This window comes from Vigna angularis, chromosome 2 (assembly GCF_016808095.1).
Source record: "Vigna angularis cultivar LongXiaoDou No.4 chromosome 2, ASM1680809v1, whole genome shotgun sequence".
Taxonomy (NCBI): Eukaryota; Viridiplantae; Streptophyta; class Magnoliopsida; order Fabales; family Fabaceae; genus Vigna; species Vigna angularis.
In genome coordinates, this window is record NC_068971.1 from 7,220,240 (window position 1) to 7,292,010 (window position 71,771).

Consider the following 71,771-nt stretch of genomic DNA (forward strand, 5'->3'; position numbering starts at 1 on the left):
TCTTAATATTAATTGTTTAGTATTGGTGTTCGGTCTTAACTACGTTCGGCCTCCTATGGGTCTTACCAGTTAATGACCATTTAGTTGTACTTTAGTGATCAGTCTTACTAGAGTATTCGGTCTAAGTTCTTAAGTTTTGGTCTAAGTTACCATTGTTCAGTTTAGCTTTGGTAATTCGGTTATTCTAGTGTTCGGTCTCACCATAGTATTCGGCCTTACATTAGAGTTAGATCCTTAATAGTGTTCGGTCACTTCTTCAGCCTTACCTATTATGGATCGTTTAGTCCTGTTCTTTGGGGTAGTGAGAAACCGTTCGGTATCCAAGGTCCGTAGCGTGTTCGGTATTGCGTGTGGTTTCCATTGTTGTTTGATCACTTGTTTAAATTAAATTATATGAACATGTATGAATAATGGAGCGGATGTTGTTATAAGGTATGATGGTCCAACTGGTATGAAAGAGAATTCCAAGGAGGAATGTCTCAGTGATTGGTTATCAAGGTGGTGGTAAAGTATGAATATGTACAGTGAAATCCACGGCGTTCATCCTGACATTCTAATGATTACCAATTCTCAAGTAGAGATGGGTAAGTCATGTCGTGAGAATAGCAGGAGGCCCTAGCCGAAGGGGGGGGGGGGGGGGGGTCCTAGGTGAGGTATAACGAGCTAATCTCGTGTGACAGCTGATGGGTTTCTAGTTACTACACTCATAGGTGCACGAACAGCCTCAAGCTACATAGTCATACTAGTCTGGACAGTCAAGTCAAAGTGGTCGGTCAATATATGTTTATATGTTTTATACATGTTTTATGAGTATCTTAGTTGCTTGTTTGAATTGTACTTCCACATGAATATTAAATTACACTAGTTTATCCTTGTTTTTCTGTAGTATGTCTTTGTATGTTATTTCTCTTTTGCGATGATCACCTAAATGGTGTGAACTTAGAGATGCAGTCTTTTCAGTTAGAACAACTGAAGGGGGAAGTGAAGCTTATAGTATAGGCAATTATATTTGTTCTTCAGGTGAAAATTTTTATTTACTAAATCTGTAGTTTTTTGTTTTGTCTTTATTCATGTAATGTTCAGTTTAATAGTTTTAAATTACTAAATTCGAGATGTTATAGACCGACTATATTAAAAATATATAAAATAGTCACGTAAGTATAGAGGTATGAAATTTGTATATATGAAGAATAAATTCACCGTGTATATAATATTATAAACTAAAATAATTAAAATATTTATCTAAATTTTTTAAATTTTCATTGACATATATAAAAACATATCCTTACATTAATAATGCATGTAACAAAAGCCATTAATAAAATCTAAAAGTCCAATTATAATAATAATAATAATTATTATTATTATTAATTATTCATTATTCATGTTTTAATTTATTAGTTAAAGATAATTTTAAAATTTTTCTATATATTTTTTCATTTGACCCTACAACATAGTATGACGTGGAAGTATAAATCATTCTATCACTTTTCGGATTCAACTGCGATACCATATTATTAAAAATTAAAGTTAGATTGGATTTTTAATTAGAATGTAACTAATAAAGCTAAAATATTAGATTGTTTATCTAAAATAAAATATAAATAAGAAATTTAATATTTAAAAGTTAGACGTTGCATCGTTATTTCTAATCAATTCAATATAAATATCTCCACTTCATTTATTAGTCGTACCATCACATACATTCACTTTTTTATCTAGTCACATCATTAGTAGATTCATATCTAAATGACACAGAATTGAAACTAAAATTTTGATGGTGAAATTTATAAAAGTCTCAAAAATCACCAATAAAATTATATAATTTAAAATACAACACGTATGAAAATTTAAAAGTACTTCATGTTAATTATGTCATGAAAGTGAAATATTTATAATATTGAAATTTAGATCATAGAAATCATGAAATTAAAAGTTCAACAATAAGTTAAAAGTTTAACAGTAAAATTTCTGATTAATCCTTAAATAATAATATTAGTTTCCTTCGGTGTGAAGCTATCTGGAGAAGAAAAAGAAATCAATGAGAATCTTCTTGATTACATGAGGAGAGTGTCCATTTCCAATTCTGGGTGGTCCACCATCTTTCTTTAAGAATTTTTCCATTGCCAAAAGCAATGAAAGATTTTGGAACCATTACCCAAAATTTCTTCAGCTGTTTTCTTCATCACTCATCAAGTAGAAAATTGCAAACTTCTAGAAGCAACAAGAATGAAAAAAAAAATATTAATTATTAGAAATATTAATCACAGTGTTTGATAAAAATTATTAATCAATAATATTTAGGAAATCTTTCTAGGGTTAATTAGTGTTGAAGGTTTCTTCAACTTTCAACCAACGTGTATTCCTTTCTCTGCTTTCTACCACTATTGGTCCAATGCTCTTAGTTTCTTTCTCTTCACTCATCCTTTTGATTTGTTGTTATCAGCATTTTCAAGACATTTATAATGAGTTTCGTACTCAACCCCACCACCAATCAAGGTAGAAGAATTGACAAGTGGAACAATAAAATATATATTTTTTATATAATTAATAATAATGATATTAATACTTTACATAAATAAATTATCATTTCCACATCACTACGAACTCATGTATCAGCTTCACCGAGTAAACTTGTTTGACCAATTTTGAACGTTTGACGCGTAATTCATTTCTTTGACCTAAATTTCACCAAATCGGTGTTAAACTAAATAGCCTATTAAATATATTTCTATTGAACTTATTTTATTATAAAAAATGATCTCTGTATAGTTTATATTACGAAACATAAAACATTTTATTATTTTTACTTTAGGCTCATGATATAAATATAATAATATATTAAGAAAGTGATATTGAGACAAGACATGGATTGTTCATGTTCTTCACAATCATGTCATGGTTCGTGCTCTTTACACGTATGGTGTGATTATATGACTGTTCAGAAGATATGTTTTTTTTTTGAAAAAAAAAAAAGAAGACGATGATGATTCGTTGGGTTATAGTTCCACACTCTTTGGTTCACTATTGAAGCATGTGAGAGTTGTGCAATATTCTAGAAACGCACAGCTTCTACGAAACAAAGAAAGCACTTTAATTTATTAAGATAAAACAAAAACTAACCTACCAATTCCATTCTCATCATCCATACCTATTATAATGAAATTTGGGAACATGGAATCTATATTATTGAAAAGAAACGTGACTGTTATTTAAAATTTTGGATCTTCTTCTTGCATCAATAGATTTTGTCGAGAAAACATGATTTTCTTAATCGGAAATATGTTAATTCTAGTAATTATCTCTAATCAAAAGTATTATATATTTTTCTTAAGTTTAAGGATTCTTAGTACACAATGTTTGGCTGCTGACTCTGATATAAAATTGATTGGGTAAAAACAATACTATTCTTCAATTACTATTAAAACATTATTTGAGATAATAATACTAATAGTAATGTAAACGTGACAGAATTCTTCTCGTACCCACTTTGACACGTTATGAGATTATTATTAATTATGGTGCGATCTGTTGTCTAGTTGAAAGAATAATTTCTTTTAATTAAGCCAAAATTTTCCAAGTTTATGTTGGAAAGTATCAACCTGACCTGACTAGATCGTTCCACGTAATAGTCAATTATTTTAATGGAAAAATACGCGCTAATACAACTCAGAACAGTGGTTAATGATTCAAATATTAATTAAAATACAAAATAACCTAAGTTAAAAAAGTACATACATTATATGCATTTCAGGTTTTCTAACTCTTTTCTCATTATTTTTATGATTAAATAATTTGAATTACTGTTAACTATATATATAATTATTTTTGTATATTGAAAAATGGAAGTTTGAATTTCTCAGTAGTATGGTAATTATTGAAGGTAAAATTGGTGAGGAAAAACAAAATGTGACATGATGAAGTAAAAGTAATATTTGTTATAGAAAATAAAAGTGTATTAAAATAAGACTCATCATCTACCAAACAAGGAGCGTACTAGATTTCCCATATTCGCAAGTACACATCATTCACCAACCAGCCTTTAACCTAAGCCATCTCTCATTCGTCTTTCCCATTCCCCTAGGTCACGGCCGGTCACTCTATCACCTCCCAGAACCCCCAATATATAAGCCCCACCCCCTCACTCACTTACTCGCATTTCCTCGACACCTTCCAACTTTCTCTCTCCATTTCCAACAAACTCATCCACTTTCTTTCTCTAGACGAGGAGAGCGTATCTCTCACGCGCCGATGGGATTTCCGGTAGGGTATCCGGAAGTGCTGGTCCCCAAGCTCTTCCTCCACGCGCTCTCGCTCCTCGCGTGGCTCCGCTCGCTCGTCGCCGCGCTCTTCCACCTCCTCCGCCTCTCCGACCTCCTCGACACCGACGCTGCCGCGATCGCTTGGCCGCCGGAGTCTCCTCCGCCGCGCGCTCCGACTCTCTCCGCGCTCCTCATCCGCGAGTTTCTCCCCGTGGCAGCGTTCCGTGACCTGGACGGCGCTGGCGAGTCCCCTCCGTCCCCGTCGGGGTGCGCGGTGTGCCTGAGCGAGTTCTGCGCGGAGGAGGAGATCAGATGTATGGCGAACTGCAAACACATGTTCCACCGCGCGTGCGTGGATCGTTGGATCGATCACGATCAGAAGACGTGTCCTCTGTGTAGGACACCATTCGTGCCGGAGCACAAGGTGGAGGAGTATAACCAGCGGCTATGGGCAGCTTCTGGTGTTTCCCAGTTTTATCAAGACGATTACACTCCTACTCTCTGATTTCTTCCTTTCTTTTTATCTTTTTATTTATTTATATATTTATAATCAAATATCTTTTTCCCCTTCTGTATTATGGAAATTAGTGTAGGAAAATGTACATACCTAATTAAACAAAATTACAAGTTTCAATAAAAATTGAGAAATTTTTGGATTGATTTTTTGCATTTTCCAGCTTTTAAACTTCCCACTTTTCTTTATCTTTGTTATTCTATTATCTAATTTTTTTTCTTAGACTAAAATTTATCAAAATTACCAATTTTATTGATACTCTCGTTGATTTAGAAAAATGATTAAATTTAACTTAAAGAAAGTCAAAAATAGAAACTGTCTCACTACATATTATATAATATCAGCTTACTTATATTAATTATAACACTTATAATCTTTTTTATTATCTGAATATTGGAATTATAATTATATATTATAGATGTTAAATTTTAGTTAAAATAAACATCGATAACTTGATAACAGAAAATTTCATATTATATATATCTTACATTAAAAATTAAACCAATTTAAATTAGTCATATATTGAGTAAATATAAATAAGTGATATAGAATTCTAATAGTAAAAAAGATTGTTGAATGGATCATGATTAATATCATATACTGATGTTATTTTGTTATTTATTTATTTTAAGAGTTGGTTAAGTTCTAATTTTATTTTCTATTTCATATTTTTATTTACAAAAATTGTAGCTTACTTTCAATTTCACAACACAAGAAAAAATATAAATAAAATATCTAAGTTCATTAATTTTTACATTGAAAATTATTAGTTGAAGACTCTATTTAAATTGACCATGTTAATTAGTTTCTTAGGCAGTACAATGCATAAACCTAATTTTGACACTGTATAAAACTAAATTCAAAAGACTTTAACCTTTTAGACAGCAAGATGTCATAACTTTTAAGATTTATTAATAAGAATAAATTATAATAAATGATTGTAAATCTAATAATTTTCAAAGTGGTTATTATTATGAAGATTAATAATATATTAGTGATTACACATTATAATTTATTATTAAATGAATTATTATTCGTTCTTTGTTTTTTCAAAGCTTAAGATCAATTGTTCAAAATTTTAATTTATGAAATGAGTTTTACAACGAATTATTTTAGTATTTTCGAAAATTGCTATGATTTATTAAATAGTCAAGATAAAAGATTGACATCTAAACTAATTTTAATTTATGAATAAATATATTTTTGTAAAATATTTCAACACACTTTTTGAGAAATTCGAGAAGAAGACTTCAGCCTAGAAATTTAAATATTATGTACATATAAGTGTGAAAAGGAAAAGATTTGTAAATATTATTTTATGTTAAGTTGAAAAAGAAAATGGTAGTTAATGGTTGACTTAATTGTCTTGTCAATTAGGGTTGCAATGGTTTTGTTTATGAACATGGGAACAAGCTGGTTACAGGGGACCACATTTTCTTGTATTGTAGTTTAATATTAGATGATATGTGCTTTAAGCAATGATAATAAAAATAATTAAGAATAATTTTTACATTAAAAGTGGATATATTAATAAAGTATTGTCAGCATAAAAATATGTAAATAATGAATTAAGAACGATTTTTTTTTATGATTTTCAGTAATTCATGTACAAATTTGCAGTGTTTAAAAAAGAATAAGTAAAAAATAAATAATTATATATATAAAATTGGAATTAACATTATCCTTGTTAACAACTTAAAATTTGTCGTATTCGAAGTTGTAAATTTAGAATAGGGATGAATGAGTGGTGCCCCAAACAGAAACTAATGATTGGTCTTCCAAACGCTGCTCCAACCACTAAAGCCATTTTTACTATTTAAGCTAATTCATCATCACAATGCACAGTTAATGCTTTTTTTCAGATTCAGTTCCAACCCTTAAATTAATTCCAATTAGATCTAATATGTTTATGTAATTTGAAAAACATATAAAATTTGAAAAGTTAGAAATTATTTTCAATATTAGAAATAATATTTTAATTTATGATTAATATTAAAAAATATTAAATATAATTAATAAAAAAAGATATTTATTTTAAAATTTTGATGATGTAAAATAAATAAAAAAATCATTTAAAATATTAAAGGTTCTCATTAATTATTATTTAATTAAAAATTTGTAGTATAATTTAAAATGTTATAAAATGTAACTATGAGTAACCATGATAAATAATAAATATTTTCATATTAAGCTAACATAAAAATATAAAAAATTAATGTGAATATTTTAATAAGTATATGATTGTAGCAACTTATGGATGTCTTCTCATATGAAAGTCTTAATAATCTTTGTCAGATAATAAAATTTTCCATGGATCTAATTTCAGAAGCTAAACCAGCACCGTACATAATGAAATCAATTAAGTCGGTACCATTGAGGATCTTATGTCACACAAAATATCTAAATTTCAATATTAGTGCTCATTTCTCTTATATTCATTAATAATAAATAACTATAATTTAATATATGTGAGAGTCTAGAAATTTAGTGTTATAAGGGGACATATATCTCAAAATAAAGAGATCAAGTATTGCATAAGCATATAAATAGAAAATTTAAACAAAGATAGTCTCATTATTTTCAGACTTTGTATCTCTCTAAAACAGAATCCTCTATCTTTCCTCTCCCTTCTCTCTAGAAATTCTTACTTCTTCTTCATCTGATCATCAATCAGGCCGTGGCTGAACCTTCTTGGTGTCAAGAGCTTTCCTTTGCACCGATCAAGTTGTTGTTTTGAGCTGGTAAGTTCAATTCCTTTGTCTTTCTGAAAAATCCTGCATTTCCTGTCACATGCAAGCCTTGTGCAATCTTGCATGTGTTCATCAGCCTTTCATTCTGATTCTGTTTCTGTTTCGGTGGTCGGTTTCCTTTCACCGATTCAAAATCTATAGACTGTCTTGGTATCACTTGCGGTTTAGCAAACTGTGGAGAAATTAAAGTTGTCAAGTTGCTTTAAGGTAATGGAAGCTAGATAATTTAATTACTTAGTTTTGATGTATGAAAATGTTGTTTGATGATGTTGCATGTATGTTAAATTGAATGATTTTGTGTTCGGTTGAGTTGGTGTGGATTGTTAAATGGCTATGTTCATGTTTTTTGTATTTATGCTGAGTTTCTGGTTCATGACAGAGTGAATTGTGAGGAAGTGGGATAATAATTGGAGAATTATGTCCGGCATGAGTGTGGTCAGTGTAGAGAATCTGGGTAAGTGGTATAAGACTTGTTAGAACCCTTGAGTCACTCAAAACGGTACTAAAGTTAGGAAATCTGATTTTCGATCTTTGAGTTAAGGATTATGCAGAATTGAAACTCAAATCTGTGATGAAACTCTCTTAATGATGTTAGAAAGACTTAAACAATCTTAATCAAGTGTAAATGAAGTATTTGATATATGTTTGGAGGATTAGAAGTTAGAAGAATGTAGTGAATTAGTAAGGATTGGTGTTGATCATAATTCTGCAGAATTATGTAGTTCGCTAAGGGTCGTTAATTGACCGTTCGGTTTCTCTCTGGTGCTCGGTCTTAACTGAGTTCTACTTTTGTGGATCCTTAGTTCATGACCGATCGATCTTGTGTTGATATTCAAGTGAATATAGCAGTCGATCTAGACATAACATTTGATTGTAAACAACGTTCGGTCTATCATAGGCTTTCACTGTTATTGACCGCTCGGTCATGTACTGTCTTGGTAGTGCTCGGTTCGTTACCAGCACTCGGTCTCATAAGTGCTCGGTCTTGTACTAAGCACTCGGTCTTAGTAATGCTCGGTCTTATACTAAGCGCTCGGTCTCAGTAGTGCTCGGTCTTGTACTAAGCGCTCGGTCTCAGTAGTGCTCGGTCTTGTACTAAGTGCTCGGTCTCATTAGTGCTCAGTCTTGTACTAAGCATTCAGTCTCCGTAGTGCTGGGTCTTGCACTAAGCATTCGGTCTCGTCATAATACTCAGTTATATATTTGTAATAGGTACTAATGGGGTTCGACCTAAACTAAGAGTGTTCGGTCTTAGCCTTCGAGTAACGAGAGAACGTCACTCTCACCATAAGTGTCCGATTCAACTAAAGTGTCCAGTTTGGTAATAGCGTTCGGTCATGTGAACCTCTAAGGAGTGTTCTCCCATCCGGTATTGTTTATGAATAGGGTGATCTCTTCCTTCCGGTCTTGATTCAGGGGTGGGATTTTGTGTTTACTAATCAGTTTGATTTGTATAAATGAAGAAGTATGATGTGATTTGTATTATATGGATATGAACGAGTGTTCCAAGGAGGAATATCTCATGGATTGTTATTGAATGGTAAAGTATGAATGTGGTTATAGCTTAGCTAGCGTTTATCTTGATATTTTGTGATTACTAATTCTCAAGTAGAGAAGAGTAACTCATGTGTGAGAATGACAGGAGGTCCTAGTCCATAAGATGAACTTGGGCGAGGTATAATGGACTAACCTCGGGTGACAGCTGTTGAGGGCATCCCAGCTACTACACCATCCGAGTGCAAAAACGTCGTAGCTACACAATTCATACAGTCCAAAAAGTCAGAGTAAAAGTGGTCGGTCATTGTATAAATTATACGTTCGATCATTACTGGAAATGTATGTTTGGTTGTTGCATGATTTACATGTTGGTTTTTGTTTACTCTTATGTTTGTCTGAATTATATATGATCATAGTTAATTAAATTACACTAGCTTACCCTTATTTTTCCTGTTTTATCTTGTTGTTCGTTCGGTCGTCTTTGTCATTGCAATGATCATCCTGTGGGTATGAGTAGAACGTGAGGAGGGTTCTCTAGAACATACGCTAGCAAGAGAGGATGATTTCCGTTAGAGTAAGACCGTTTGATCTTATGCTTGTTTTTGTATTCAATAGAGGACCGTTCGATTGATACACCTCTTGTATAACCAATCGATCTGTTCATATGGTTTGTTTCAGTACAAATTTTTGTAAAATTTTTAATTTATGGTTATTTTAAAATAACTGTAAGTTAGCTTTATTTTCCTGTAACTATTCTATTTTATTGTAAATGTAAGAACTCTAAAATATAATTTACAGCTATATTTTTGGAATGTTACAATATCTAAGATTTTTTTTTTGTAAAATAATTGAGTCAAAATTATTATGCCATAATGGGCAGTAATTCACGAATATAGGACTCAATTAAACTTTTATTTTATTTTGTCCAAGCATTAATTTCTTTATTTCATTGTATTTTGTTAAAAAGTTTGCGTGGTAGTGATCATGATTCGTTAATCAAGATTTAATCTGCTTTGTAAAGCAAGGGCAATAAAACGAAAATATATTAGGAGAAAAGGAGAAAGAACAATAAAACTATTGATTTAATACTGGGAAATAAAAAAGAACATGGTATAATTCATTACACGAATTTATTTTAGGACCAAAGGTTAATAAAAATATATTTATAATGAAAGTCTCATTCGTGTTGTTCAGCCACAGCACTAAAAAAGCAAACTAGCCACCTATTTCCCCATCGCTATTTATACCTAACTTTATCTGAAAAAGTATCTATATTATATGAAAAAACAAATGCATAACATCTGTGTAATGCTTGACAAAGAAACCTTAACGTACCCAAAAAAGAAAACAGATCTTAACTTACTACATTCATCACTTATTTACACATATTAGTATATTAATAATTTAACATATCGATATCATATTTTTTACTCGTATAACATCTTATAAATCTATTAGAATAAGTTCATATGCAGAGAATTTGAACCATATGTATGAGATTGAGGTTGCAGTATCTAATTTATGTCTCCATTATAAGTATCTGAAATAGAATTTATGACTTAGTGAAAGGAGCATGTCCTATTTCATTTTTCTTTCTGTGTGAACGAGATCTAGAGAAGTTCAGTTAAGTAATCAAAATCACACAAAAATGGAAACTCCAATACTAACATTGCAAAGAAATTTGAAAAATATGAAAGAGAGGCACCATTATAATAAGTAGTAGAACTGAGAGCAATTCGCCAACAAACCAACCACCCTACTTAATTTCCTTCTCCACCATATGCCTAAAAAAACAAAAGATCAATACCTTTTGTCAAAGTTTGTTGACTATGAAGACATGCATCATCATCTTGAATCACCGACCGTTATTAGCTCATAAGTTGCTCAATAAAAGTTAGGTCACCGAATAACTACAGCTCCCTATTGTCATGATTTCATAACTTTCAATTGTATTTGTCGTATCTATTCTTTTGAGAGTCAATCTCCGACCATTGTTGCATTAATTCTATGTACCTCTCTTTATGATATTTACTACTGAACCTTTTCCTTTTCTTATATTTCCCTAATTCACACCTTCATTACCTATAGGGATTTCCGCCATTGTCTTGGTAGAGCCTTCAGCTAGTATGGTCTTTTTTCCAATTTTAATATATATCTACAACCCCCAAAATATACCAAATTATAAGAAAGTCATGGAGACAACCTCATCTAATTTTAATATTTCAGGAACATAATCAAATCATCATATGTTTGGGTTTATTTTTAACTTAAATTCTAGTAAATAGATTTTTACTTTATTTTTTAATATCATAAGACTTTTACTTTGTTTAGGAAAAAAAAATATATTCCAAATCTTAATTTAAAACTAATTTAAGGGTAGAAACAAGTCAAATAAAAGAAAATTGCCAACCTTTTGATCCAGCTGCCACTGAAAGAGCAACTACATTTTATATATATACTTTCATAAAACGCTATTATTTCGTCTTACAGTTATACATGATAGCCGGTGCTTTATGTCCTTAACAAACAAATTTCTTTTTAAATGCTAGAATGTTAGCTATGGACTGAACACAGTTATACACTCCAAGAAATAAAAAAAAGATCATTAAGCACTAATTTATACATTCTAATTAGAAATGTACCTTGATAGTTAATGAGTTGAGGTGGTATCATCAACAACACAATTAATGTTAACATAGTGACTATCTTCAAAACCTTCCCAGAATTGGTTCAGACTCCGTTTTTAGAAGAGCATGGGGGCCTGAAACAATATTCTTTCAGACACAGTCATGGAGGATTTGGCAGATATGGAGTTGAGAAATAATTCAATAGTTGCTTTCTAGAAGAGGTTGCATGTTAAAAAACAAAGCATTTAGCTGTTAATATATCAAACTAGCATCAAAGATACGATGGTGAAAAATGAACACAGAAGGAAACATTTGGAAAACATTGAATTTCCATTTGACATTATTGAACAGATATATATGCCACACATAATGAATTCAAGCAATAACCACAGTTTCCTAATAATAGATTATTGAGGTAAGAAAGACTCCTAACATAATCACCTGACCTGATTGTAACACTAATTTCACTGGGAAGCACAACAAAACCAATTCACATAATAAATTCCAAATAACATAAAAATAAATATTTAAAAAGGTATATGTTTTTTGTGCTATTAACAATTTAGGCCACGTGGAGAATATAAATTTCTCATCCATGATTTTCACCTTATAGTTTGACCGAGAGACCAATATCAATGTTTATAGTAGATTCAGCAAGTGATTTGTAACTAGACTGCCAAAAAATCATCGAATTCATTAGTTGGTCCGGAGAAGAAACAGAGAAGATAATTCAAATTAAGTTAGACACTGCAATCCAAAACAAAATATATTATGCATTTCCAGTCAGGAATTGAGAAATATATTGCGATCTGAAAATCAACAATTTTAGTAGAGTTTATCCTATTTTATTACGGACCTCATGTACTGGATCTCCATGTCTACAATGATTATGATTGCATTCAAGAACCTATCATAAATTGCAATCTTTTATGACCACGATAGGTCTCTGTCACTTTTAAATTGACATGTATGCATCTTTCTTCATCACTCGGGCAAAGTTCGAGAAACAGTGAAAACATGCCCGAAATCATGAAAAGGGTCACAATAATTTGCACTACAAAAGATGAAATCTGAGAGACACCTACAAACAACGGTCGAGAGAGAAGGCAGGCAAGGACGCAAACTTATCATGAGAATGGATTCAAAAGGCAGAAAGGCGCATGGTCAATTGCAGACAGAGAGTGAATAAAAGTTCAAGAGTGACATAGGCTTGTGGAAGAAAGATACTTCCACAGTAACAAAAATATTCTTGAGCACTTTTGGAGATATTGAAAACGAAGAGAAAAATTAGGGTGGAAATGGAAACCCTAATCGAAAAAGCGAAAGTCTTACCTTTATGGGTGCACCTTACTTAAAACAAAGGCCTAGAAGCGGGGAAGCCGTGACCGGCGAACGGTGATCCGGAGGCTTGCAAATGGTGACATAAAGTCCTTTGACGGCGACACGATGGCCCGCGGTGGCCTGTGAGCAAGCACACGGTGGCTTGCGTCCCAGAACCTTGTGGCTTGCAAGCATGGAGAAAGTTCAATCTTCTTACAAACATGAATGTGACAGATTAGGGCGTATCTTTGTTAAAGAGGAAGAAACCAAAATATAATTACAACATAATTTAAGAAATAGTTAAATATTAGCAATAATTTTTTTTTCTCTATAGTTTTAATTGAACAAAACAATAATATTATAAGTAATTATAAAATTGGCCTCTATAATTGTATTTTCCATTATTTAATAAAAACCTTTTTTTAGATAAAATGGCTGCTTATACAATAAACAAATTAAAGTTAAAATTTGTGGAGTGATATTTTTTCAAAAATACTAAAAAAATTAATTACAGCAGTGTCCTTTTTTCAGTCAGTAACTATAAATTATAGCAAAGTCAAAATTAAAATTTAACAAAAGAAAAAGAACTTTTATCTCAGTCTCATGACAGATTTGATGACTGAATAATATTTTATAAACAATTTTAAAAATTCAATCACTATATTTTAATCACTTTAATCACTACATGCCATTCTTAAGTAATTTTTTCAGTAGTGAGCATAATTTTTTTTCTACTATATCACATGATAAAGTTGACTAAAACTGTACAATTGCTTCATCTGTACCTTTTTAAACTCACAGTTTCCTATGTCATAAATTCAAGTTTTTACCTTAAAAATTCCATGTTCTAACAAATAATCTTCAAGAATTAAGGATTATGTTATGAAATTTTGGTAACTAAAATTAAAATATCCTCTCTTTCACAGTTTTAACTTCAATTCGAAGTTTGAGCTCACTATGCACCAGTACCAACTCATAAAAAACTTTCTAACCTTTGCTTGGATCTTAAGTAAACTACCTTACTGATCTAAAACACTGTATCAATATAAAGTGAAGGAAAAGCTTCACACACAAAACAAATGAATGTTCAAAATGTCAATCACAACAAGAACATATCAAGCAGTTGCTGTTTCATTGCTGTTGGGGTCACTGAATGTGTATTCCTTTGAATGTGGAGATGATAGCTGCAAAACTGGGTTGTGCAACAGCTCTGGTGCCTGCATTTGCAACCTCCCAGATCCTTCCACCATATTAAACGGAAATAGAACTTTCCTCGGGTAAAAAAACACTTCAAATCTAAAAAAACTTGATTTCAACTACTCTTTCTTCAAAGCATTCATACTAGGTTTTATCAGTTTCTTGAAGCAGAACTGCTATTTCTCATCGTTATCAGCATTAAGGGGTGGGGATAAAAACTGTGTCTTTAATTAATTAGGCCTGTCAGAAGTAAAAGGGTCTTGCTTTTTGAAAGAAAAGAGTTCCTATGTTTTGTTTCCATGATCATATTTGAAATCAAACTCTTGTTAAATTATGATCTTTGTTATTATAGAAACCTGTGAAGAAATATGGCTAATGTGGCCACAGTGCTGCCAAAGTGATTCTAAAAATCTCAAGGTTGTGGCCAAAATGGCCTTCACATTCTATTTTACAGAACCTTGTTTGATATCATACCATGAATGGTAATAGTATTAGGCCTTCTGATTCAATATGGCTTTTTGAAATTTCTGAGAATGAGACTGCAGGGGTAAGTTTTGTGATGAAGAAATGACAATGTGTGATGGAACAAACTCCTTCTGGTGTGAGCATGGGGGAGCTTGTGAGGAAATTGTTCAAGGAGAGAAGTACTCATGCAAATGTCCCCCTGGATTTGGTGGGGAACATTGTGAGCATTCTGGAGCATCCTGTGGTCAGAGTTTTTGTTTCCATAATGCAGAATGCTTGGCTGAAGCAGGTGATGTTTGCCAGTGCCCATCTGAATGGAGAGGCAGTGCTGATTGCTCTCTTCTAACCAAACCAACAGGTTCTCTGCCTTCTCCCTTTCACAAATCAAAACCCTATTTTGATGCTGCTGAAATGAAGACTTGTACTATATGTTTAACCATTTGGAATAACTTGATTGTTCACTTCTGCTTATGCCATTGAATAAAAATACCCTTGGTTTTGATCAATCTCAACATGGCACATTCAAATGCATTCTGTAGTCATTAGTTACTGAGGTTAGAATGCTTGATATATAGGCTTACCTGATGAATTTTCTACCACAGATTTTACCTCAAATTCAACTGAGACAAAATTGTCTAAGGTCAGCAGCAGCAGTGACTCCAATGTGAGGGTGACAAAATCGTCTTAGATCAATAACTAATCATCATCATCATTATTATTATTATCTGATTTTACAATTTGATAACCATGTGTTAATGTCCAAGTGCAGAAGACACTAGGTGTCTTAGCTTTATCTTCACTGGGAGCAGCTGTTGCTGGTGCCATTTATGGAAAGAAAGTATTCAGCAAGAAAAAGAGAGAGGCAGTTAAGTTCCAACAATTATCTGAAATGCAGGCAAGTGGGATATTGGATGATGATGATGATGATGATGATGAAGACGAAGATGAAGATCACTGTAGGGTACCCCAGAGGATTCCTGGTGATATCTCACACATTTAGTGGGCACTTCTTTTCCCAGCATATATAAGAACATTTCGGACTCTTAGCTAGTAGTGTTTATATCTTTTAGTTCTCATAATTTGCAGTGTAGCGTTTATTTTGTAATCTTGAGGACTGATATTTATATGATTGTAATTAATAAAATTAGTATTATTATTCGGTCTAATAGTCTCGTATAGTTTAAGAATAGATAGTTTAAATATTTTTTTATACGTATTGTTTAAGACAAAACCAATTAATTAACTAAAAGATTAGATACATGTTTTTTTTTAAAGTACACAAATCAATTAGTTAATTATGTATGATATTAGAAGTTATCTCCAACACAATTTTATGAATCTGTCTTTTTATCTCACTGATCTCAAGCTAATGTTTCTCAATTTCAATTCTTCACTAAAATAACAATAGAAAAAAAAGTTAAAAATTGACAATTAATCTGCTAGAAACATCACTCTAGAAGAAGAGGCCCAATAGGTGCTCTTGTATCATTTGAATTATTTTTAGTTAGAAGACTCAAAGAATTAAAAGAATACATAATAGATATTATTATTGCGCAATAATATATATGATTGTACACATTCCTATAGTAATAGGTATATTGAGATCAATATATAAATTTAGAAAATGAACACTTAGAAAAATATGACATACTGTAATAGAATTCTGAAAACAAATCTTATAAGAAATTTACACACTATTTTCAACTACCGTGTTTATAATTTTTTCTTTTTATATTTCACTTAACTTATTAATCTTTATCTAATATAAAACTTTCGAGTCATATTAAATTTCTGACCATGATAAAATAAAAAGGATTCAAATCAAATGTTCTTAAAATCATCCAGTAAATTTTCTATAGGTTTCACACAGGACATCATAATAAACATTTGTATAAGTATGAAAAAAAAAAACATATGATGTTATAAATGATGTATTGTAGTAGTGTTAAAGCAATAATTTCAAATACTGTTTATTCAATGTTCAAACTAACATAATTAAAAATACATCTTAATTATTTAATTAAGAAATATAAGTTGTCATTATTTTTGTCAATGTTAATTAGTTTATATTAAATTCTAAATTCAAATAAAAAGTTTGATTCAATCTAATAAAAAAATAGTTTTCTTAATTTCAGTTTACTTGATTTTTTATTTATTCCATCTTAAATTTTTTAAGTGATTTTGTTTTCAATTTTTGTTGATTCAATCTGTTCACAACACGTTAAGTAGAAGTAACTGAAATGAACATTGAAACTACATAGTAAAGCAGCGTTCTCTACGCGATCATTTAAAAAATAACGCGTCTTGGTTGCTAATTTTGGTTACTTTCGCTGAAATAAGAATTAAGATACTTATATAATATATAATCATTGCTATATATAATAATATATTTTGTCATTACCATATTTCAAATATTTATATATTTTCATAGATTCACAATTATATCTATTATTTTAAATATTTCTATACCTTTTACATTAAAAATAATTCAGAAGTATATTTAAAATAACAATGATGTAAACAACTATACATTACAAGCATAGTAAAATATTAAGTATATATTAATCAATTGTTTTTGAAGAACAAAAATAAAAAGTTTTTGCTGATTATATTCTTAATTATATTCCCCCTGTCTTCTTTTTCTGTTATTTTTTATCTGTTCTGAACATTCGAAACATCGCAGGTGGTAGAGTAATCGAGGTCTAACATCTTCACCTCAAGTCAACCCAACAAGACTTAACTAAGCAAAGAGCATCATCGTATCATAGATTTTGTGTCAATTATGTGATTATTTTTACTACAACATAGCCCCTGACTCATAATTCACACCCTTTAGTTGTCTTTACCACATTCCCACTGACAAAGATTTCTCATTATTATTTAATTAATCAACTAACACCCTTTTGCGTCACTCACTTTCTGGCGTCTCCATGATCTCAGAATAGCCTCAAAATCACACCAACAGTGATAGAGAGATGGGTTTCAATTTGATTCTATGCTATCATCCCAATCTGGTTCTCGCTGTTCTGCTGCTCTTTTCCTGTTCCTTTGGTCTTTTCTCTGCAAATGATGAAGTGGGCACGGGTCAAGGTGAAACCTTTACTGTTTCAAGCTTCAGTTACCCTGAGACTAGGCTCAGACCCTTTGATTTGCGCTACATCAGAGGTGTGTTAGCCCATTGGCAGTGGCCCTTTCTTCACAGTGATAATTATTTGCTTTGTTATTGTGTCTGGTTGTTCATGAAGCACTATCTTGTGTAAATTTGAATGGGTTGCAATTGGATTTCAATGTAAAGGTGAATTTATTGGAGAACAATCTCTCTCTCCGTGCTTTCCTTTGATCTTACTTCGGCTGCTTAATTTCTAAGAATTATACTGTTGGCATGATTTTGTATAGAAGAGGGCTAAGGTGTGAATTAAGAATTAAGCCTAAGAAATTTTAGGGGCCTGGCAATAATGTAAATGATGAATATGTTATAAAGGACTTTATTTTATTCAATTACGAGTCTTATGCCTTTGTATTTGTCATTCTGATAGAAATTTCAGACTGTGGCAATATTCTGCTTTTCTATCAGAAAATGTATTTGTATATGGCAATATTTGATCACTGTAAGAACCATAAATTAACTTGAAACATATTACACAATCTTGTTTATTGGGCTGTTTGTATTTGTTCTCTAATTTGTGATTCATTGAATTTGTGACATTTAACTAATACCATTAGAATACTTATATGAGCAAGAAATAGATAAAAATCAGCCTCGTGTCATTCACTTTCATTATGCTTCGTATGAAAACAGAGGTGAGATAGGATTACTGATGAAGCTAATTTTTCCTTTACTTACGTTTTGGTAATTCAATTAGTTATACGGTTTGTGAGTTCGTTATTTTTTACAAAACTATTAAATATTATAAACAACTCATTTTTTGATATTTAAGGAATCGATGACTTGTGGATGATCTTACTTGTCTCTTAATGTTTCCCATTGCTGCAGTTGACTTGCCGCCATGGTTTTCTGCACTGTCTATAGCATTGAAGTCAGATGTAGACATTGTAAGTATATTCATCCCTCTTTGTACATAGGATCATTTTAGAATAATAGTGACAGAGGCTTTGGATAGCTAGCTTTTGTGATGTGGATCACCTAAGCCTCTTATCATTGAGTATCAGAGTCTTCCACCATTTTCAGCTGCTTAAGAGTGGTGACGCCAACATTGCAGTGTTTATCTAGGACTACTCAAAGGGCTAGTGCACATCCAATACATGTGAGGCATAAGCATTGGGGGCTACAGATTGTGGTCGGATGTTAGATTCAATTCCAAGCCATAAGACTCAAGTCCCATGTTGTAAGTTTGGGATTCTACCGAGTTTAATGAGACCTTGGATGCCACAACCACAATGTCTAACCTTTAAGGGAAGGTTCCCCAACTGCTGAGTGAGTACATTTGGTGCTAAAGCTAGTTCTCAATATCTCTAACTAATAGGGCTACTTATGAAGAAGTTGACCAAAAGGGCTAGGTGAAATGTCGTAGAATGTAGTCTAGGACATCAACTCTCAAGGGTGGTGCTATGATAGGAACTTGAGTATTACATTTGTCTTTCCTTTTAGTTGTCTTTGGTTTATTGCCTTCCCTCTTTTGTTTATACTTCATATGCGCATTGTTTTCAGGATATCTCAAGAATTGAAAGGGTTCCAACACGCACATTGCCAATAATATGCTTTAGAGATGGAAGTCCTCCACTACCAGATGCCTTAAACACATCTCTGAAAGATTCAGCCACTTCTGGTACGGAATCCACCTTACTACTTTCGACTAAAGTTAATTATATTTTATTTTTTTTTCCTAATTGAAGTTCAAGAACATAAATTGTCTTAAATTTCTTTTCAAGAAATATTTATGAGCTCGGTTTGTGAAGGGCTTAGCAATTGAATTTAGTATACCTTATACATACATTTAAATGATTAAAATATTGGAGCTTTACCAAGTTCCCACCATTCATTAAACTAGTGCCATAATTTCTAAAGAAGCAGGCACATGCCTTGACTCAACAGTGCATGTTTACTTTTTTAACCTCTTCCATTAATTTACATTATCTACTATGATAATTTCCTTGGTAATGGATGGTGCTGAACTCATGAATGAGTAATGTTTCTTTGTTACCACATGTGCTTTTTTTTTTTAAAATCACATTGACATTACTAATTAGAGATTCAAGTCTTTTGTTCCCTTTCCTTTTCTGCCCCTTACTTCCATTTGAATGTTGATGACTCATTAAAAAACCAACAACCAGGAGAGAATGTTTTTCGATTTAAAAGAGGATTGTTCTTTCTGAATTGTCATTATTCATTTGGAGGAACAGAAAAAGGGAGACAACAGATTTCAGTTCTCCCCTTTCACTTGCTGTTTCTCTCTCATTGTCAATCTCCTATCTTAACAACAAAAAAGAGACAATATCATTTTAGAACTTTCTAGTGCCATTGGCCTAATATAATTACTTTTTGTTCCCCATTTTCTTTAGGAATAAATGGTCTGGATGTGGAGCAATGCTTTCCCATGCAAAAAAATATCACTATGAAACTGACAAACAATCAGGTATTGTTGTATAGGTCCTTTTAACTTGATGTAAGCTTTTGGATTGCTCAATTTCTCCCTTTGCTTTACTAACATAGATATATCTTCCTTAAAATTGAAATTCCTATCGTCAAGGAACATCTGTCTTTAAAGTTTAAGCTGTTTGCTAACATATATTGGCTTTATATGTTGGACACATCCCCTCTATGTACTTGTCCACTCTGCCTTGCACCATGGTTATTAGGTGATGGCACATGATTAATTTTATATCACTATTGAATTTTGTTTTGTTGTTTTATAATATTGTACAGAGTAAGCATAACAAATTCTTGTTCAGATATCTCCAGGTGTTTGGTATATTGGTCTTTTCAATGGGATTGGACCTACAAGGACACAATCAAAGATGGTACGGTTTATTGTGATATGTAACTTCTATCCAAAGAAATTTTAAATTATGTTTCATTACTATTGGAAAAGTTTGTTATCCTTGGCATGCAGTCTGTTAAATACATTTGTAGACTACAAAGATTGATATAATGTTGGCAAATTTACTACCTTATCACAGTACTTGTATCGTGATAAAAATTTCAGCCAATGGTCATTTGAATAAAATCTATTTGTCTTCCACTTTAAAGAACGTTCAGTCTGTCAAGTGTAACATATACTTCCTATAAACGAACCCACTTTTTTCCAAAGCAAGTGGAAAGATTCTAATTTCAAAAACTTAAAAATTGGGTTTTAAGGCCTAGAGAATATATTGCTTTGTCCAGAAATGGTGTATTACACATTGGGTGTTCAATGTTAGATTGGATACTTGCTCTAATGTTGATTATACCGATTTCTGTATTTGTTCCACACTTAAGTACGAATTCCTTAGTTTATTTCTAGATGCCGCTACTATATCCCTAAGCAAAGGTCTTGATGCATTAACCAATGTGGATGGATAAACAATTACTCCTCTGTCTGCAGATTATCCGGGGTCCATCATATTCCTTTATTGCCAATATAAGTGTGGAAGCATGCACAAATTCAATGATGAGGGGGGATTTCTGTAACAGTACAGTTTATCCACTTTCGTGTGAAGCATCTGATGTCTCTAATGCTTTGGAAACTAAAGTGAACAAGTCAATGTTGGAAAATTTGGTGACCTGCAAAAGTAATTCTGAAGCATTTTGTGTTCATGAAGGTGTGCCAAACTTCTTCTCCCTGGACATAATGAATGTGGCAGAAGAAATTATCATTACGGCAACAAATATCAGATTCAATGTTACTTCATCAAATGATGTTAGTTTAATGTGTTTTGTCCGCCATGGTGCTATGCCTTCGGTGACTTCAAATGATTATTCCATTGATGTAGCTAAAAGTCCCCTGGTTATTCATTCACCGTTGATTGGCCGTTGGTATATTAGTATAGTGCCAGTCAATCTTACAAAAACTCAGGTTAGCAATGTAAGAGTTTGCTATTCGGTGGAATCACAAGTGCTTCAATGTCCACTTGGAAAAGCTGGACCAAATTGTATAATGGATAGCTACTTGCTTCAGGTAGTAATCGAATTCCTTGCGTGATGCTGTCACCTTTAGTTCTTCCTTTATAACAAGATCACATGGGCTCTAAATTGTGTTCGTGGGATATTCCTTGGGACTGCAAACTGCATTTTAGGCCTAGAAATTTAATAGGTAGAATCAGGATATGATCAAATATAGCCATATCTTGTAATCCAGAAATTTCAAAGAACATTAAAGTATATATGTTAACTTTCTGTTAGCAAATCACGCACTCTGGTAACATCTGATGTGTACACTAATAGAGAGGAATGTATCAAGCAGAAATTGGAATGTCTTCTCACTATCACATTGAAAATATCAGTATGCATGTTGTGCTTGTCAATTTGGAGTTCACTTATTGGCTTCTTTACTTGGATAAACTTCTGCTTTAGACTTTCAACAATTAAACTATTCTATGCCTGTGCCTAAGAAAGGGGTTTTTAACCTATAAATATTTTGGTTTGTTGGTCCTTTTCTTTAAGGAAGTTCCACCCAACAGGATACTGAAATGGTTTCTTTTGTTGGTTGGTTTACTACTATTACGTAAAGATGTGTTCTATGTTGTGATGTTTGAAAATATTGTTATGCACCGGAATAAATATTGACAAGAGAATGGTTGTCTGCAGACATTTGTAAGGAGAGGTTCAACCCCTTTTGAATCGTATTATTTACCAGTTGGTGGAGCATCTTATGATTCTGCCAATTTCCCTCTTGAGCCACTTTTAAAGAACTCATCATACATTGGAGAATCTGATAGCATTTGGACTTACTTTCTTTTGGACATTCCTCGTGGTGCTGCTGGAGGAAATATTCACATACAGCTATCCTCAGATACAAAGATTGGTTATGAAGTGTATGCTAGATTTGGTGGTTTACCATCTCTAGATATCTGGGACTATTATTATGCTAACAAGACCAGGAGAAGTGACCCATCTATGTTTTTCACGCTGTATGACTCAAGTGATACCAAAGTTAACTTTTATATTATGTATGCTAGAGAAGGAACTTGGGGCTTTGGTCTAAGACATCTTAATAGCAATAGTGATTATATGAAAGGACTAAATATCATGTCCATTTCACTTGAGCGATGCCCAAAACGATGTTCCTCTCATGGAGACTGTAAATTTTCGTTTGACGCTAGTGGACTAACGTCTTACAGGTTTATCATAAGCCCTTAGCTTGTTAATTTATCAGTTGTGTTTACATTCCATTTGTTTTCCTAAGTTGCTAAACAAGGACCTTGAAAGTCCATGGTAGTGATTGAGACACATGGAAAAAAATTCAATGCCATATGGTGGAGTTTCCATATTTCATGTTTGCATCTGATCCCCAAACCATTAAGGAATTTACCAGTTTGAACATTTACTTGTTTGCATCAGCTTCTGCTCCTGTGATCGAAACCATGGAGGCTTTGACTGCAGCATTGAGATTGTAACACATCAAGGTGATTACTCATTGTTTATATTCATAAAATTGGCTCATTAATATGATGAACAGATTCCTTATTCCATTAAAAAAATTTGTAGGGCATGTACGACAATCAGTTTTTCTCATTGTATCAAATGCTGCAGCCATACTTCCTGCCTATTGGGCCCTTCGGAAGAAGGTGATTCTTTCACTTTACTATTGCTACTACTGATAACTCTTTATTTCACTATATAATATTTTTTGCTTTTACATAGAGTCCACAGCTTCCCTTTTTATTTTATGAAACCTGTAAATAATTTCTTTAATGCAGGCATTAGCAGAATGGGTTTTATACACATCCAGTGGGATTTCAAGTGGACTATATCATGCGTGTGATGTGGGCACTTGGTGTGCGTTGAGCTATAATGTCTTACAGGTTAGAGCTTCATCCACTCTTTCTGAAAATATATAAAGCAAAAACAAGAAGAAAATTAGACTTTGTATTATGACAGATGACCTTAAATACAATGTCACGCAAAAATGGCTATATTTACAAAGGCTTTACATATCAATGTTTCAGTTCATGGACTTTTGGCTCTCATTCATGGCTGTGATTAGCACTTTTCTTTATCTAACTACCATTGATGAAGTATTTAAGAGGGCAATCCACACAGCTGTTGCTATCCTTACTGCTCTAATGGCTGCAACAAAAGCAACCAGGTACATGAACTAGTAGACGGACGATTTAGATCCAGCCTCTCAATCATTAAAGGTGTCAAGGCCCTTTTTATATTCTTCTATGCTGAATTGTGCAGGTCTTCCAATGTTATTCTTGTGATTGTGATTGGTGCTCTTGGTTTGTTTGTTGGATGGTTGATAGAAATCTCAACAAAGTATCGGTCCCTTTCCTTTCCAATTGGAATCTCATTTAACTTCTCTCACTGGTATGTTCTCTGTACCAAGATATAAATTTGTTTCAATAAGATATACAATATTATATTGATATTTTAGCAACAATTTTCATTTTTTCATTTTTCATGCATCTAGTGCCTGTTGTTGTGAACCCTCAGCCTCATTGTTGTGCTAATTGTAGCATAATCTGGCTATATGCTACTGTTTAGAGTGTGTTCCATAAATCACACTAGTAAGTATCCAGAAAATCTATAAAAAGACTGTGTGATTTAGTAAAGTCTAAGAGTGTCAAGTTCTATGAATCTAGGGTGATTCATTTGTGGAAATGATGCCAAACAAGGTAATTCACGGAGAAAACTAGTGTTGAGACATTGATATGTGTTAGCAGATAATAATCAGATTTCATTGTTTTCCTTGGTGCTTTGCTAGTTTCCTTAGAGAGCCCATTGTAGTCACTAAAGGTTGATTATGTAATTCACGTATATAAACATTCTACAGTATTTGATAGCAATGTAAATATAACACAATTATCCATTCTCTCAAATATTACATTTATAACTGAACAAGTGATAGTAATGAACTTCCACTGCAGTTTGCAAACTATAAAGCGATGGCTCTATAATCTTGTCAAGACCCTTTTGAGACGGTACCACTTGGCATTTGCCTTGGCTGGTTTTACTGCATTGGCCATGGCAGCAATAAGCTGGACACTTGAAACCAGTGAATCCTACTGGTTTTGGCACAGGTATTACATAGTCAAATCACATTACATCTATCCTCTCTCTTTCCCTCATTCTTCCCTTCCTCATGTTACTCTCTTTTGAAATGTTTACAGCATTTGGCATATTACAATATACACATCTTCTTTCTTCTTCCTTTGTTCAAAAGCAAACATTGAGGACAGTGAGACAACGCATCCTACAGATGGAAACTATGAACTGACTCATCAGGATTCACTTCCAAGGAGTGGTTAAAATAATGTCAGAGGAATAGGTTAGTGTAGAAAGGGGAGAGAGTTTGATCAGATTTTAATATTTTAGCAATGGTATATGGACACTTGCATACTGTATACACCCAGTTGATACCTTTCATGTATCTCTCTCTTGCTTCTTATATCTTTCTTTGGGTGTATATTGAGCTTAAGTGTCCATAAATCATTTTTGTTAACATGTTTAGTGTTTGTGGTGAGTTCATGTGAAGGTGGCACAAGAATGTGAGGCTGCCAATAGTAGATTTTGATGCAACAAACAATGATCAAGCAAAGCAGTGTCTTGTAAATTCTTAAGGTTTGTTTCTGCAATTCTTTATCAATTTTGGCATGATTGTGTCTAGGATAAAGAATCAAACTATGCCTACATTTTTGTCATAGGATAAAGGAGCTCTGTTTATGTTACTAGTTATGATTTAGAAGATAACTTGCCTTTGAACTGTATCATATTTGGAGATCTTTCTCCTTAAAAAAAACATGTCAACATGATGAATCTAAGATATCAATATATGTGTTACGCATTTGTATCTTGTTTTTGAAATTAAGATATTAATATATTGATTAAATGTTAAAGCTAATAATAACTAGTAAACATGTATTCTGGTCCTTAACATTTCAAGTCTTAGTTGTTAATATTTTAATTCATGATCTTGTACAAATTTTATTCTTGTTTAACACTTTTCGGACCATCATTTAGTTTAATCTTTAGTGTAAAATGAGATGAATATAACTTTTTAGAAAAACCAATTATTAAAATTAAGGATTTTATCAAATAAAGAAAACATATGAAAAGAGCAATATTTATAATTGTTGTTGCAATGGCAAAGACTTCAACAACCAAAGTTAAAATTAAATTATTTTTAGGTTTAATCATTTCGAATGTCCCTATTTGTGCAGAATCGTCTCAATTAGGTCCTCGTATTCTTTTTTTATCTCACTTAGGTCCTTATTTATGTAAAATTGAATCAATTGGAATCTTGCCGTTATTTTAATGAATTGCGTTAAAATTGTAGTGAAATAGGATGCTGACTTTGCATGTGTGAGACAGGTGACAGAGTCACGTGAAATTTAATTATTTTAAATTTTAAAAAACTATCCTCTTCCTATATCACTCATCTGGAATCCTATAACTAAAAATGCTGCATAATAAATGCCATGTTCTGGATGGCAGCAAAAACCAAATTAATTTTTATTCCTAATTAATTTCTTCATCAGATTAAAATTGGATTTCTGATTCTAATTTTCCACAGAGAACTTAAATAAGGGTTCAGATTTTGTATTTTTAGAATCTGGAAAACCCAGCCTTGGCTAGCTTTAGAAACCTGTTTTTTTTTTTCGAGTTTGTCCTCTTTTTCTTTTATGTGAGCCACTAGAAGCTTCAAGCTTCTTCTTCTCTCTAATCTCGCGGACCACCCAACCTTGGGAAAAACCATCCTTGGCTCGTGCTTAGGGGGTGATCTCGCGAAGACGCAGTGGAGGAGCGACGGAAAGGCGTCGGAGGCGCGACGAAAAGGCGTCGGAGGCACGTTGGCAATTGTTATTCTTCTTCCCTCTGTTCTGATTCGCGGCAAGGAGGAAGTTTCCTTCTCCTCTTCTTCTTCTGCTTTTGATTGGGTTCCGTAGAGGTTTCTGTGCCGATACCTGATTTTTGGAAACTGAGATTAGGGTTTTCACTTCAAATCAATTTGGGAAATCCTAGGTTCCCTCTATATTCGAAATTTGGTTGGGATTCTTGTTCCTTGTAGATTGGCGAGGGTTCGGTTGGAGATTTTGAGGGTTTTGATTATTGCGGTTTTGGATGTTATTGAGATTTGGTTGTTCCATTGCAGGTTGATGATTGCAGTTTGATATTCGCCTCTCAAACTGAGGGTTTCTGGCTTGCTATCTGATTCTTGGTTCTTCTCATAAGAGGAAGAGGATAGTTTTTTAAAATTTAAAATAATTAAATTCCACGTAACTCTGGCACCTGTCTCACACATGCAAAGTCAGCATCCTATTTTACTACAATTTTAACGTCGTTCATTAAAATTAATGGCAAGGTTCCAATTGATTCAATTTTACATAAATAGGGACTTAAGTGAGATAAAAAAGAATACGAGGACCTAGTTGAGACGATTCTGCACAAATAGGAACATTCGAAATGATTAAACCTTATTTTTATTACTAATGTCATCTCTATCATGATTATCATGGTAGCAATATCATAACAATTCATTTCACACTCAAATCACAATAAACTTAATTAAAATTATCCTTAAAACATGTGATATTATCATTTCTTTTAGAACAATACAGTTATTTAAAAGTTAATATTTCTTTAAAAAATTAAGTCAAACTACATTGTGCATAAAAGACATCCCTGTCAACTGAAATGCATTGACAAGGGTCTATGCATGGAAAATGTTTCATTATATGCATTATAACATGAAAAGTTTTTCTTTAATTTGTCGGAAAAAATATATTTGTCTAAATTTGTGCAGAAAAAGTTTTTCTTTATTAGCCCATCTTTTAACATGGAAAGTTATAAAAAAAATTAAAATATATTTAATTTTAGCTGGAATAGAACAGATCGTGTAAGGTTTTAATTTTTGAAACAAACAAATATGTAACATGGTGTAAAATTTAATTTAAATATTATTTTTTTAAAATGAATTCCAAACATGAAAATTGATTTTAAATTAAATCGAATAATATAGAGTATATATAACAATTTGATTATGTTTACGTGGAGTTTTTCAAAATTGTTCATTTATCTGTGTATTCAAATAAGGTGTTTCTTCATTTTTTTTTTTTACTAATTCAAGAGACGTGTATCCATGCTAAGTACAAATATCATTGTATCCATACTAAATAAAAAAGAGAAATAATTTTTTGAGTAGAAATATCATTGTATCCATGCTAAGTATGCTTATTTTTCAATTTTTGAGAAAAATAAATATAAACTTGTGTTGTTTTGTCTTTTCCTAATTTCTTATTTCTTAAATATGAAAGAAAGTCCAAAGGAATCTTGTACCCATCATTACCGAGTTGTTTTCTCATTTCTTTAAAACCCTCTTAGTCTTAAAATATATGTGAATCCAATTTGTTGTTATCCAAATGTGTTATTAATTATATAAAATTCTTTCAATTCTTCCAACAACATAATAAATTTGTCCTTATTAAAAATAATAATAAAATCAGTAAACCACTTATGTAAACAAACGGCTAAACCTACCGAACAAGTGTTATTTTGTATGATGATGCAAGATCTTTTAAACTTTTTTAAAAGTTTTATTTTAAAAATTTAAATATGTTTTTAGTTTTTAAATTTATGATAAAATTAAAATTTTTTTATATTTAAAACTTTGATACATTTTAATTTTTAAATTTTAAAAATAAATTAATATAGATATTTTAATTTGGTAATGTTAATCTTTTTTAATTTATTAAATTATATTTTATGTTATTTGAAACATATCAATGTAAATAATTCAAATCTTATTTTAAAATGTGTTTAATACATTAAAAAAAATTAACATAATTAAATTAAAAAAATATTTATTTATTTTTAAAGTTTGAAAATAAAAAATATAAAAAAAAACAAATTCTAATTTTATATGAAACTAAAAGTATATTTAACGTATTTTTATTTATAAAAGTTAAATTTTGGGCATTTAATGGATAAAAAATAAAGGTATAAATTTGAGAACTTTTAAAATCTGAATACCAAAGGCATATAATGAATCTTCTAATTCTTTTTATTATCCCTATAATTATTATGTCTTTTTATGGTAAAATTACAATTATTATGTCCGAATTATTATATTTTATTTCACATCACCAGATTTTGATAATGTTACGTGGACCCAAGTTCTACATTTCATGCAGCAACACACCTTAAAGTGGTAGCCAATGAATTATTTCAAATAATTTATAATCCAGAAAGAATTAAGCTCAAGACAAAACTGTAATTGAATAATAAATTGTAATTATTATATTCTTAAGCTACTTAATGAGGATTTCGTCACCTTCATTTGTTTTTTAATCTCGTGACTAATCAAGAAAAATAGTTACCCACATATTCTCTTTTCTTTGTAGTTAGAAAGGAAACAACCCAAACCTAATATTATAGAAGTTGATCAACTTATTAACCAATTATTACATAGGTTATGTCACTGTATAAAATATTTTTAATAAATTATTATTCTAATCTTTTGAAATGTAGAACATTGTTATATCAATTATTCAAACTAAAAAATGTTAAATAAATAATTAAGATATAATTCATAAATCACTTTAATAGAACATTCATAAATCCCTTTACACCTATATTATTGTAAAAACATTTATTGACAAATTGTTAATAAAAATGGTATGACATGATTAAAAAAAACAATTTATCCTATGTTGACCATTGATAATATATTTATTATTATAAGGTCATTTCTTCGATTGAGTAATATGAATAGGTGGAAATATGGTTATCATTTTTCAATTTCAAATATTTAATTTTTCTCCGTAATAAATTCGTGAAAATAAATGCTTATATAATACACAATGTTAGTCTTTCTTATCATAATAAAATCATGAAATTAAAGTTATTATATTTGTTTGAATTCAACATTCACTTATTATAGTCTTTATCTTTGTTCAGCAGCCCTAACCCAAAGGCTAAGCTAGAAACAATTTGAGTTGACTTTTTTTGATATAAAAGTCTTGATGGGATTGAAATCATAATAAACAAAATTAAAAATAATTAAAGATGATTACTATAATTAAAGTACTTGGTAATAGGAAACAAAATAGTCATCACAGAAGCCTAATGGGCCATGATACCCTGTTAAATATTTATTCATGATTTTTTAGGATCCTCTTATAATAATTTAACACATTGTATTAAACTAAATATACATACTAAAACATTAATAAGAAAATGATTTTCAATATGTTTGGTTTATTTTTCCCAGAATATTCTCACAAACTAATAAAATAAATTTTATTGTAATGAATTAATGCAAGCTAAGAACTATAAAAGGAATGTAAACTCTAAAAGTGAATATAGCATTGTATATAAATGAGTTAAACTATTCATAAATCATTTCAATTTAAGTGACGAGTTTATTTATGTGCTTTAATGGAACAATTAAGGTAAAGTTTTGATATAAACCTAGTTATTTAAATAAGAACTTGGCATTAATAATTTTGTAAGTAACTGGTACACGTTTGAATGGAATAAAGAGTTGTAATTTTATTTATAAATTTGTTTACATAGTAAACTCTAATTTTTAAATTAAATATTTGATTAAATTAACCTTCTTTACAAATTTACCATAATTTTTTTTTTTAATTTTAAGTAATAAATATTACAAAAATTATACAGTAGCTATATTTCTAGTTTATTTTTAGCAAGATGTTTGAAAAATTTTAATTAGTAGTTTTAAAATAAATATCATGGGAAAACTAATAGAAGAGTGAAATTATGAATGAATTAATCAAACAACAATTTCAAACTTTGAAATTAATTCAATTAACAAAAATAAATTAAATTTCAGCAACTACGATTTTTTCCACAAATGAACAGTGAAATTTCTGAAGTCAAATATTTAATTTTCAATGACACCCAAATTGTAAGAAGTATTTTGTTAGAAATAATAGTCTCCATACAAATAGTGTACTGTGTTCTGTCGACGAGGAAAAAACAAACGAAAATCAAACAAAGATACACAGAACCATAACCAAAGTCATACTCAGCTTCCTGAAACAAACCCAATTCCTCAACAGTTTCTCATCCTTCTCTTCACCTAATCTTTGCGAAAAGGTAAGTTTTTTGCTTCTACTCTTCACTTTCTCAGCTCTCATGGAGTGTATTGGTCATCTACTTCAGTTTTAGCCACCCTTTTTGCCTTGTAAATAGGGTTTTGTGCTTTGAATTTGGCTGTGACGGTTTTCATTTCCTTCCTTTTATTGTTCTCTCAAAAGGTTCTTGTTTTGGGCTGTTTTTGTTTTGTGGGTCAAGGCGTTTCCTCTGTTATGATGTGTGTGGTTGTGATTTTTTTTGGAGGGTGCCCCTCTTCTTCTCTCTATAGTATTGACTATTTGGATTTTAATGGCTTTTCTTCTTGTAAGTGTATTTTTCTTTAACGAAATTATATGCTAGCTCGAGTTATCTGTAACTGGGATTTTAGTGGTTTTGGTTAAAATATATTCATGATAGACGTGGAGATTGATGTTCTATGTCAAGATATTTGCACTATACTCTATTGCAACCATTATAATTTAGGACACAACTTAAAGGGAAATCCTTTGTTGCTTTTGGTTTGGTGTTGTTTTCCATCAGAATTGGAATTTCACCCCCAATAATCTATGCTTCGTTTTAATCTTTTTTATCATGGAGATTATTGAGGTAAAACCCTAATTCTTGTTGGAGGTCAATAAAAAAATCATCTAAGGAACTCTATGAGTTTTATCCTGTAATATGTAGTTGTATGGCCTTATTATGTACAATAATATCAATGGAAATCTAAAGAATTCTAGAATCGTTTCTCAAAATGTAGGCCTTGGCTTCCTATAACGTCTGATTTATCACTTTGTGTTTAGTTGAGTAATTTAAAGTTTCTATTGATGTAATTGTGGCTTTATGAAATTGATTTCGTTTCTTATGTGGATTAATCCTTAATGTTTTTTGTTGGCTTGTGAAAGCAGAATAGATGCATAAAGTTTGGTGGCCTCTGATCTGATCCCAGCTTCATTTCAAACAACAGAAGAGAATGAAACTGTCAATGAGTGTTTTGATTAAATAACAAAATAATTATTGGAAAATGGGAGGTTGCTGTTGTTCTGCCAGAAAACCTAATCTGCAAGGGGCACCAGTGTATTACTATGTTAGTAGTTTTCTATCCTTTCTTATCTGATTTGTAACTTAGGCCATATGGTAGCTGATAAGAACTTTTCTGGTAATCTCACTCCAGCATTTTATTTCCAACATTGTCACCTATGTAATTTTGTAATCATTAGGATTAGCAAGGATTGAGCGACGAACTATGTGAAGGAAAATTCAAACTAGTTCATAAGCATCCTGCTCTAAAAGCCTTAAAAAAAATGGATTTATAGGGGAACCATTGCGTAGTAAGATATTATTTCTGCTTTATTTTGTTAACTAAATTACAATTTTTTTTTGGATGAAAAGTCCCTGTTCACTTAATTGAAAGATCAAACAGTTTCCCATGTAGTAATTTAGCAACATGGATTTATTGCTGCTTTTTGAACTTCAGCACAATTTTGTCACATAATATCAGATTTCATGCAAAAAGAGTGCTAGTGAATATTACTTTCACAGTTGAATCAAGTTCGGCATCTGCCAGAAATCACATTCATGACACTCAAAGTGATTTTGAATAGCTGCTACTTGGATGAGATGTTGGGGAAGATGTGAGATAGGATGCAAAATAATGGAATATTGTTAAAGTTCAAATGGAATTATTTTTCTCTTTTGTTTTTGTTTTTTGAAATGATTTTCCATTAGATTGTTTCTTTTTGTCACCACTTAGGCTTTGTTCACTTGAATGGATTTGGGGAAGAGTGATTGAGGGGATTTGAGAGGATTTGAAGATACATTTTTTTGTTGTTTATTTGAGTGGATTTGGAGGTAAATGAGAATGCATTTGAAAGTAAAGTTTGTGAGAATTAGTATAAGATTTGATTGATGTGACAGATTAAAAAAATTTACTTCTAAATCCACTCTCACTTACCTCCAAATCCACTCAATTAAACAACAACAAAAATTTACCTTCAAATCCCTCAATCACTCTCCTCCAAATCCATTCAAGTGAACAAAGCATTAGTTTTGGTGGATAAAGGGTGAGGAAGTCAAATAAACAAGGTTAACCACCTTCGCAATTAAATTGATATTTTCTATGCTTGGACGTGGCTTTTATGAATACTATACTGAAGAGAATGAGTGTATCATTATCATCTTAGAGTTTCATTGTCATATTTGCAATTTGCAAAAATATCTTAGGAGTTTGAACAAAATTGTTATTGATACTATGCAATATATTTTACTCTTCTAAAAGATCTATGGTTTTTGCTCTTTCTTTCTTTTACATGAATGCATGATCCCCTAATGGAGGTCAAATGGGAAGACGGCCTAATTGTAGTAAAAAATGGATTGTTTTCCTTGTTCTTTTCGATTTTGAATACTTCAATCTGATCTATCTACTAGTTTGTTGTTTTAGATTGTGGTTTATAAGTTAAGAGCTTATGATTTGAACCCGAAAATAAAAACTGTTTGTTTTCCTTGTTCTTTTCGATTTTGAATACTTCAATCTGATCTATCTACTAGTTTGTTGTTTTAGATTGTGGTTTATAAGTTAAGAGCTTATGATTTGAACCCGAAAATAAAAACTGTTTGCAGTGCCCGCCGACTTTTGAAGAGCATGAGTCTTTAACTTCTAATGATGGCACAAATGCTTCACTCAATGCTGGATTTCTGGTTGGTTTGAACCTGGAAGCATCCGTGCCTGATACATTCCAGCCCCCTCCCGTGCCTCTTCCTTATGACACGGTTTTGGGAGGTTCTGCATCAACAACATATTCTGAATCTGGCAGAGAAACAGTTAGTAGTTTTGAAGCTTTAATTACTCGTGAAGATGTTGAAGAATCAAATTGTAAAGCTCAAACCAACTCCAGTCCAACATCTCCAAGGAAGGAAGAACTATCAAAACCGAATGAAAGTAAAATATTATTGATGGAAGAAGAGGATGTCTGTCCAATTTGTCTTGAAGGTACAGTTGCTTGTGTTATTAAAAGTAAATGTCAGTTAAATTTTCCATGTTTCAGGTGCACAAATCAAGAGGAATGAATCCTCTCACACACACAGGTGACAAAAGTAATAATTTTATATCTTTTAATTTCTAATGCAGAATATGATGTTGAAAATCCTAGAGATTTGACCAAATGTGAACACCATTTTCACCTATCCTGCATTCTTGAGTGGATGGAAAGAAGTGACTCCTGTCCTATATGTGATCAGGTATGGCTTTTGCGTTAGTTCTCTGTTACATGAAAAACCTCATCTTAGACTTGTTTTCATAATGTATGCTTGGAAATGCATATTTGGAAAGATAATTGCTTATTTTGCATCAGTTATCTCTGGAAACTGGTAAAACTAAATGATTGTTTCTTCAAAATAAGTTCATTCAAACATGCCCTAAGTGACATAATATATTTGGAGTTCTACATTGAGTAGAATGATGTACTTGATCTGGTACTTATACTTGTGATTCTCTCACCTAATGAACTAGTCTTTCTAATTGGATTCTCTTATGTTTAAGTCTAACAGTTGATGCTCTAGTTCAGGGTTGGCTCAAGGCTTTGGGAGACCTAAAGCAAACTTAAGAATGAGACTTTTTATTTAAAATTTATTTTTCAAGCTTTTTTATGCCAAATTATCTATTAAATTGTCATAATTAATTTCATTTAATTTTCACTATTCTCCAATATCAACTCGTGTTCAAAGCTTATTTCATTGGAGATTTCATCTCCATTATTTCATCTAGTTAATAGTGTTGCCATTCAATTCAAGCAAAAATTCCACTTCCTCCTTAAACTAGATGCAGAAAAACTCAACCCATAAATCGAAAAGTACTGAAAAATAAAATCGGAAATAAAATCGGACAAAAGAAACGCATTTCTAATCCTAATACAAATTCAATAAATAGAATAAAAGCAACATCAATACAAATAGAAAGAAAAACATACTAATAAAAAATGGGGATAAAAAGATTGTATAAGATTTAAGGAATGGAATCTGTAGAAGAATTATAGATTAGAATAAATGAGGGGTAAGGAGTAGAATCAGTAAATGAAAAATCTCAGTGACATAAAAAAGAAAGTAGAAATCAAAATGGATATATTATTACTAAAGATAAATAATCATTCTCTATTTCCTAAGTAAAATTATAATTTATTGAAAAAAGGTTTTAAATCATTAAATATCATTTTTAATACGAGTAAAAATTAACATACATTGATAATAATTTAATTAAATTTTATTCTTAAACATAAAGTTATAATTAACTTAATAGAAGTATAACAGTACTAAAAATTTTTTGAAACCTTTTTGTTTTTCTTAATCATAATTTTATAATTAATTTAATATAAGTATATTAGTACTAAAAAAAATTTAGGCATTTTTTTTCTTAAACATAATTTTATAATTAATTTAATAGAAGAACATTAATTCTAAAAAAAAGTTTTGAGGCTTTTATTTAGGTCTAAAGTGAGTGCTTTATCTAATTCACCCTTGAACCGACGGTCCTCTAGTTGAAAGTTGTCCTCCTTTTAAAGGGGTCCCATAGTTAGGACTCTCACATTAAGTAGAATGAACCCCACTTGATATACTACTACTCAAGCCTAGAGGCTCTCCCACCTAGTGGACTAGTCTTTTTAGGTTAAATTTTCTTCTTGTGTTTAAGTCCTAACATCATGTGAACTAAAATTTTATTTGGGTTGCACCAGATATAGGAATTAAAAAGGGTAGAGGTGAAAAAAATTGTTTTTTGACAAACTAACTTTAGAAGTCCCAATTAGCTGCTAATTGTTCATTATTGTGGACAATAAAATAATATCTGTAAGATAATTTTTATGTAGCAAATCAATTATGATATTTTGATTATGGAGATGATCAATACTGTTTTTGGTTGTTGACAATATTGTTCTTCCTTTGGTGTTACAGGAGATGGTATTTTGATCAGACAATGAATTAGTTGGGTTGTTTTAAAATGAATGGCTTTAAATGGATGGATGATAGATGAAGTTGATTGCATGATGCTTGGTTAGATGATGGTAGCTACAGATTCATTTTCAATTCATGGTGCAAAGACGAAGTCATTATTTTAGAAGGTTCAGCCATGACAGAAAGATACACCCTATACCATGTCTCTTCAAATGCAATTTCTTTTATTTTTAGATCCCAGCATTCATGTTCACACCTCTTTTTCTTGTGTTGATTTACTGCTTTCCTTTTCTTGTAAAAATTTCTCACTATTTATTTCTGTATATATATATATATATATATTTATATATATCCGAGTGGATTCTGGGGTTCTGTATTTTTGTTGTATTTGCAACCAGTAATTATAAAGTATACAATAAGATCTTTTTTCTATTTAGTTTTCTTCACTTCTTTATTTTCCATTATTATGGCTGTTTATCTGTTCTGTTCAACATGACAATTCAAATTCAATAATTTATGTGTTTTGGAAGTTTTACGTGAACGAAAGATGAGATCAATTTAGAATATATAAAAGAGTGTAAATTTCATTTTATAAATTGGTTTTGTAAGATTGAATTAAACTTCATAATATATTACAGTTATGTATCTGTCTTATAATTTTTTTGTTATTATTTAGTCTAGAAAAATTAGTTACAACAATTTATATTGTTTACCATTTTAATTACAAGATTATGTAAAACTCTACATTTTTTGAAAAGCTCTTTTCAAAACACCTTTCACGTAAGAGTGTTTTGGAAAATTTGTTCCGAAAGTCATTATATACGTTTTGGAAAGCTTTTTTTAGAAATCTCATTCTCAAAAGTTGACTACAGAATGCATTTCATACGTTTCAAAAATTCTACTCTGAAAATTTTATTCTAAAAATATCGTTTAAAAAATTGTTATGACAATCTTGTTTCGAAAATTCCAGAAAACTTGTTCTGAAAAATTTTCAAAACAAAGTAAAATGATGTATGGAAGTGCCAGAACTAAAAGCTGAACTAATCCGTGAATACTCCATGACACATCACTCATCACCCTCATGGTGATGTATTTTAATGTGCACCTTTATAAATTTTGTGTATTTTAAAATTTATAATTTGAAATTTTTTTATTTTGAATTTTATATTCTAAAATAAAAATAAAAAATTATTCTAAAATACAAAAAGTTGTATTTTAAATTATATATTTCAAAATATAAAAGTTGTAATTTGAATTATATATTTTAAAATAAAAAATATATTATGAATTAAATATTTTGAAATATAAAATTTAAATTCCAAATATATAATTTAAAATATAAAAAATTATGGAGATAAAAAAATTTATGAAAGAATAAGAAGAAACTGCTTCGGGAAAGTATGATTCATATTTTTTCATGAGAACATATATTAAAATAATATCATTTTACCTTTATTAAATATTTAAATATGTTTTTAGTTTATACGAATATCCTTTTGTCTACTTTTAATCCTTTAAAAAATATTTGCAAGTTTATAATAGACATTTCTTAATTTTTTATTCTTAATTAATATTAGTTTAACAATACAAATAAAAATATTAGTTAATACAAGTACAAACATATGTTTTACACGTACGTGTATCCTTTTTCAATTATAGATAATTAATTTAATATTAAAAAATAAATGAATTTAAATAAATAGAGATTTAAGAGGATAATATGATAAAATAATTATTTTAATTTAAAAATTAATTAAATCTAAATTAACGGTTAGGATAAAAATGAAAATATATTCTATCTTAAAATAACTTACCTAAGGATAAAATTGAAAAAAAAATGTACATGAAAAAGTATCTGTTACGCGATTTTTTTTATGATAATAAAAAATAATAAATTATTATTATCGTAAGTATAAAAGTAAATTTAAATAATTTATTATTTTATTATCTTTTATTGGATAATGTAACATCCCAATATTATAGTATAAACTATAAAGAGAAGCATCACATACATGATAATATAGAACAATTATCCAGCTAGAACATAGAGTGTTAATAGTTATCCAAAAACAACTATAAATTTAAAACTTTATATACAAAAAGGATGATCAAAACTATATATAAGGTTATACTATACTAACTACTCCGCAACATCACCTCTATCCAATGCCTGTTCCAGAGACACCTCTTCTTCCGCTGCTCACACCTAAAGGATGATCATTGTAGAAGAAGAACACCAGAACATACAAAATACAAGCACACAACAGGGTAAGCTAGTTTGAACAAAGATTAATCTCATACTAATTTACTAAGCTTCATACAATCATATTATTCATTCACATCACATAAACCTTCACATATAATACCACACTGACTTTGACTGTTCGGACTTAGAATGATTGTCGAGCTATGACGGGTTGTGCACTCGTGGTGGCTTCTACTACTTTGCAAAGTCATTGCCAATGGGTTTCACCCTACCACACTCACGAGATTAGTCCGTTATCACTCACCTTGGGCCATACTGGAAGCACCCAAGACTAGGACCTCCTGTTACTCCTCACGACATGGATCAATCCTCTCTACTTGAGAATGAAAGACCATTGGAGTTTTAGGATAACCCCCAAGACTAAGCTCCTGCATTCATTCTAAACTTACTTGAATCTCAACAAGAGATTGCACTTTGAATCACAACATAGGGCACCACCATGTATCCTCTCCTTGAGGATCATGGAATTACGTCCATTAACCATACTTTGAACTTTACACTTTGAAATCACCAACTTTCACTTTGAAACACAACTTACATCACTAACCAATGATATTACATAATACAACTTCAACATACTTCATAAAGCATTCAATGTTTCATTTAAAACAACTTAAGATCAAAAGAAAAGCGAACTAGAACTGAACCCCTCGCCCAGCGCACACATTCGCATAGCGAAACTAAAGGCTTCTCGCACAGCGACACAGCTTGTTGTGCGAATCCTCAAACAGAGACCCAACCCTCTAAACCATTCGCATAGCGGTTAGACTCGCTATGCGAATAAACCGCGACTTGAATCAGACCCCTCGCATAGCGTCCCAGCTCGCTATGCGAGAACCTTAGACAACGGCTCATGCTCCTTAAGCACTCACAGAGCGAAACCCATTCGTTGTTCCAATAAAAAGAATAATAGTCCCAAACCCCAACCAATCGCATAACGACCTGATTCGCTATGCAAATCATCAAACAGAGAGCAACCCTCTCAATCCATTCGCACAGCGCACCCATTCGCTGTGCGAATGCCTTGGCAGAAAGCATCTCACCAAGGTGACTCGCTATGCGAATCCATTCGCACAGCGAGTCTACATAATCTGCAGAACGAAATTCTGCAGAATTATGCAACTCAACCACAACTTACCAATTCTAAACATTTTTCTCAACTTCTAACACCCCTAGATTGTTGTATATACCTAATTAGACTTGACTAAGTGATTCTAAACCTTCACAACATCAATCTAAAGTGTTTATGTACCAAATTCTATTCCAAAACTACAATTCTCTCAACCTCATCACTACCACAACAGATTACTCACAACCAGTACCTCCGACATGCACAATTACAACAATTAGATTCATAATCATCATTTTACAGTTTACACAATTTAACGTTCAAATAACACACAATTAAATCTACTCAAAACCTAATGTTCAACTCAAACAACACTATAACACATATTTTATCACACACATGCCATACTACTAATTAAATTAATAATCTAGCTTCCCTTACCTCAGAGATAATAGTCCAGCCCACAGAGATACTCCGACAATGGCTTGCAACGCAAGGAAACTCAACAGAAACCTACAACTCACCAATTGGTGATAGAGAACAGCTCTTAGAACCTAAATTGAGCTAGAAATTGAAGGAAGAACTGCTAACCACATGCAAGACAGAAACGTTGCATGCTCACAGTCCAAGAATACACGGATAAAAGGGGGAAACAACTTACCAGTTGAGAAACACGAAATTGATCGATCAAGATCGAAGCCCTCAACGCCAGGATCGCCTAGGCACCTCTTGATCGTCGAACAGATAACTCAGTAGCAAGAGATGGTAGAGAGAACTCAGAGAACTCAGAGAAATAGTGTTCTAGAGAGATGAAGTGTTCTTAAAATAATGAGACGTGTTTATAAAAATTATATTTATGTTATAAGATTATTTTAAAGTAAAATAATTTGTCTCATTATTTTATACACCTATCTGCTCTAATAATCTATTTTCTAGGTCCTTATTGATTTATTATAATAGTTATTTTAGTTTAAAAAATAATTAAATTTTAGAAAAAACTGTGAAATTAAAAAAAATTAAATTTAAATAAAAATAGTCACATAAAAGTAAAATTAATAAAATAATTACTTTAATTTAAAAAATTACTTAAAGAGTAAAATTGAAAAAAAAAGTGTACATCCAAAGAGAAAATCTCTTTACATAATAGTATATATAAAAGTAAATTTAAATAATTTACATAATAGTATAGATAAAAGTAAATTTAAATAATTTTCATAATTTTATTATAGGTAGTGGTTGTTATTTTTTTAGATAATTTCTTTATTAATATAGATATTTTAGCTTTAAAAGAAGTTAAATTTTAGCATAAAAAAGGTCAAATTGATAAAATAAAAAGAAATTGATAAAATAATTATTTTTATTTAAAAAATTTTAAAGACTAAAATTGAAGTACAATAAAAAGACAATTTCTTTATACTAATAGTATATAGGACAGTGAAAACAAATTTACATATACCCATGAAAATATGAAAATATTCTTAATAAGTAGTAATAATTTTCATTATTATTAGTAGTAATAAATTTATTTATGAATAAAAACGTGATTAATGAGTTTATATTAAAGAAAAGTGTTAAGTTGAAGAAGAAAATTGTGGTAGCTCAAACAGTAGTTACATATGTTAACATTAAGGATAGAGGTTTAAACCCTCTTAACAAATTTCTACTTGTTTTTTTTAAAAAGAAAAAAATTTCCAAATGTGTAAAATAATGAACCGTAATCAATTGGATGCAAATGGTCAAAATACCGTTTGGATTTTTAATAATAGGTTTGTATATAGAGGTATAAATTTCGCATTTTTGAGTAACATAATTAACACTATAAGATTGTCCTTAAGTTATCTTAGTAAAAACTTTAATTTCTGTTTTATTTACAGTTAGATCGACTTAAAAATCACTTAAATTCTGTTTTTAGGTTACTGCGACAAAACTTCAATTTCTACTTAGTTGCTAGATTAACCTGGAATTTTAATATGTAGTTCCTAAGATGTATTGATTCACTTCGATTGTTCATATTTTAATTGGATGTCTATATTTAGAGAAATTATTTTCGGGTTTATTAGAAAACTCAATCCCATCTTAAATTTTATTTTTGAGTCATCTAGGTAAAATTAAGATTTTCACTTGATTAACCGTTGGATGAATTGAAACTTTTACAATAGGTTCTAAACTTTTTGTTAATTACTTTGATCGGTCATATCTTTAATTAGAGGTCTGTAATGAGAATAATCATCCTATGTAATACTCTAACTATTTAAATTGTTAATAATATTTGATCATGTTGGGTGAAATTTTGAGTAATTGTATTATATTGATTTGTATGTCTAATTTTATCATTGACTTGAACATTATTCTATGTTAAGCTATGAACATGAATTTGGATCAAATATATATTGCACGATGAATGGGTTGATGAATATGAACATGACATGAAGTTGGTCATGGGTCTCGCGGAGAGACTTTGTGGGTGTAATTAATTAGTATACGTGTTGATGTTGAGAGTTTTGATATTGGAGATTATCTTGATACTCCAATAACCATCCAGTCTCAAGTAGAGAATGATGAGTTATGTGGTAAGAGGAGCAAGAGGTCCTAGTCTATATGTCAGTTTTGGACATAGGTGTTACCATGCTAACCTTGTGGATGAAATTTGTTTAATATTGTATTGGAAGTGTATCTATAAATAGCAGTGAAGGTCACCACAAGTGAACAACTTCCCATTATTTCGCATCAACGTCTCATCTGGATGAGTCTGTTTGGTATGCTTATTGTATGATGAGATGATTGTGTTTAGCATGATTATTGTATAATGTGATGAGTGTGTCTAGTATGATTATTGTATGATGAGATGGTTGTGTTTAGAATGATTATTTTATGATGTGATGAGTGTGTCTAATATGATTATTTGTATGATAAGATAGTTTTGTTTGCATGATTATTGTATGATGTAATGATTGTTATTATATGATGAGATGATTGTGTTTAGTATGATTATTGTATGATATGATGAGTGTGTTTGGTATGATTATTATATGATGAGATGGTTGTGTTTAGCTTGATTATTGTATGATATGATGATTAAGTCTAATATGATTATTGTATGATGAGATGATTAAGTCTAGTATGATTATTGTATATTTTGATGATTAAGTCTAGTATAATTATTGCATGATAATATGATTACTCAAAATTCATGACATTATCGACAAATTTTACTGACGAAAATGAGACATGCATTACTCATGAAAGAATCTGTCGGTAAATGAGACATGCATTATCTACAAAAAAATTCGTTGATAAATCTATTGGTTAAATTTGTCAATACATCAATATACATTAGCTACGAAAAAATTCGTCGATAAATCTGTCGATAAAATGGACGGGAATTTTCTGTCTATTTTTTCATTTATGGACGAATTTTTTCGTTGGTATAACTCGTCGGTAAATGATATACATTACCGACAAAAAATTTGTCAGTAAAATGACCGGGAATTTTCCCGCCCATTTTTCCTCTTTGTTCGCGAGACAAAAATGTTATATATTTTTCACTCTCTCGTAGATGTTCATTTTGAGTGCTCGAGGCAGCTTCATCTTTTCCTTTACTTCCTCTCAACTCCACCACAACGCTACAAGCCTCCATCTTCGTTCGGTCAGGTCGTTGTGTCCGTTTAGCTAGGTTGTCGTCTCTGTTCAACTAGTCCACCGTCTTCATTCAGTCACGTCGCCACCATATCCGTTCAGCCAGGTAGCCTCTATTCTTCCTCTTTCGCAGCACAAAGTAACCAAGCACTGTCACCACCATGCAACACCGTCGTAGTAAAATTAAAAGAAAGAAGAAGTAGAGCAGGGAAAGAAGATGAACCAGATCACGATATTTATTGACAGATTTACCTACGAATTTTTCCGTCGGTAATTACCAACGAACTATTCTTTCGATAATTATCAACGTGTTTATTGACAAATTTTTTTCGGTAATTACCAATAAATTTATCGATGAATTTTTCCGTAAGTAATTACTGATAGATGAAATTTTTTTATCAACAATGATATTACGAACGAATTTTTGACTGTTAGTAAATCGTCAATAATTTTAATTTATCGACAAAATTTATACATTATTAACGATCAATCTGTCAGTAATATCATTTTTGTTGTAATAAGCAATGAGAGTATATAAAGCACTTTTGTTTGATCAGAACTCAATTTACAGTTCCTACAAGTTTGGCCAATAAATTTTCAAGGTAAAATTATTTTTAATTATAAGTGAATTTTTTTTATATTTTTGAATATGGTTGTTCTTAGAAAAATTTCAACTAAATTGGCTATGTGTAGATTGAAATGTGTATGTTTCATTGGTTTTGCATTTAAACCGGATTTATACGTTAAAATTAAGTAATAGTAATTATTACATGCAAACTATTATTTGATGCGTCTTAAATTTGTTATTTGTTATGTGATGCATTTTAAATTTGTTAGAATGAATTATTTGGGTTATTTATTGTTGATATAAATTATTTGACAAAAGTATTAATATAAACTATTATTAATTCTTACATTTCCAACAGGCGAACTTCTAAGCTAATATATTGATAATTAATTTCAATAAATAATATAAATAAAGATGGTCAAGAGTTGCAACAAGATAATCTTTTTCCTTTTCATACCTGTTCTAATATTGTTTGCCATGAAATTAAATGCGAAACAGTAAAAATATAGTAACTTAAATCATTAAGATAAATTAAACAATTTAAATAACTTAAGAAAAGAAAATATAACTGGCCAATGTTGAAATAAGCTGCTATAAATCAAGAAAAGAAACAGTGAATTAAGGAAAACTAAATCAACACATTATACAGAAGTTTAAACATGAATATATAATATATATGATGTGATTATTGAAACAACTTTTATAGTATTGTAAATAGATTTCAACATCTTAATTGTTATTTCAACCCCTTGTAATCTGCAGCAGAATTATTGAAGAGTGTTGTTATCCTTATATTATTTTGATACAGATGTTATGCAGTGTCATTATGTGATTTCTATCTTTGGCCAACACAAAGAAAAACGCAGAAAACAGTAAATAAAAGGGAAAGTTTTTTCTTTTTTCTTTTTTGCTTAGAAATAATAAATATCTGTGTCAGTTAGAGAATGAAGGAGACCTAGTCATCTCATCCGTTTCTTGGTCTACATGATTTCAATTTAAGGCAAGCCTAAATTATAGCCAAGAAAATCTTGTGTTGTGTAAACAAAGAAACAATGAGCAAAGTGGTTCACACAAAGACATTCAAGAAAATAGAAAGAAACAAAAACCATTGACAAGACCACTTTTGTCCTTGTTTCCTCTGCACTTGTCTTGCATGAGTTAAGTTTCTGCATGCAACCGTCTGATTCCACCACCTGAGAAACGAAAAGGGTTCGATAAAAATCTTACAAAATAGGTAAAGAAGACAGAAAGGAAAATGGAGGAGGGAGAGATAGCTCATCCTCCTCTCCTGAAAACTCTCCCAAGAAAACACCAAAGTCGCCAGGGGGAGAGACACCATTGTTCAACACTGTGAGTTCCATGGATAACACAGAGCTCCACCATGCTCCTGAGGGTCTAGTTGACACAAACGTTGACTACACTAAAATGACTTCCTTTGCAGATGTTAGAACTGTGTTCTCTGCGGAATCCATAAAGCTTTGGCAAATTGCTGGCCCTATTGCTTTCAGCATACTGTGCAATTATGGTGTCAATTCCTTCACAAGTATCTTCGTTGGCCATCTTGGAGATTTGGAACTCTCTGCAGTCTCAATCTCTCTTTCGGTCATTTCAAATTTCTCTTTTGGTTTCTTGGTTAGCTTCTAACGTCTATGAACTCTTGGATTCTTTTCTAATCTTATTATTTGTGCATCAGAAGAGAATTATGCTTGATAACTGTCAAACTTGTTAAGAAATTCATCTTATGCTAATCAAGCTATCAACTGGTCAAAAATTTCATCCCACATGCATGCACTTGCAGGCAACAAATTGTGCAGTTGTTTCTAACAAAGTGCTACTTGCAGCTTGGTATGGCAAGTGCACTAGAGACTCTATGTGGGCAAGCATTTGGTGCTGGACAAGTAGAGATGCTGGGGATTTACATGCAACGTTCTTGGATAATCTTATTGGGTGGGTGCATCTGCCTCTTGCCAATTTACATCTATGCTGAGCCAATCCTTATACTCCTTGGACAAGAACGTGATATTGCTGAGTTAGCTGGAGTATTCACTCTTCAATCTATCCCTCAGATGTTTTCTCTTGCAATCAATTTTCCTACCCAAAAGTTCTTGCAGGCACAAACCAAAGTGGGATTCCTTGCATGGCTGGGTTTTGTAGCCCTTATTTTACATGTCATTATTCTAGTTCTTTTCATGAAGGTGCTTGCTTGGGGTACTGGTGGTGCTGCTGCAGCCTATTGCACAACAGCTTGGATCATTGCTTTGGCTCAAGCTGCATATGTCATTGGTTGGTGCAAGGATGGGTGGAGAGGCTTCTCTTGGTTAGCCTTCAAGGATCTTTGGGCCTTTATCAAATTGTCAGTTGCTTCAGCCATCATGCTTTGCTTAGAGGTTTGGTATTTTATGATCTTGATTGTGCTCACTGGACACCTTGACAATCCAGTTATTGCTGTTGGTTCTCTTTCAATTTGGTAAGTCATATCCAAACACCTACATTTCTTCGAGTCCAGATTCTCTGATATGTTTTTCTGATACTATTATCTGCTATTGAGCATTAAAAATACACTGATATTTGGATATTAAAATTCTTTTTAATATATTTTAAAACATAAAAATCAGTCGGTGTATTTTAAAAGTACAACAGAAGAACAATACAGAAAAATCCAACAGAGAATCCAAATTTCATTTCTTCCCCTATCATCTTCTGTAAAGGACCTTTGATAATACTTAATGATTGGTGTATTTAAATAGGACAAAACCAAATAACGTGAAACATTTTGATAATGTTATTTTCTACAAGTTTGTTGTCTTAAATAGTCTTAGAGACTAGTATTTGATGCTTATTCTGCTTTTCCTCTTTCAGCATGAATATAAATGGATGGGAAGGAATGTTGTTTATAGGGATCAATGCAGCAATTAGGTAAATTCTTCATCTGTGCCTTATTTGTTTTTTCTTCCCACGTTGCTGTCAAGGTTATTTTACAACTTCAAATGAATGATTTCAGTTTTCTTTTTCATTTTCTCAGTGTGAGGGTTTCAAATGAGCTCGGATTAGGGCGCCCAGTAGCAGCAAAATATTCAGTGATTGTCACAATTGTTGAGTCCCTCGTCATTGGGTTACTTTTTGCAGCCATTATTTTAATCACAAAAGACTATTTTGCTGTCATTTTCACTGCTAGTAAAGAAATGATTAAAGCAGTTTCTAAATTAGCAAACCTTCTTGGCATAACCATGATTCTGAATAGTGTTCAGCCAGTTATATCAGGTAAGAGGGTCCAAATAATTTGGATTGTATAAACTATTATGCAGTATTAGGAAAAGCATGAAGTGCTTCTGCTATTCTTTCAGGTGTTGCTGTTGGAGGGGGTTGGCAGTATTTGGTTGCTTACATCAACCTGTTTTGTTATTATATCCTGGGACTCCCTCTTGGCTTCTTTTTTGGCTACAAGTTGGGTTATAGAGTAGAGGTAAAGTATACACCATTTTTCTTGGAAGTCCTACATCGACTAAGATAAAACCAATTTATAATATATAAGTGGACTTCATCTTACAAGCTGATTTTGTGAGATTGAGTTAGTGTTAAAGTCCACTTTAACATGGTATTAGAGCTATGGTTACAACCTATCCTATCTATATTTGTTGTTTGTTGGACATGTTGTTTCACCTGCTGTCAGACCGTTATCGAACCACCCAATACCTTAGCGTGAGAAGGTGTATTGAAAATCTCACATCGACTAGAGATAAGGTCAATTTATAATATATAAGTAGATGCAAACCTCACCTAACAAACTGATTTTGTGGGTTAATTTAGACTTAAAAGTTCACTTCTTAACAATTTTCACTCAAATAAAAAACCATCCAATTTCATCATCAAATGAGGCAAAACATAGCAATTTTTTTCTTATTAATCTTTTCATGTGTTAATCAAATTGATGAGAAGAAGTTATCAGACTAAATTGACATGGAAAGTGTTGTTGCAGGGTATTTGGATTGGGATGATCTGTGGGACAGCTTTGCAAACACTCATCTTGTTGATTATTGTCTATAGAACCAACTGGAACAAGGAGGTTTGAATCAGTGCTTTTCTTTCTAAGCAGCAATGAAACTTATATTCATAGTTCAATCAATTTACTAAGATGAACAAACACAATTTTATGTTGGATCTTCTTCTTTGCATTCTTAATTAAGCTCAATTTTCAGGTTGAGCAAGCATCAGAACGAATGCGGCAATGGACCGGACAAGAAATGGATACTAATACAACGTAAAATTAAAAAACAAAAACATCCAAACATTATTGACTAAGTTGTTTGCATATGTAAGTTTCTTATGCTTTTGTTCATTTTTTGAATCTAGGACTTCTCCAGGTGCAGCGAAGAATTAGTCTCTCTCAAATCTACGACGGGCTACATAGAGATGGTTGAATAAACTTTTTCTCTCTTGAAGATTTTATATCAACATGTCCAAGAAACGTAATCATTTACAAATTTTGTTAAATACTTTTTCGTCATTTCTTTTCTTGTGTGATAAATTACAGCTTTTTGTATTTGTAAATATAGGTTTGTTTGATATCAGTCATGTCAATGATATAAATAAATAAATGTGAAACCTTTAATTTGCAATGCACAAGAAAATAAATAAATGTGAAACCTTAGAATTTTATCTTTGTCATGAATTATTATTTATTCATTTATAATATGTAAAGTAAAATATCTGAGGTAATACGAACATATCTACTGTTATGGTTGAGGTAATACGAACATATCTGAGGTTTAACAACTGCAAAATGATTTCGCTTTCCTTCTTGAACCTATTGAAAATAATATAAATCATGATCAAAATCTAGATTGTAAAAATTACCAAATAGGAAAACAAGACGAAGATAATCATCAGAGTATTAGAAAATTTAATACAATTAAAAAAGCTCTTACTTTTTTTGAAAGATTATCACTGTCAAGTTTATTAATAACATTGATGTTGATTCTGATATTGATGATGACAGTGTGGTTCATCTTATGTCTTTTGTTGTTAATTAGAGTAAACTATTAAAGAAACAGTTATACTATACTCTCAAATGTCTAATCTACAATGAAGATGTGAAACATGTCGAATGGCAAGAAGTCATCGAGAAGGATTTACAAGCTCTTGAAGATATTCAAACCTGTTACATGACTCTTAAATCGTCTTTTAACAAATATAAAATTGATTTCTAACCAATTATAGTTTTTGTAAAGAGTTACCACATTCAATAAAAGTATAAAAGATAAAAAAATTTATCTTTTAAATTATAATTTTAAATTAATCAATTGTAATTTTTTTTTTAATTTGATGATGTTCTAGTAATTAAAATATATTCTAAATCAAAAGCAAAGAACTAAAGTGTTTTTAACTGTGTTTTCACTTAAAATACCTAAGCAAACACTCATGATATTTAACTACACTCTAAGATTCACGTACTTTTGAAAAACATGAATTTAAAGATAATGAAGACTTTTCATAGGTTATAACGAGGCCAATGCAAAGGAAGAAAAAAAAATTAGATTCTTTTTTGTTTTTTAAATAAATATAGAGAGAATAAAGGAGCCTAATTTTAAAAACAACTCTTTTTTTCTTTTGTTACTCTTTTTTAGAAAGCAATTATTTTTCACTTTTTTCTACATTTATTTTTCGAAACTCTTTTATCAATTTTTTTTCTCTCTTTTTGTCATTTTTATTATTTTGCACTCATTCCTAATACAACCTATTATCTCTTTTTTTCTTCCTAAGATAAAGGAGAAGGTGGTCTTTTTCTTTTTCAAAGTTTTGCAATAGGCTTAAATAAAACAAGAAAAAAATATTAAAAGCTTAAAGGGACAAATGGATCAATATGAGGCTGAGCTTATTTGATCAAGTAGACAAAAAAATGCCTCAATCGTTTTAAATCAAACACATTTACCTAGGTTGTAAAATAAAGAATAAAGCTAAATACATAAGTATAAACAAAATATGAACAAATCACTCAAGAAAAATAGGAATGACACATGATATAGTTCATCATTTACATTAAGGCTCAAAACTCACAAGGTCAACTCTTTCACAAAAAATATTTAATCAAATAATTCTCAAACCAAATCAACTCAATTAGATAATCACATAAATAATCAACTCATATTAACACAAAACATGGCACCTATTTCAAGATTATGATAGTTCTAGTTAGTTAACCAAATCCTAAAATTCAATGCAAATAAGTTTCGTTGAAAATCGAAAAGTATTTTTGGTGGATTTCTTATGAGATATATTGTTCAAAAGTTTCACAAAGTAGACTCCTAAGAAAGAGAAGTGCAATCACAATGAACAAACTTAAAAGTCTTGTCTTTCCTAGTTAGAGTTTTTCTCAGTTAATACAATTGCGCCACACTTATTTTTAGTGAAAAAGAACAGTAACGTCTAAGACCTTAAGTAGTATATAATACATTAACTAAACTGTTTAGGAATTCTAAAGAAAGACTACACTTCGGCCGAACACTCATTTACATACATATATATATATATATATATATATATATATATATATATATATATATATATATATATATATATATATATATATATATATATAATATTATAACACGATCTTCATTTAACGAAATCCTTTCCAGAAGAAGAACTTAATATAGACGGACGCTTAAAGGAAAACTAAACGTTTAATACGAACTCTCGGTCACAGTTTACCAAATCCTATATATAGTATTACAGAAAGACTCTCAAACACTATCTCTAAAGCATGAGAAATCAATGAAGACCATGCACTCCCAAGAAGAACCGAGCGCTCACTAATGACGCTCGACCATACTATCATCTTTACTCAGAATACTACAGTTCGAATATCAAGTCCTATCTCCACTCAGTTCACAACGTATATCATTCATCCATCCACACATCCAAACAAGCAGTACACGCATATTTCATACTCATCAAATAATCAAACAACATATCACGCAAACATATCAACGTTCAAAACAAGAATTTAATCAAATTATATAAGCTTCTCTTACCTCTATACGTAACCGAACGTTCAACGAGTCAAAATAGAGCTCCCCACTACCAAAGACTTAACGTCCGACAATCACTTTTTAGGAGTATTGAATCAAACAGAAAAACCAGAAACACTAAGAATTAAATGATTCACTCAGGCGACCAGAAATAGAGGGTTGCATGCGAGACTAAACGAACGTGCTAAAGAGAAAGAAACTCACTGGCTCAGAATCACAAACCGATCGATTTAAACGAAAGCTCTTGACGCCGGGAGTGTTTAAACGGTGCCTGAGAGGTGATCGGAAGAAAAAAAAAGTGAGATTTTCTTAGAGAGAAGGTGGAGATTTTAGAGAGAAGGAGGAGAAAATGGTTTCAGCAATTTGGAGAAGAAGGAAGGCATGCAAAGAAGTGGCACGACATTTGAAATTTCGTATTAAGTACTGCCGTCACCCAAGCCGAACGACCATTCTCCTGCAGCCACCTGTTTTCCACTAACTGAAACGCTCACTCACTCCTTGGCACATGGATCCCACTACTTGGGGGTTTTGAATGTGTTTTAATGGGATCTGACATATAAAATAATGAATTCATACAATTTATTAAAAGGTAATGTTTATTTAAAACAATAATATAAAAACTTTAAAATAAAGTATAAAACCAAAGAGTTTAGAATTATCTTACCTGTATTAGTTGAAAAAAATAATTAATTAATTAAATTATGCATCAAAACATAATTAAATTATCTTAATTTAACTTTTATTTTAATTATATTATTTGATATTTTTATTTTAATGCTAAAATAAAAATAACTAAGGAGCATACTTAAAAACATTAAAAATGTTAAATATTTAAAAATATTAATTTTTATATTGAATCAATATTTTTTATAGCTAAATTTTATTACTATTTTGGTTGAGTGATATTAGTTGAGAATGAAATAAAATCATAATGATGCAGTATCTCCAAAAAGTGGTTAGATTGATTTGCATGAAGATGAATTTAAACAAATAAAAAATAAGTATTTAAAAATGAGATAAGATTGATACTACACGTAATTAGGTTGGGTTTTTTCATGGAGTTATCTATCTAATTTACGTTTTAGGACAAAATAAAAATGGACAAGTGTTGAGAAATCATTAAACAAAAGCAAGATCCAGTTTTCAGTTAATTGTACTGAAAATATAATAAGTTTAATTTTTTTAAACTAAACTAAATAATATATAATTAGTTTTTGATTAAAATAAATTAGTTAAAATATTACATTGATGATAACTTACCAAGAATTACAAACTTCCATTGAAGGAGAGCTTACACTTTAGAGAACAAAACTCTATTTATGATTGTAGTTATCCTCTCAATCTCACCCTGAAAAGGCATCCTCCCTAAGCTCACACCATTAAGGTGATCATTGCAAAAGAGAAAACATACACAAAGATAGACAACACAGAAGCAAGGGTAAGCTAATGTACAAGATAATAATTTAGTTTAACAATTAACAACATTCAAGAACAAGCAATTCATACAACCACAAGACCACCATACTCACTTATTCGGATATAATGCTGATATAGATTACTGCAGGCATGCACCCATGATAGTATTTATGTGAGAAATGAAGTCCCACATTGGTGGGAACTTGTAAAGGGGTATGACTTGGTGGCTATAAAAGAAACCCCTTGCCCTCTTTGTTATACATCCCATTCTCTCTTTTGTTCTCTCCTTTCTTATATTCTCATAATTTTGAGAAGTTCTTTAGTGAAAGAGAGGTGTTGTAAATTTTTCCACTAGTATAAAATTTCCTTTTTGTCTATTATCAGTATTTTCTCTTCTCTATTTTAGTTGTGTGTGCTTGTGCTGTATGACTGATACCCAACAGTGGTATCAGAGCTTTTGGTTCGTATTCCGCTGCTATTGTCATTAGAATAGTGTTGGTAAAATTCTGAGTATGCTCTGTGGTTGCGGTTTAATCCGATCTTCCGCATCAGAAAAGAGTTATTACTGGAAACGTTTGGTAGTGTAAAAGTGTTGTCTGGGAAAGTTCTGGCTAGGAAAGACTTGGTACTTAAGAGTGTCCGTTTGTGACCTACCTCTCTTTCCTGGGAACTTCTTGGTGCTTTACTTCACGGTCTACCTGTGTTGTTCCAGTAGACAATACTATTCATAGTGAGAAGTGCATAAGCCGGTTCTTAAAAACCATGACAACAAAATACGAGATAGAGAGGTTCAACGGCAACAATTTCGCGTTGTGGAAATTGAAGATGAAGGCAATTTTGAGAAAGGACAATTGCATAGTTGCAATTGAAGGAAAACCCGCAAAAATGACGGAACAGAAGTGGAAAGAAATTGACAACAACACCATCGCGAATTTGCACCTATCAATGGCAGATTCAGTGTTATCCAGTGTGGCGGAAAAAGAAACAGCAAGGGAGATTTGGGATGCCCTCATAAAATTATATGAGGTAAAGTCTCTCCACACAAGAATATTCTTGAAGAGGAAACTCTACACTCTCCGGATGAGTGAGTCCACAACGGTGACGGACCACATCAACCATCTGAACACTTTGTTTGCCCAACTATCAGCAGTTGATTTCAACATAGTTGAAAATGAACGCGCGGAGCTTCTACTGCAGAGTTTACCCGACTCGTATGATCAACTCATCATGAATATTACGAATAATAATATTGAAGGTTGTTTACACTTTGAGGATGTTGCCGGAGCAATTCTTGAAGAAGAATCCAGGCGAAGGAACAAAGAAGACATGCTGGAAAGTTCAAAGCAAACACAAGCTTTGGTGATGATGAGAGGAAAATCAATGAAATATGGGTCTAGTGGAGTCAGTCCCATGATATATCTCAAAGTAAGAAGCATCTCAAATGCTACAATTGTGGTAAGAGGGGGCATGTCAAAAAAGAATGTTGGCACGAGAAGAGTGGAAGAAAGAACTCTGAGGCATCAACCTCACAAGGTTGTATGGCAAATACCTCAGAGGATGAAGATATTCTGTGAGAAAGAAGGGAGATCTGGTAAGTCATAAAAGCTCAGAAGATCATGGCATATGCTTATGGGAGATACGTTGCAAAAGGCTAATGTAATGGTTACATCGACAAGTCAAGAAGAAGCGGTGTTGACGTGACATCGTACTTGGACAAATGTCAAAGTGAAGTTTGCAAGGCAGAACGTAATCTGTACCCGGGCTTAAACATAGATCAGGGTTTGCTAGTTTGACTACCAGAAAAGAAAACACAAGAAGACTTGGTTCATTCTGATGTAAGGGAATCACCGGAGTTATTCCTAGGAGAAGCAAAGTTTATTCCAGGAGTTTGAGTGTATTACATCAAGAGGAAGTCAAATGTGTTGTTACCAGTTCAAGAAAACCAAAGCACGAGCTTGAAACTGGGGAAAGAATTAAGTGCTTGGGCTATGCTAACAATATGAAGGGGTATTGCCTGTGAGTTCCACCGCTCACAAGGTTATTGTTAAGCAGGAATGAAATGATGCTCCAACCAGAAGGCTTTGAAGAACAAGAAAACTTGGTTTGCAGGTTGAACAAATCTCTATACGGTCTAAAGCAGGCGCCAAGGTGTTAGTATAAGAGATTTGATTCCTTTATCATTAGCCTCGGATACAAGTGAAGGCACAATTGGCTAGGGAATTTGATATTAAAGGACTTGGAACCGGTAAACAAGATTTTAGGGATGCAAATTCACCGAGACAGAAAAAGATAAGAAGATTTGGCTTTCTCAGAAGTAAAACTTACTGAAAGTCTTGCGGCGCTTCAACATGCAAGAGTGGAAGCCAGTTTTACCCCATCAATTATCCTCAAGTATGAGTCCTAGCAGTGAAGCGGAGAGGATGAAGAAGTCTCGAGTACCGTATGCATCGGTGGTGGATAGCCTTATAATTGCTATGATGCGTACAAGACCAGACATTGCACAAGCAGTGGGAGTGGTTAGTAGGTTCGTGTCAGGTTTAGGTGGAGAGCAGTGAAATATTGATCAGGTGTTGCATTGCGTTTCGGAGAATCAGAATTAGGTGTCAAAGGTTATTGGCATATTTACGTTAATTCGATTCTACTAAAGTTTATCAAAAGAACAAGCAACACGAAGGCAAAGATGGTGTGAAGATTTGATTAGTTTCATCAAAATCTTCAAGTGGGAGATTGTGAGAAATGAAGTCCCACATTGGTGGGAACTTGTAAAGGGGTATGACTTGATGGCTATAAAAGAAACCCCTTGCCCTCTTTGTTATACATCCCATTCTCTCTTTTTTTCTCTCCTTTCTTATATTCTCATAATTTTGAGAAGTTCTTTAGTGAAAGAGAGAGGTGCTGTAAATTTTTCCACTAGTATAAAATTTCCTTTTTGTCTATTATCAGTATTTTCTCTTCTCTATTTTAGTTGTGTGTGCTTGTGTTGTATGACTGATACCCAACAATTTATACTCTGCAGAGTTATAAACAAGGGTAACTTGACCTACTCACCATGAGATAAATCTTCTACCCCTAAAACGCAGAGGGCTTGGGTGAAGACCTCCTGCCATTCTCTCCGTCACCCAATCCAACTCTACAGGAGTTAAATGGTTGGTAGAATATCAGGATACCTGGGTACCACAGTCTCTCTATCAAGCATTCTCTTACCACTTACTATAAAATAGAATCTCTCCTTGAGATTCTTCTCATAACACACTTTTCTCATTCTCATTACACACCCCTTTCATTCTCATATAAACCATATATTTATATGTACATTGCATACAAACATATGTACCATTGATTATACTTCAAAGAACCATAAACAACCCCAAAAAGTCATCAAAAATCACATGAAACCATTCCATATACATTAATACACAAGAACAATCCAAGAAGAACCACTAAATAATACAAAATCCATTTAAGCTCATACTTAGGCAAGAAAAACAACTTTGGAACCATCACCAATAGCTCTGGAAGGGTCCAAAACCCCCAAAACGACCTAAAGAACATCCAAAACGGATACCCAGAACCCCGAAAACCATCCAAAATTGGTGCAGCATCGCCTAGTAGCGCCCAGGAACAGCGCCCAGCGCTGGAACAGCCCCACCCAGAGCCCGAATTTCGCATTTTCATGCGCTCAGCGCTATCAGTAAAATACTTTTCTTCTAATTTCAACTTGGACACTTTCCCCCTACCTTCTAATGACCCTTAGGACCTTTTGTACCTTGAGAAAACTCTGAAAACACTGTTGCAACACAATATGACCCATTAAAACCCAATTTCACTCTTATAAGCTATCCAAATTCGATTCTACACTTTCTAGCCTCTAAATCAGTGTACTAACTGCACAACCAAGTCCAAATATACCTGTTAGCACCCTTTAACACCTCAGATTGCTCACCTCTCTGATGTTAGAAAATCTCACCATGCAAAACCTCAATTTTAACCAAAAACACTTAAGAACTCATCCTAAAGGCATTACTAATCATTCTACACTATACTTTTCTCATTTGACAACTTACGCAAGTCCTAAATAGTCTTCTAATACAATCCCAACTGTCAAACACAGTCCCCACTGCTTACAACCAATTTTCACAACTCAAAACCTCTTTTTTACACTACAATACTTCAAAACTTCAACAATGAACCTTCTTCTTTGTCCCATGTCATATTTCCCTCAAACTAACACTTCTCATAAGTCCAAAATAATCTCATAACAGTACTAAATCAGTTCCTTCATCATTTCAACACCCACCTCAAAAACTCACCCATCAAACCCTTATTTTTTTACCTTAAAACCTAAGCAATTGATTCATCCTTACTCCAACCTCTGTACATTCAGTTTTAAACACCAAAACAACTTCATCATACATAGTCAAGATAGTTTTAAGCATCACAAACACATCATTCCAAACATACCAACATCATACTTATCCAAAATCATCAATTTCATAACTATCATACACTCAAACATAACAATTTTCTCAAAATTCATTTATTACTCATATAGATACTAATTTTATAGCAGAAGCACAATCTAAAACAAGGTTCTAGCTTCCCTTACCTCACAGTAAACAACCCTATTCAAAGAACATTCTGACGATTGCTTGAAACACAAGGAATCTCTCGACGAACCTATGAAACACCAAATTGGAAACGGGAAGAGCCCTTAGAACTCTAGGTGAACCAAGAATGACTAGAAGAAGCATGATTACACATGCAACAGTACAAGATTATTCTATAACAGATTTGGGAACGGGAGGAGAAAAATGAGTCGAAACTTACTTGCTCTATTCTTGAAATTGATCGGCTAGATTTGTAGACCTTGACGCCGTGATCGTAAAGACACATCCTGATCGTCAAACAGATGACTTAAGAGCAAGAACACTTAGAGAGAAGGTAGAAAACTCTAGAAAAGTAGTTTCTAAAAAGACAGTGCATTTTAAAATAATAAAATTCGTTTATAACAATTTCTTTTATGTTAAAATCTTTTAATATTAAAATAATAGAGTCTTGTATTTTTAACTCACTACCACTTCAAAAATAACATTTTCTAGGTCTTCACAGTATTTTTAGTATAAAATAATACAACTAACTATAATTTAGTATAATTAAATTATTTTTGTCTGACCATTGATACCCATCCCTCTAGAGGCATTGAGTTGTCAACAATGTTCATATCCTAATTCGTACCATGAAAAAGTTACAGTATTCATTACAAAGAATGGATTTGAGTAATTTGATGACTTCCTCCATATAAATTAATATTTTCTAATTTGTTTATAATAGATAACTGAGAACAATTATAATATAAAATAATATCATATAGAAGTTATATACAAATACCCTTTTCAATCAATATATTTTATTTTATTTTACATTTAAAATATTTAAACTAATTTTATAATGGCTAGTCAAGATAAAAAAGTATTCATAGTCAACAAAAAATTTCATTTCATTTACTCATTTAAATCCTCAATGTCATACTTCTAACTAAAAATAAAATAATAAATATTTTATATTATTCTTATCATATTTAATTGTCATAACAAAAATAAAATAATAAATATTAAATCCAAAATATATAGATAAATAAAAAGAATCAATGGATAACTAGATAAAAGACTAAAAAATATTAAAAGATAAATATAAATAGTTAAATAAAAAGATTAGTACATAATATAAAATGAATATAAATAATTTAATAAATAAGACAAATATATGATTACATATAAGTATAATTAAATAAATAAATAAATAGAATAATAAGAGTAAATATAAATAAATAAATAAAATGAAATTAAAAACATCTCACAAGAAATAAATAGAATGAGATTGAGCACGACATATAACTAAGTTGTTATAAATAAAATAAAAAAATAATTAATGTTTTTTACCCTTACCTTAATGAAGAAAGAAGATATACTACCATTGTTTTTTTTTCTCTCTTGCTTGTATGCTTACCATTATTTCTCTTTCTCCTTTTTCTTTCCGTTTCCTCCCTTTCTCTCTTTCTTTTTTCCATCTCTTAATCCTTGTTCACTTTAATAAATTTGAGAAGATTTGAAGGTAAATTTTTTTTTTTTTTAATGGATTTTGGAGGTAAGTGAGAGTGGATTTAGAAGTAAATATTTTTAATCTATCACACCAATCAAATTCTACATTAATTCTCACAAATTTTACTTTCAAATTCACTCTCATTTACCTCCAAAATTCACTCAAATAAATAACAAAAAATTTACCTTCAAATCCTCTCAAATTCATTCAATCACTCTCTCCCAAATTCATTCAATCACTCTCCCCCAAATCCATTCAACCCCATCTTCTCCCTACACCTCCCCAATTTTTTTAAAATTCTAAATTTACCCTTTTTACTTTTACCAATTTTACTTTTTATTTTTTAAAACACTAATCTCATTCCCTTCTCACTTTCACTTTCCCTTTCACTCTAAGCAGACAAGCCCCCCCCCCCCCCCCCCCCCCCCCCCCCCCCCCCAAAGGAAAACCAAATTCTGCATGGTATAAATTTAAAACATTTATAACTTCTGATGAGTTTTAAAGTATCATGATTCCATAATATAATCTGCCAAGAATTTCTTCCCTAATTCCTTGTCTTTAAATAACCAAACTTGAAAATCTATGCTTAAACTTGAAACTCTGAACCACCAGAAGATAATCATTGCCGTTGTAAACCAAACTGTTTAGGCCGTAGGAGCTGAACTTCTCTTCGATGATCACTGGGTGTTCAGTGAATCTCGTGGAATTTGAAAGGAAATGAAAAATGTTGTGTTAAAGAGAGTGGAAATTAAGAGAAAGAGAGAAAGTGATTGTGGGGGGGCTTGTCACTGAGAGTAAAAGGAAAAGTGAAAGTGAGAGGGGATTGGGATTAGGGTTTTAAAAAATAAAAAGCAAAATTGGTAAAAGTAAAAAGTAAAAAGGGTAAATTTGGAATTTAAAAAAATTGGGGAGGTGTAGATGGGGTGGTGGAGGGAGCATCACTCCTGGTTCAATTTACGACGGGTTAGTCACTTAGTAAGCCAACCCAGCCTAGCTTAGTTATTAGTAAATCAAAAAAATTTGAATCTGACCCGGCCCAGCACGAATTGGTGGATTAAACGAGTTGGTTCACTCGCTCTTTTAATTACAAGTTTTTTTTAAATCCAAAAGAAAAATTATAATTTTTTTGGTAATTCAAATTTAAATAATTTCACTCTAAAATGATGTTAAACTCCAAAAACAATTCAAAATAAAAAAATTAACATACAACTCAAATGTAATCCAAAAGTAATCCATTTATAATATTGATAATTTTTGTTTCATTTATCTATTTATAATATTAGAGTCTTGAATGGATAAATTTATAATATTTTGCTATCTTGAAACATTTTTTTCTTTATTCTCATATACAATACAATAAAAAAATGTTAACTAATAATATTAAAACACAAAATAATATGTGAGTCAACAGCTCACCACGGGTTCAACCCGCGTAAGCCAAGTTCTAAGTGAGTCGAGATGAAAATGGTCCCGTATAAAAAAATTTCATTTTTTTCAAACCCAATCCGACTGAAACTCTTGGTAGACTGGATTGATCGTGGATTCTAACCCATTTTGACAGCATTATCTCTTATTCTCTTCTTTTTTTCTTTCTTATCCTCCTCACTATCTCACATTTATAGTGCTCAAATTTTTTATTTTAATTATTTTATTGTAAGCATTGCAATGATCTCTTTTGACTGATGCTTATATTTTCCGAACAGATAAGTTCGTTATCTTTATTTAAAAAATTAATAATTTGATATTAATTATTTTGTTATTTATTTCTTATCTTTTCTGTTTATATATATATATATAATAAAATATTTAAATTATTCAAAAATAATATATTATATTCAAAAAAATATTTTGCTATAAATTTTAAGATGTTACGTCATAAAAAAGTTATTAATATACTAGTGACAAATAAAATAATTTCATCTAATTATATTTTTTTGTCTACATCCTTTCCTCAGGGCATCTTTTTGTGTTCTCATGATATATAAAATGACTAAAATGTTATTGATATAAAATTTCATAATTAATTTAAAACTATATTTAATGAGTATTATAGTTTATATATTTAGATTTATGATTTTTTTTCTACATAATTAAATTTATATATTTTTAAAATAAAGTTAATGTAGTTCATTTCATTAAATTTATGTTAATACTATTTAAGAGATGATTACGTGGATTCAAATTCTTTTTCTCTTTCAAACTTCTTCTTCGATGAAACAACCTTGCTACCACCGTCCTAATGAAACCCACTATTAATGTCGGAACTTTAATAAATATTTTGAGGAATCCAAAACATATATACATACATAAAATATACTAAAATTAAAATAAATTATAATTTGTATATATTAATTTATATATATTAAATGAATTGGGGAGGCCAAAGCCCCCTGTAATCCTAAGAAGCTCTACCACTATCCATCATCACCCACTTTCCCATCATTGACATTGTTCTCGAATTCCCTCCTTTCCCCCAAACCATCTTCCTTAACCATTTCCTTCCCATAAATAAAGTGATTGTCGGGATGTTAGGATTTTTCGGGAAATAAAACTATTTAAGTAAAGGACAGGAAGAAAAATTAGAGTTGTTAAAATGGGTCACAATCCGCTGGTCAATCTAGTCCATCACGAGTTCGGATCGGGTTGAGTTTGAAAAAATTGTATTATTTTTATGCGGGTTAGATTTAAACTCAATTCATTTAAATCCGGTTCATGAGAGTTGAATACGTAGTGGGTCGGATTGACCCATCAACCCACTTACCTAATTTTATTTTATTAAAATTTAATTTTAATTTTATAAAAAAATATTTATTATTATTTTTTGTTTGAAAAAATTATTTAAGTTTTTTATTTTCAAAATTAATTAACACTGTTGGGAGTGAAATTTGTTTAAATTTGAATTATAGAAAGTTTGTAATTTTTTTATTTTAAAAAAATTATAATTAAGTGAGCCAATGAGCCAACCTGTTTACCTTGAATCGGGTCGAGTTCGAATTTTTTGGCTCGCTAATAAATGAGTCGGGTTGGGTTGGCTCACTAAGTGACCAACCCATGGTGGGCTAGGCTGAGTTGGGCCAGGTGACCCGTTTTGACAGCTCTAAGAAAAATATAACATGAAAAAGACTTATCCTTAGGAAAGATGGTTGAAAATAATTCAAGTGTGAGTCTAAGTCCTACATGATTCACCTAGGAGATACAAACACCAATGAGATATGAGTCTATATAAGGGATTGACACCACTTTACCCAAAACCTTAAGGCAATGAGTCTTTCATCTTTATATAACGGAAGCAGATACCACTTTTGGGTTTATCGAAGAGGAAGTTCACCTGAGAGATACAAACACCAATGAAATATAAGTCCAACTATATAAGAGATTGCACTACTCTTTACCCAAAACCTTAAAACATTTATATAATGTTTTACTTTCTCATTTGTATCCAATATGTGACTTAAAGTCACACTTGGATTCCCAACACTATATTGGATAGATATCACAAAATTAAACACCATATAATAAAAAAGAGTCGTGAACTTAATGCCCGACGTTTTGGATTAAAAGTGGTGTAAATTTTGGATTGAAAATGTCAATTCTATTATATGAGGTAAGACTTATGTCACATATATTTAATCTCTCGAAACAAAAACATCCTTAAAAAGGTATACCCATAAGAGAAAAAATTAAAGAAAAAGAAGAAGGTTTGTACTGACACGTGACCACAACCTTTGAAATTGTGTTAAATCTTAAGAAAAAAAAAACCATAATCACTTTATTTATATAAGAACTCAATTGAATAAAAAAGAATAGAAAAAATAATAATTATATCTAGATCAACATACTAATTAAGTCCATTTTTAAATATATAATATATAATATTTTAAAAATTATATAGAATGAATAAGAATGATATAATATTTGAAACTATATTTAGAATATTTTTTTAACCAAAATATATTTTAAATGATGTAGTTTTGAATATATATATATATATGTATATATATATATATATATATATATATATATATATATATATTGAGTTATATAATTTAAAATTATGTAATTTTTTCTGCATAATATAAAATATTGTTTTAAATTATTTAAAATGCATAATTTAGATATATTATTATAAGAACATGTTCATTATTTTACATATGTGAAGATGAGAAAATAACTACCGAGGTGAATAAAAAAGAAACTCTTGTTCAATTAGGTATTGGATAACCAAATGAATTTGTAGGATACGGTTCTGTCCAATTATAAAGATGGCATCACGAATATTTGAATCTATACCCATCACAAAAACCATTTGTATAAATCTCATTGGAATATTAAAAAATTATTAGTTTGGCAAAGGTATTTTAGCATAGATCGCATGTTTTCTCTAATAGAAGCAATGCTTTAACCTTTTTAAAAATTATTGACTTACCAATTACTAGAATGACAAATGTAATTTCCTAAATGTATTTTTGTTTTAGATAAATTATTTGAAATGTATTTTGAATTTTTTTTACTAATTAATGTTTTTTTAAAATAATTATTGTTTTTAAAGTAACAAATATTTTAAAATAAGTCAACACTATCAAATTAATAAATAATTGGTAGTTTGAATGAATTTTCAATTCTATCCATAATTAATGATTTTAAATTTTAAAATAAATGTATTAAATTTTAAAATAAATGTATTAAATTTTAAAATAGATGTATTAAATTTTAAAATAAATGTATTAAAATTTAAAATAAATGTATTAAAATTTAAAATAAATGTATTAAAATTTAAAATAAAGTATTAAATTTTAAAATAAATGTATTAAATTTTAAAATAAATGAATGTACAGTTAAAATAATAAATATTTGCTTCGAGTATAGACAACTGGCAAATACAAACTGAATAAAGTTATAAATAAATTATGTGTTTGAGTTAATTTTTAAAGAAAAAAAAAGTATACGTTTACTATTAATTGTAAGTTTTAATATTAAATTAATTAGTGAATTAAATAATTAATTATATTTCAAGTCGGTATTATTAATTGAATTTTGGCTTAAATACGTGTCTTTGTATATGTTTATATTTTTGTCTATTTTGTTTCACATAATATTCATCTTTTTTATTGTTTAATGTAGTTTCTATTTTGGTAAATTAAGTTCAATTTAAGACGATTAGGATGTGTCATGTATCAATTTGTGATTTTATTTATTTTTTTAATCTTTTATTATTATTTTTTAATTTTAAAAAAAAGTGTTTACATGTCAAGTCAATAGAGCATAAGTTGCAATGTTAGTGTCACATGTCAAGTTTCATGTGTCAAGTCAATGATAATGTCAAGTGTCAAGTCAATATAGTAATATGAGCGTCAACTCTCAATGTCTTATATTGATTTTAGTGTTTTATATTCAATTTAGTCTCAAATTTTTATTAATTTTGTTGAATTTAGTCTCAATTTTTATTATATTTGTTCATTTCAATCCAAATTTTATCCTTCTTTAAATTGATATCAAATTTAATCTTTATTAAAATTCACATGTTTACTAAATATTTATTTCATTATTTTTAAACTAACTCTAACTATATTATCGAAATATAATTATTAGATTTATGTTTGATTTTTTCGACATGCAAAAAGTAGGATTAGATTTGGTTTGAAAAATATAAAATAAAATTCTTCTAATTTTAAAAATAATAAAGAATTTTCCTTATAATTTTAAAAATAAACTCTAATTTTTCTTCTAATTTTAAAAATAAATTAGAATTTACCTTCTAATTAGGGATGACAACGGGTCGGGTCGGGCACGGATAGTTCCTACCCGCAACCCAACCCAACAAAAAAAAATCCACCCGCTATCCTCACGAATATCCTCTTAAAAAATATTTGCGGATATTTTAAAACCCGCGGATATCCGTGGATACCTGTGGATACTCGCAAATATTTAAAAAATATATTTTTATAAAATATTATAATAAAACTTAAATAAAATTATAAAAAATATATAAAATATAATATATATTAAATTAAATATAAATTAAATTTTAATTTTAATTATATTTAATCTTATAAAATATAAATTAATGTTAATTTTAATTAAATTTAACTTAATAAAATATAAATTAAATTTTTATTTTTATTTTTTGCAGGTAGCGGATATCCGCGGGTACGAATAGTATATACCCGCACCCGACCCATTTATAAGCGGGTATTAAAAAACCAACTATCCGTAACCCGCGGGTAGTAAATATCTTCGGGTACCAACTATCTATCCTGGATTTTATCCGCGGATATCCGCGGGTGCGGATTTTTTTGCCATCTCTACTTCTAATTTTGGAAGTAAATTAGAAATTTCCTTCTGATTTTAAAAGTAATGAAGAATTTTCATTATAATTTTAAGAAGAATGAAGAAATTTCTTTCTAATTTTAAAAACAATAAAGAATTTTCCTTCTAATTTTAAATATATTAAAGAATTTTCCTTATGGTTTTAATAATAATGAAGAATTTTCCTTCTAATTTTTAAAATAATGAAAAAATTCTTTTAATTTTAAAAATGACGAAGAATGTTGCATCTAATTTTAAAATAATGAAGAAATTTTCCTTTGAAATTTAAAATTAAAACTGAATTGAACTTAACTAACAAAATTTGGAACTAAATTGAACAAAAATAACAAAAATTATGACGAAATTGAATACAAAACACTAATACATGGAACTGACATTGACATGTGACACTAATACTGACTTGACACGTGTTACTAACATTGAATTAACACATGATACTGACATTGACACATGACACAATATAGACTTGAGACATGAACAACTTTTTTAAATCAAGAAAAATTTAAATTTAATAAATTTTAAAAAATCACGAACTCACACATAACACACAATTAATCTTTCGTTAAACATTTAGACGATTTCATGATAAAAGATCAAATTGAACATAATTTACCAAAATAGGGACTATATTAAATATCTGGAGAAAATGATTCACACATTGAACAAAATCAACGAAAATAGAAACCAAAAAAGTATCTATGCCTTGAATTTTTATTAAATACTTTTTGTCTATTAAATATTAGATTTTGTTTATAACTTTTAATTTAGTTTTTGCTATTTAATTTTTCCATAAGTTGATTTAATTATTATTTAGCTTACTTGTTTTTATGTGTTAAAAATACAATATCATATGAATAAAATCATTTCATTTGAGCTATAGTTACTTGTCATTGTATATTAACAGTCATATGGATTTTATATTAGCCATACTTAGATTTGTTAATATGTTGTGATAAATAAGCAAGATAACCAACTAAGATAATTGTAACATCATCCCAATGACCAAAAAAGTTAACAACAATAATCATATTAAAACACATAAGAAATTTAAACAATACTTTAAGAATCAAATATCTTAATGTAAGAGTCGATTTAGTTTATTCTCATATCATCAACTGTCGACATTTTGTGAAAAAAAGAAAACACTTAACTCTTTACTTCGAGAGTTAAGTGTTTTCTTTGTTTAGCGAGCATTTTACTCGGTCAACGACCTAAATCCTAAGAGTTTGATTTACAAGACTCACTCAAGAGTTTTGGTTTGCTCAAAGAGTAAAGTAACTTGAGCTCTTTAGATTTTCAAAATTCAATTTTCTTTTTCTTTGAATGACGGGCTAGTCCGTCTAACGAAACTACATAATTTCAAATATTTCGCACATATATACTGAATCATCAAATTAGTTTAATATCTTCTTAAAAAATATTTTAAATGAAATAAAAAATAAATCCTTTTATCTCTTAGAAAATATTTTAAATAAAAATAAAATATTTTAAATTCATAAACCATTTTATCTATTTTCATAATTTTTTAAAGTAAATAATTAATAAACTATTTTATCTTTTATCATAATCTTTTAAATAAAATAAATAATTAATAAATTTATTAAATTAAATAATTAATAAATTTATTAAATTAAATAATTGATAAACCACTATAGAAATATATTTCTTAATTATATTAAATATTTTTCTTCTCAAGCTAACTTATAAAATAATCAAATAAATTAGTAATTAATTTATTGATTTGATCAAATATCCTATTAAAAATTTCAATTAATCAATTAATTCTTATAATATGTATAGGAATGTTGTGATATGATATTTAAAAAAAAATTGTGATACAAAATTTATGGTTTGAATTTTTATGGGAATAATTTAAAACAACTTTATATATATACATTTTGACTTTTTATTAAAATTTAAAAACATTAAAAAAATACAACATTTATGTAAAAAAAAAATGTGAGTTTTGTATATAGAGGTAAACCGATACAAAATTTTGAACCTTTTCATATGGAATTGATTCTAACTTTTTGTTCTTCCTTGCTTGTAAGTTATAAGTTAATATTTTCCATTATTACTATTGAATTTCAACAATAAGTTTGAAGTTATTATATTGGTTTAATTAAAAGTTCATTATAATCAAATCATTGGTGAAAAAATCACAAAACATTATAAATGAATATCTATATCTCCTTCAAATGAAAAGAATAGAGATAATATAGGACTACTTGATGGTTTTACCATTTACTATTTGTATATTTCACTAAAAAGTAACTTGAAATTTATCAAAATATTGTATTGAATTTTGTATATTTTTAACACGAAATTATCTTTTTATAAATTGAGAAAAAAAATCTAAGTTAAATACTACCAAATATTATTGTTTTCCTTACAAAAAATACCAAAATCATATTTATATGTAAATCAAATTTGAGAAAGTAGTAAATAATTAGTATTTATATTTCCTTAAAATAAAAGAAATCATAAAAGTCATTAATAGTCAACAACTTTGAATAGCACCTAATTTGTGTTTGATGATACACTTTGATTATTTATTTATCCTTTTATCATTTATTTTTTTAATCTCTAAAAACAATCCACTATGCATCTATTTAAAATTCAACTCAAGCTATCCTAAGTTAAATATTAACCATGGTTAATGAAACCACACCAAATAAAATAATATAAAAAGATAGTTTTACATGATTCTTCTCTCTATAAAAAAACCTTCATTCTATGAAAAAGTAAAACTCTCCAAATTCTTCTTTCTTCTCCTTCTCTCTCCACATATCCTTCCTCCAACGTATTTTCTTTTTGAAAAAAAAAAGGAGAGAAAAGAGTGAAAAAGAGATTTAGAGAAAAGAAAAGAAAATGCAATAGCATTGGGATTTGGCAAATTAAGGGACAAGTTGGTGGTGCTAAACCACAAGTGAGGTCACATTAGGTTGGTTGTGGAAGCATTCTCTCAAGTTTTTCTTTATAGACACTGGTATGTCTGTCTTTCTTTCTTTTTCACTTTCAATGAAAACTCTTTATTTTTATCTATTTTTACTTCCTATCAAAAATTAAGAATCCTCCGTTTCACAAATAATTTTTGCCCTGAAATTTCTGAAAACCCTTTTGTTATTTTAATTTTCCGAAGCTATTTTCATTTACAGATTTTCATAAACCCTCATGGATTTTGAAGAAGAGGGTCTGCATCTGTTCAAAACTTGAACTTTGGCCCCTCCTTCATTCTTCCAAAATAACACTATCTCCAATTTATATAGACTTTTAGCTTCATAAACAAAGCGCGGGACTCCGAAAATTTTCTGTCCCTTCCTCTCCCCCTTTCTCTGACGATGTAGATAGAGAAAGCACGTAGTTTCCTTCGGTACCCTTTTTCAGTTCTCAGCCTTGAAGGCTTGTATACCTAGGTTTCCTTCTTTATTTTTTTTTTTGGGTTGGCGGTGGGGGAATAAAAATGAAGCCTTTACATGATCATTTGTTTTGTTTTTATAACTTGAATGTGATAACCATAGCAGGATGGTGTGGTTTGTTGATGGGGTTTTCTTTGATCTAGCTAAATCCCCCTTAATTAGTTTGAAGTTGAAGCTGATAATGCAAATGTGTTTGTAGGTTTATCTGATAAGGGTGCATGCTGTTTTGATCAATTCCTTGGTTGGTTGTTTCTGAAACAGATCCGTGTCTACAATGATGGGTAACGGGGAGTCTTTGGATTTGTATAAACTTTTCATGGTGGTGAAGAAGAAAGGTGGTTATGATGCTGTTTGTAAGAATAGGCTGTGGGATTTGGTGGGGGAAGAGTATGGATTGGGTGTGAAGGTTGGTTCCGATGTGGAACATGTTTACAGCAAACACTTAAGTGCTCTAGAGACATGTTTGAAGAATGTTGCTGGTGGCAAGTTTGCTGAATATGGTTTAGAGGGTGATAGAGTTAAGTTTCAGAAGCATTTGATGGAGGCACACACTGAATCCATGTTGGACGATTCTGGTGAGGAGGAGGTAGGAGATGAACATGAGAGGAGGGATTGTGGCTGTCCGGATGGTAGGAAGCTCAGTGGTAGTAATAGAGTCAAGTGTGTGAAACCAGAGTCCAATGGGGCTGAACAGGAGAGTGCTTATAAGTATATAGATAGGAGTAAGTCATGTGGTAGTAATAGTGTGAAAGACAAGAATACAAATTCTAATGGGAATGAATATGATAATGTATGTGACTATCTAGAGGGGAGGAAGTTGTGTGGTACTAATAGGATGAACGGGGTGAATCCAGATTTCAATGAGGCCAAGAAAGTTAGAAGGCCGGAACTTGTTGATTTGGACATGCTGGAGGACCACGACAAGGGTGAGCCTATTGTAGTAAAATTTTGCGGATTTAATACTGAAATGGATACACCAGAAGAGTTTGATGAGAGCAAATTATTAACTGTGGATGCATCCGATGCAGAAAGTGACATGCTTAGATTGTCAGATGGAAGCAAAAACAACAATAAAGATGATGATGACGAAAGTGATGAAGTCTTGATATTGGATCCATCTAGTGTTGACCAAAAGAAATTTGGTCACAAGAGGAAGAGAGAGTCTGTGTCAGAAATGCTAATTTGGATTAACAGCATTGCTAAAAATCCTTGTGATCCTGCAGTTGGTTCGGTTCCTGAAAAGTCTAAGTGGAAGTCTTGCAGTAGTCAAGAGATCTGGAAGCAGGCTTTGTTGTTTCGAGAAGCAGTCTTTCTAAAGAAAGATTTTGAGACAGCCAGTGAACAACTTAGTTGGCAGGTAATATGAAACTACCATGTTCTCTTTGTTTGTCATGCAGATCATTAATGAATTATGAAATATAGTACCGAGTTCTATGCCATTGTTTTTTGTTGAGACCATACGTCAAGGAAATAAATCTTTATAATTTTTTGATAAATTTATTTCCCCGATTATTTAATTAAATAGATGCCTCTATGTATTTTTTCTGTTTGGTAACTATTGTCAATATTTTCTGGTTTAGGCCCTTTTGCTATTGGCATTATAATTATTATATTTATATGCGTAATCATGGATGCTGTTCTTCTACATTATTTTCTCTATAATTTACTGATGTATTTGTTTTTTCATAATTACTATATACACACAACTCAAATTTAGGCTTCAGAAATCCATATTTTGGGGTTTCTTTTAGGTAAAAATATACTTCAAAAGCTTACATCTATTTGACATCTATTCCTTCACTCACTATAGGACTGTTTTTTTCATTCTTTCATTTTTCTTTAGGCTTCCTCCACCCATTGTTGTATTTCACATTCTGCTAATTTGTAATCTAATTTGTTGTGCTCTTTTTCTATTAATTTTACCATCATATTTTTTTTACAACTTCATTACTATATTGTTGTTGCTTATAGATTGATGGTCAGTTTGTAAACTATGACTTATTATTATCATGAATATGTATAGTTTTCAGTTTTTGTTTTATTTTTTAAGTATTTATGTGTATTTTTGCAGTATAAATTATTTAGTTAGTATTATAGTTTTTAAAATAGCGGTCATCTTACTATACTGTTTTCAAAGTTAGTGACTACCTTTTGCTATCTGTGATTGATAATTATGATATAAGACAAGAATAATTTAAATTCATATTGATATCATTTACCGGACACTTATGCTTCATCAAAATTAATGTCTCATAGTTTTCTTGCCCATACATTAAGAAGAACAAGTTACTTCAGAAAATTTAAAATTTCTATTTTTATCTTATTACAAATTTACTAGATTTGACAATATCTTATTTATGCTGAGAATTCATTAGTATCTTACTTCATAATTCTAATTCTTCAACTTTTAAATTTATCTCGAAGCAATTCAATCTTTTGACTTCTTTTTAAATCTTTGTTATTGAAAGAACTTATTATTGTTGATATCTTATTGCTTAGTTCAAACTTTAATTTTTATATTTTAGTGTAATAAATTATTTATTTATAAGGTAAAAAGCGTTTGCTGGCATTATGTTAATTGTCTGCAAAATCTTCAGTTAAATTATTCTCTTTATTTCAATCAAGATTATACAAATATTGATAATCAATTTAAATCTTTTGCTAGGCTGCTTAAATTTAGTTTCATTTAAGTTTCTTTCTCTCTTGTGCGTGGGTCTATGTTGTTTTGTGTCCCATATTTTTTACATTAGATGGTTTAGAGTGTAGTGTTGTGTTTTGTGTCCATGTTTCTATTGAAAATTGAAAAGAGAACACTGGTGTCAAATTAAAACCAAAATGTTATGCCATTTTGTAGAGTCAGAAAATGCATCCTTCCATGTACGATGATCGCATTGAGGCATTGTACAATTTTAGAAAGAGGTTGAAGTGTGAAGAGAAGTCTTTATTGGGAAAATCTACATCCGATGGAGTCTCCTCGACTTCATCGAAAACAAAAACAAAAGCTCGTGGACATTTGGAGAGAACCTCAAGTTCTCGATCTGAAGATGTTGTCGATAAGAAGTTACTTGACTCCTGTAGTCTTGATAAATATGCCCGGGTGCACATCCCTGTGGGGCCAAATCATCAAGCTGAAGTGCCAGAATGGACTGGCACAACTTTTGAAAGTGATTCTAAGTGGTTGGGGACCCAAATATGGCCTCCAAAATTTGTAAATTCAAAATGGTGTCTTATTGAAAGGGACCCTATTGGAAAAGGAAGACAAGATTCATGTGGCTGCCCAGTACAAGGTTCTGTTGAGTGTGTCCGGTTTCATGTTGGTGAGAAAAGGTCTAAAGTTAAGATAGAGCTGGGGGAGGCTTTTTTCCAATGGAGATTAGACATGGTAGGTGAAGAAGTTAGTAGTTCTTGGACAGATGAGGATGAGAAGAAGTTCAGAGATGTGGTGAAATCAAACCCTGCTTCACTTGATAAATGTTTTTGGGATCATCTCTTTAAAACATTTCCTAAGAAGAGCAGAGAAGATTTGGTCTGCTACTATTTCAATGTCTTTCTTCTGCAGCAGAGAGCATATCAGAACAGGCATACTCCAGATAACATTGATAGTGATGATGATGAATCAGAGTTCACACCATTGAGGAAAGTGTTTGGACATCAAACACCAAAATCACGCAACCTCACCTTGTTATCACCCAAAAAATCCACTGGCAAAAGGTCAAATGGCAAGTGAATGGTCAGTCACTTCTCAATCTTTATCGAGAATGTGCATTGACAATTTTGTGCGTATTTTGATGCCACAATTTTTAGAATCAATGGGTCTTTCTCTCCTTAGAATTTGGAACCACCATTGATTTTGGAAGTGGAAAATGGAACCTAAAAGATTGGTTCTTTTGTGTAGGATGAATTTAGGACATGAAAGATGTTTTTTGAAGCCTTGCCAACAACTATTAAAAACTGACAGTTGGAGTTGCTTTTAGTTTTACATGCCTCCATTTTGAGACATGTCTTCTATCTGGAGGCTGTAATATGTTACAGCCACAGGTACTCTCTTCCCTCATTTTATTTTCACCAGTTTTTGACAAGGGTTACTTTAAAGTTCAAAGAACAACATCATGAATATATGGGGCTACATTTCATTGCAGAGTTTCATGAAGAAATATTTGAATTTCAGCCTT

At 30.8% G+C, this 71,771-nt stretch overlaps 6 protein-coding genes and 1 long non-coding RNA gene across 15 annotated transcripts in view; 6 read left to right on the forward strand and 1 right to left on the reverse strand.

The window, feature by feature from the left end:
• Window positions 1-3,939: 3,939 nt before the first annotated feature.
• Window positions 3,940-4,922, forward strand: LOC108328935 (brassinosteroid-responsive RING protein 1). Its single transcript, XM_017562846.2, has one exon. The coding sequence runs from the start codon at window positions 4,252-4,254 to the stop codon at window positions 4,765-4,767; it is 516 nt and encodes a 171-aa protein (XP_017418335.1). The 5' UTR covers window positions 3,940-4,251; the 3' UTR covers window positions 4,768-4,922.
• A 2,320-nt stretch (window positions 4,923-7,242) lies between these two features.
• LOC108328936 (uncharacterized) lies at window positions 7,243-13,234 on the reverse strand. Of its 3 annotated transcripts, XR_001832172.2 has the most exons (5): window positions 12,983-13,234; window positions 12,257-12,323; window positions 11,666-11,784; window positions 10,729-10,807; window positions 7,243-7,698 (listed from the first exon to the last, which is right to left on the reverse strand). It is a non-coding gene; the product is annotated as an uncharacterized LOC108328936 (long non-coding RNA). The 3 variants fall into 3 exon arrangements; XR_001832171.2 differs by lacking the exon at window positions 7,243-7,698 and having other exon boundaries at window positions 9,240-10,807; window positions 12,983-13,233; XR_008246798.1 differs by lacking the exons at window positions 7,243-7,698; window positions 12,257-12,323 and having other exon boundaries at window positions 9,242-10,807; window positions 12,983-13,232.
• Window positions 13,235-14,026: 792 nt separating this feature from the next.
• On the forward strand, window positions 14,027-15,738 carry LOC108328934 (uncharacterized). The gene is made up of 4 exons (XM_017562845.2): window positions 14,027-14,247; window positions 14,713-14,990; window positions 15,235-15,296; window positions 15,402-15,738. The coding sequence occupies exons 1-4, from the start codon at window positions 14,054-14,056 to the stop codon at window positions 15,630-15,632; spliced, it is 765 nt and encodes a 254-aa protein (XP_017418334.2). The 5' UTR covers window positions 14,027-14,053; the 3' UTR covers window positions 15,633-15,738.
• Window positions 15,739-17,305: 1,567 nt separating this feature from the next.
• LOC108328932 (uncharacterized) lies at window positions 17,306-25,571 on the forward strand. Of its 3 annotated transcripts, XM_017562843.2 has the most exons (14): window positions 17,306-17,797; window positions 18,627-18,685; window positions 19,302-19,419; window positions 20,153-20,226; window positions 20,543-20,611; window positions 21,175-21,747; window positions 22,377-22,909; window positions 23,130-23,194; window positions 23,277-23,356; window positions 23,489-23,593; window positions 23,738-23,877; window positions 23,973-24,101; window positions 24,662-24,814; window positions 24,905-25,571. In XM_017562843.2, exons 1-14 carry the CDS (start codon window positions 17,608-17,610, stop codon window positions 25,041-25,043), a joined length of 2,427 nt encoding a protein of 808 aa, XP_017418332.1. In that variant the 5' UTR covers window positions 17,306-17,607; the 3' UTR covers window positions 25,044-25,571. The 3 variants fall into 3 exon arrangements, with proteins under 3 accessions (XP_017418332.1, XP_052728378.1, XP_052728377.1); XM_052872418.1 differs by lacking the exon at window positions 21,175-21,747; XM_052872417.1 differs by lacking the exons at window positions 17,306-17,797; window positions 18,627-18,685 and having other exon boundaries at window positions 20,553-20,611.
• A 5,148-nt stretch (window positions 25,572-30,719) lies between these two features.
• Window positions 30,720-36,217, forward strand: LOC108328933 (probable E3 ubiquitin-protein ligase RHB1A). Its single transcript, XM_017562844.2, has 5 exons — window positions 30,720-30,854; window positions 31,739-31,917; window positions 33,450-33,819; window positions 33,958-34,067; window positions 35,772-36,217. Exons 2-5 carry the CDS (start codon window positions 31,855-31,857, stop codon window positions 35,784-35,786), a joined length of 558 nt encoding a protein of 185 aa, XP_017418333.1. The 5' UTR covers window positions 30,720-30,854; window positions 31,739-31,854; the 3' UTR covers window positions 35,787-36,217.
• An 8,452-nt stretch (window positions 36,218-44,669) lies between these two features.
• On the forward strand, window positions 44,670-47,732 carry LOC108327211 (protein DETOXIFICATION 34). Its single transcript, XM_052872468.1, has 8 exons — window positions 44,670-44,942; window positions 45,152-45,777; window positions 46,170-46,226; window positions 46,333-46,571; window positions 46,655-46,773; window positions 47,287-47,373; window positions 47,507-47,568; window positions 47,672-47,732. The coding sequence occupies exons 1-8, from the start codon at window positions 44,670-44,672 to the stop codon at window positions 47,730-47,732; spliced, it is 1,524 nt and encodes a 507-aa protein (XP_052728428.1).
• Window positions 47,733-66,931: 19,199 nt separating this feature from the next.
• The window catches only part of LOC108329608 (AT-rich interactive domain-containing protein 1), a 4,988-nt gene continuing 148 nt past the window's right edge, over window positions 66,932-71,771 (forward strand). Inside the window, exons 1-3 of one of the 5 annotated variants that reach the window (XM_017563906.2) lie at window positions 66,932-67,169; window positions 67,799-68,956; window positions 70,454-71,771. The exon at window positions 70,454-71,771 is cut by the window's right edge and continues 148 nt beyond it. In XM_017563906.2, coding sequence (XP_017419395.1) covers window positions 67,874-68,956; window positions 70,454-71,326 — 1,956 coding nt within the window. In that variant the 5' untranslated portion in view covers window positions 66,932-67,169; window positions 67,799-67,873 and the 3' untranslated portion in view covers window positions 71,327-71,771. Of the gene's footprint in view, window positions 67,170-67,229; window positions 68,957-70,453 lie in introns of those variants that run through there. The other 4 variants (XM_017563909.2, XM_052872419.1, XM_017563908.2 and 1 more) reach the window with 4 other exon arrangements.

Bases quoted from the DNA above. Each gene is read 5' to 3' on its own strand.
- LOC108328935 (XM_017562846.2), top strand. From the start codon at position 4,252: ATGGGATTTCCGGTAGGGTATCCGGAAGTGCTGGTCCCCAAGCTCTTC.
- LOC108328934 (XM_017562845.2), top strand. From the start codon at position 14,054: ATGTTCAAAATGTCAATCACAACAAGAACATATCAAGCAGTTGCTGTT. The intron at 14,991-15,234 runs GTTCTCTGCCTT...TTTCTACCACAG, and splicing joins TCTTCTAACCAAACCAACAG to ATTTTACCTCAAATTCAACT. The intron at 15,297-15,401 runs GTGAGGGTGACA...GTCCAAGTGCAG, and splicing joins GCAGCAGCAGTGACTCCAAT to AAGACACTAGGTGTCTTAGC.
- LOC108328932 (XM_017562843.2), top strand. From the start codon at position 17,608: ATGGGTTTCAATTTGATTCTATGCTATCATCCCAATCTGGTTCTCGCT. The intron at 20,612-21,174 runs GTACGGTTTATT...CTCTGTCTGCAG, and splicing joins CAAGGACACAATCAAAGATG to ATTATCCGGGGTCCATCATA. The intron at 22,910-23,129 runs GTTTATCATAAG...TGTTTGCATCAG, and splicing joins AGTGGACTAACGTCTTACAG to CTTCTGCTCCTGTGATCGAA.
- LOC108328933 (XM_017562844.2), top strand. From the start codon at position 31,855: ATGGGAGGTTGCTGTTGTTCTGCCAGAAAACCTAATCTGCAAGGGGCA. The intron at 31,918-33,449 runs GTTAGTAGTTTT...AACTGTTTGCAG, and splicing joins GGGCACCAGTGTATTACTAT to TGCCCGCCGACTTTTGAAGA. The intron at 33,820-33,957 runs GTACAGTTGCTT...TTTCTAATGCAG, and splicing joins CTGTCCAATTTGTCTTGAAG to AATATGATGTTGAAAATCCT.
- LOC108327211 (XM_052872468.1), top strand. From the start codon at position 44,670: ATGGATAACACAGAGCTCCACCATGCTCCTGAGGGTCTAGTTGACACA. The intron at 46,572-46,654 runs GTAAGAGGGTCC...CTATTCTTTCAG, and splicing joins TGTTCAGCCAGTTATATCAG to GTGTTGCTGTTGGAGGGGGT. The intron at 47,569-47,671 runs GTAAAATTAAAA...GGACTTCTCCAG, and splicing joins GAAATGGATACTAATACAAC to GTGCAGCGAAGAATTAGTCT.